Source organism: Idiotropiscis lumnitzeri, chromosome 7 (genome assembly GCF_059441095.1).
Source record: "Idiotropiscis lumnitzeri isolate Australia: NSW breed Sydney's pygmy pipehorse chromosome 7, RoL_Ilum_1.0, whole genome shotgun sequence".
In the NCBI taxonomy this organism is placed as follows: Eukaryota; Metazoa; Chordata; class Actinopteri; order Syngnathiformes; family Syngnathidae; genus Idiotropiscis; species Idiotropiscis lumnitzeri.
This window is the reverse complement of record NC_142397.1, coordinates 21,571,188-21,643,276: the sequence shown is the minus strand read 5'-3', so window position 1 is coordinate 21,643,276 and position 72,089 is coordinate 21,571,188. Positions and strand designations below refer to the sequence as shown.

General features: G+C 40.7%; 3 protein-coding genes across 6 annotated transcripts in view; 2 read left to right on the top strand and 1 right to left on the bottom strand.

Annotated features, from left to right (window-relative positions):
- The window catches only part of nf1a (neurofibromin 1a), a 118,877-nt gene extending 117,876 nt beyond the window's left edge, over positions 1-1,001 (bottom strand). For 3 of the 4 annotated variants that reach the window (XM_088299937.1, XM_088299939.1, XM_088299938.1), the window contains exon 1: positions 358-1,001. In XM_088299937.1, coding sequence (XP_088156063.1) covers positions 358-417 — 60 coding nt within the window. In that variant the 5' untranslated portion in view covers positions 418-1,001. The remainder of the gene's footprint in view (positions 1-357) is intronic. The other variant, XM_088299940.1, reaches the window with a different exon arrangement.
- Positions 579-14,687, top strand: LOC148334270 (uncharacterized). The gene is made up of 5 exons (XM_088299942.1): positions 579-1,292; positions 3,255-3,375; positions 4,180-4,284; positions 8,857-9,381; positions 13,283-14,687. Exons 1-4 carry the CDS (start codon positions 1,207-1,209, stop codon positions 8,884-8,886), a joined length of 342 nt encoding a protein of 113 aa, XP_088156068.1. The 5' UTR covers positions 579-1,206; the 3' UTR covers positions 8,887-9,381; positions 13,283-14,687.
- A 15,511-nt stretch (positions 14,688-30,198) lies between these two features.
- Positions 30,199-67,421, top strand: nlk2 (nemo-like kinase, type 2). Its single transcript, XM_088300987.1, has 11 exons — positions 30,199-31,895; positions 45,828-45,957; positions 47,820-47,875; positions 51,434-51,540; positions 51,654-51,739; positions 54,441-54,650; positions 55,631-55,732; positions 58,608-58,694; positions 62,628-62,826; positions 65,082-65,175; positions 66,842-67,421. Exons 1-11 carry the CDS (start codon positions 31,465-31,467, stop codon positions 66,894-66,896), a joined length of 1,557 nt encoding a protein of 518 aa, XP_088157113.1. The 5' UTR covers positions 30,199-31,464; the 3' UTR covers positions 66,897-67,421.
- Positions 67,422-72,089: the final 4,668 nt, after the last annotated feature.

Below are 72,089 nucleotides of genomic sequence, written 5' to 3'. Positions count from 1 at the left end.
GCAGCTAACATTTGCTGACCAAGCTACGTGAAACGGGTTCAGCCCCTTTCCTAGTCTTTAGATTAATCTCGATGTCGCCAATGTGTTGACATCTCGCCCAGATAATAGTTTGGTTGTAGCTGATGACCGAGGAAGTCTTGTGGAGAAACTAAAAGAAATGACAGACATGACGATAGATGGTGGGGATGACGCTAGCTACAAATGCCTCACTGTTTTGCAGTCGCTTCAAGCTTTACACTACACATTCTGCCGTCAAACACTTCTTTATGCTAAATCCCTCCCAACGTTAGACCAATTGCGCAGTTGGGAAGCTCAATTAAGTACCCTGGCTTGTTCGATCATAGAAATCCATCTTACCTGCTCATCAAATCTAGTAATCACGGCCTGGACCCATTCCACTGGTTTGTGAGCCGCCATGGCCGGGCGGAAGACACCGCAGCGCTTGTGTTGCTAAATCCAAGCTTTGGGGATGCGTCTGTCCAACTCAAAAATACATGGAAAGCTGCCCTAAATCGATGGGAGCAGACCAAAGGGGCGAGTATTTTTCTATTTCTGTAGAATTCACCATGCCACCGCCATTAAAACACCACCGGAAGTCTTCTTCAGAGGAATTGATAGGAGGCGTTGGAGAACAAGCTCAAGCTCCTTTCAAAAAGAAAATACCACATCCATGCTGAGTCTTCAAAATAATAGACTCTACCGGGTGGCGAAACCAGTGGTTCTCGACCTGCTCTTCAGTGGCTCCAGTGCGCTTTAAAGTTCATCTTCTGATACTTTTGTTCGTCTTTAAATCTGTAAATGGCCTCGCCCCATCTCCCAGCTCCGAACTCCGAACTTCGAACTTCGAACTCCTCCACCCCTGCTCCTACGCACCTGCCCGTTGCCTCAGGTCTGCAGACCAAATACTGCTGGAGGTGCCGAGGACTAAGCGTAGGGGAGATCGAGCCTTTTCTGTTGTCGGTGTCCTTCGCCATGAAATAACCTTCCATCAGTGGTGGGCCTTCAAGGCAGTTGCGATAGCCAATCGGATCATGAATTGATCACAGTAAGGCCTTCTCCGCTGGATTTACGCTGAAGGTGATGAACGCGGCTTGTGATTGGTTACTCGTGAGGGGGCTGCGCTATGGGGAATCATTACACCTGGAAGTCGTAACTGGCGACCTTTCGAAAATGAAAAATGTTCTTGCTTTTTTTTTTTAAACCACAATGGCCGAAGGAGGGGAAACGTGTGGATTTTATGGAGGATACACTTGCGAGGCCATTTTCAAGAAGGACCTTTCAAGAGAAGCTAGGTCGTCCAACACTCAATACTGTCTAAGTGTCTTTCTGTATATTATTTCTCCAGCTGTAGAGTCACAAATCACGGAAGTGTATCGCATTCACTTAAGAAAATAAATCTTGTTTTTTTTCTTCTCTATTTTATGGAGTATTTTTTTCTTTTTTTCTGAGTATTTCGTTTTCTGTTTTTCTGAGTATTTTTTTTGTTTGTCGGACTAATTTTTTCTCAGTTTTTTTCCTAACCCTAACATGCATTGTGTTTTGTGCTTTTTAACTGTATACTTTACTCATAATATACGTTTTTATCGTTTTATGGAGCATGCCAAGCGACACAATTTCAATAATGTGCTCTTGTCACGTCGGGCATTGCTCATCCTTCGCTAGGCGCAATTTGAACGAGTCATTCGTCATATCGTTGTTTGTATGCACTCTCCTGTATGCAGAGGGAGCCGTACGCCGTAACAATATGTATACAGCGAGCCCCCGGTTATCGCGGTTAATGGGGACCGAGACCACCCGCGAAAACTGAAATTCCGCGAAGTAGCGTCGCACCTTCAAAAATAAAAATAAAAAAAAAACACCGTGTATATATATACTTCGCACCTATATATATATATATATACTGGTAGAGAGAGAGAGAGTGAAATTCATGTTATAACAAAAAAACAAATTATTATTAAAACTTATTATTTTTTTATTCCCCAGCCATTATTTTTGTATTTATTCAATTACTTCTTTTTGTATTTATTTAATTACTACGACTTTTACCTGCTGGTACGCCGTCCGGTGTGCCCTGTGAATGTTATGATCCTCCAGCAGAACTGGAGGATTGAACAGGACTCTCCAAACGCAGACCCGGGAAAAAAGGTGGTGATACAAAGATATTTATTATAATCACAATATAGTCAGTGTAATCAGCGCGTCTCGCAGCAGCTGACGGCATGGCGCGAGACGATCGCTGGAGGAACGCCCACACAGCTGAAAAAACAAAAACACACGCGGCATGACAGGCACGGATCATGACAGTGAAATGAAAGGTGGCATTCTTCATTTATTTATTTATTCATTCATAACTGACAGCCTCGCGCTCCGCCGGTGCCCGGGCGGAAGGTGCTCCGATTCGGCTTAACTACCACGCACGCCGGCCGGTCTCCTTCGGAGCTCACGCACGGTCCCGAACGAAGCGCAATGTTGCCGCGCGAGTGCCCGGGCGGAAGTTGTTTCTCTTCGGCTTAACTGCCACGCACGCCGGCCGCAGCTCAGGTACGGTCCGAACCGCGCGAAACGTCGCCCCGGATCGTGCCGGGGGGAACGTGCTCTTCTCCGTCCACTCTCTTCTTCGCCCGCCCACGCTCTTCTTCGGCGCACGCCGGCCGTCTAACCGCTCCAGCGCCCCGCCGTGCCGCTCGGCGAAACTACAATGCCCCCGAATATTTTTTAGACCCGCGAAGCACTGAACCCGCGAAAGGTGAACCGCGAAGTAGCGGGGGTTCACTGTATATGCTAAGTATATGCTCACATTGTGCTTGTGTAGGTTTAAGAAGGCATTAATTATTACGTTAAATTATATGATGATTGCTTGTTTTTACAAGCATACACCAAGTGTGACTATAGAAGCACAAGATGAGAATAGTTTTATATTGTTTTGTACGGGCATGTATTTTAAGTGTGTAAACAAATAGAACTTTGAGTGAGAATGTTGCAAAGCCCTTAACTGGATGTTTTTACTGTTTACTATTTGATAATTAATAGCAACAATGATAATAATACTCGTAAAAGCCGACTCTGACCTGTTGACTTCAGTCTTTTGTACTATGAGTATATTATGAATAACCCGCGAAGCCTTTCATCACAAAAGGACACAACCCAAATAATTTTTGTTGGTAATTTGTGTGAGCACATAAAAATGTTTAATGGCAGGTTGACTTTCAAATCATTATTTATATCGATTCTGCCTTTTCCCTACATTGTTGTAGTGCCAACATTCAAATGGCTACATCCGCAAGACCTGGCATTCCACACGATGATGATCTGAGGGTATTTCTACGCAACCGTGGGGTTCCTGAGGACAGCATTCGGAAAATGCAGCAGGATCATGTAAGTTACAGGACATTTCTTCCTGCAAAGCTACATGTAATATTTTTTTCTCCAGCTATATTTTTATATTTAACAAAATTCCAATCCATTTTCATTTATCTATACAGTTAGATAATCATGCGACTTTAGAGGTTCAAAGATTATTTGTCAGTTGCACGTTCCATCAATTGCACGTTCCAACAATGCAGCCAAATATGGAACCAACTATACAAATAAATGCTCAATATACTATTTGCCAGTCTATAAATGTGATACAAATTAATCATTTTTGATAACTTAGGGGCGGCACGGTGGTCGACTGGTTAGGATGCCCCCCTCACAGTTCAGAGGTTGTAGGTTCGATTACAGCGTTCTTCGTGTGTGGCGTTTGTATGTTCTCCCCATGTCTGCGTGGGTTTCCTCCCACATTCCAAAAATATACACGCTAGAAAACAGGCCCCGAAAGATTTGGAAATTTGAAATAGATTTCTGAATAAGTAAAGGCCAATGATTCTAATGTTCTAAACACAATAAACTAGTTATACCTCAAGTTGAATTTGATTCTGTTGAAAATTTAAAAAAAAAATGTGTATTGAAAGTCACCTTGTACTAGCATAAACTTAGCTGTCAATTTAAATGTCACGTTTTATTGGCACACCACATTATTGCCAGCTTCAGAATCTATTATGGTATATTGTCTTACACTGTCCATTATGTAATCAGCATTATACATTTATGATTAATTGTTTTGCACAAAAGTAAATTGTCTTGGAGGTAAAATAGTTTAAGTTCATTCATAATGTATTCTTTTTGTTTTTATTGGAGATTGACAGCTCACTAATTGGAGAAATGGATGATGCTGCTTTGCCTTCTTACAGCCTATGGGGACGGGATGGCCACCAGGCGTTTCTCGATGGAAACAGAGAAGAGGTGGAGATGATGCTAAAAAAAAAGTTCCCTACTCAAAAAACTTGCTCAAAAAATGGGCACAATTAGCAACAAAGTCTGTGATCAAGGTTTTGAGGGGGGAATACAGTGCAACCCCCAAATGAGCATCTAACAAAACAATAAGAGAGCCTGGAAGACAACCAGAAAAATAAAATTAGGGTGGATACATGACAACAGCGCCTTTTGCCCGAAGTCAGCTGGGATAGGCTCCAGCACCCTCCCGCGACCCTGTACAGGATAAGCGGTGTGGATAATGACATGAAGGCGGCACGGTGGCCGACTGGTTAGCACGATGGCCTCACAGTGAGAGACAGCATCGGGTGTGGGTTCGATCCCGGCTCCGGCCATCCTGTGTGGAGTTTGCATGTTCTCCCCGTGCTTGCGTGGGTTTCTCCGGGTACTCCTCCCACATTCCAAAAACATGCATGGCAGGCCGATTGAACACTCTAAATTGCCCCTAGGTATGAGTGTGAGCGCGGATGGTTGTTCGTCTCTGTGTGCCCTGCAATTGGCTGGCAACCATTTCAGGGTGTCCCCCGCCTCCTGCCCGAAGATAGCTGGGATAGGCTCCAGCACCCCCCGCGACCCTAGTGAGGAGAAGCGGTATAGAAGATGGATGGATGGAAGGACATGACAACAGACAAGTCAGAAAACGCGGCAGTGGAGGAACCAGAGTTCTTGATATTAACAAGAATGCTGCTAAGATTGAGATTCTGTCACAAGCTAAACAACTGTTTTTCCCTCATGAGAAGTCAACAATGGGAAAGTGGAAAGAGTTCAGTCATGACATAGTTGACTTTCAGGAAGGATAAGTTGATGACGATGTTAGTGTGTGGCACTATTATGACACACTTAAACTTGGGTTGTTAAGGTTTTATTTGTTCACAAAAACCCTAACTGGTGATGATGACTCAAGAGGAAGGAGTTGATGTGCCCACAGCAGAGCGACATGAAACCCCAGCAGATTCTGGCCAAGCGAAGCACACAACGAAAAAGATGGAGCAGCTGACACAGAAGAGACATGACAGTGAAAATCCCATACACATAGAAACAGTTGAAGATGAAGAGCTGAGCACTGCCACATTTTTACCCGTTGTCTCTACTGCAGCTGTTCAGATAATTGATCTTATAGCTTTGTGTAATACCTCAGAAGTAATTTTTGGTCCTTTTTTTTGGTCCATTTTTTGGTGATCGTGATAATACACTCATACATGAGCCAAAACATGCAATAGAAGACGAACAAATGAACATGCCCACCTACACCTCAACTCCTACTCTTGCTGTGACAGATTCTAGTAGACCACAAAGTCCTGCCTACGAACTTTTACATGTGAATGTGAAACTTCACAGTAGAAGAACTGATTGTCCAATTTAAAGATGAAGCAATAATGACCGACTCTGTGAAATACAGCTTCATTGATGAAATGCGAGCAGATGCTGACGGTTTGTCCAGGGATGTATACGCTGCCTTCTGGACAGAATTTCTTGATTGTGCAGCTGAAGGCGCAGATGTGAGGGTGCCATCACTCGCCCCAAAATGGCAAGAGGAGGAATGGAGATCTGTTGGCAGGATGTTGTATGATGACATTAAACCAACGACATGGAATGTGATTATGATGATAACGGCTTCTCCAGCTACAGCAGCAGCGAACCAATGTTTGCATCAATACATAAGAGAATTGGATGAAATTTGTCTCTGAAAGCTGATGAGATTTACGACGGGATCTGATGTTATTTGTGTTAAAGAAATTCACGTCAGTTTCACTTCCTTGGATGGGTTTGCAAGGCTGCCAATTGCCCATACTTGTGGCCCAACAGTGGAGCTTCCATCAACCTATAGCAGCTATCCTGAGCTTCAATCTGAAATGGAGGCTATATTGTCCAGCAACTCTCTTGCAATGGACATTGCATAAGAATTGTTATGTGAATGATGTTCACACAATTTGCTCTTCCCCAGCCAAGTCAGGAATTTATGTTTAAATTTGGGATGGAGCATGTAGGGAAAATAATTGATTAGTTAAGAAGTCATGTGATTAATATAGAACATGACATCTACATTTTAATATATACATAAGAATATTTGATCTGAGAGATGAGATGAACATCAAATGTGAATATTTACCCAACTTTATTATATTTTATTGGCTACAAATTACACTTGAGAGTAACACAAATCTGTAAGATATATGTCCTTAGTGCTATCCTCCTGACTACCAGTAGAGGACATTTCTAAACCTAAATATCTCCCACCCAGTGCATCCCATTGCATTTTTGTGCTCTGTAGAGGAAATTCAGAGCTTTCCAATGATACCAAATTTGTAGGGGTGGGGGTTTGTTACCTTGACTTCACCGTAGACGGAAATGGCTTCCCTCAGTGCAAGCACTTTTTATGGGAAGAGGAAAAGTAAGTGTTTAATACTTTTTATCAAAGACATTTTGCCTTGAAATGCTGTTGGCATCTTATTTATAAGACTCTTGTGAACATGTTAAAGTGTTGTTTGAGTTATTTTAAGTGTATTTGAGCCAGTATTAAAATGTTTTAAACATGTCCTTTGTCGTGGACATTTGAAGTTATTTCGTCCATTTTGTTCTTTTTTTCCAAATGACAAGAAAGGGTCATTCAGGGAAGCAGAGGGGATTTTACTGCAGATTTTTGGGAAATTCTATTTACATGGGCTGTCTAGGATAGCCAAACATTCAAATTTATTGAGCCTCATGTACGAGAGTGAAAATTGTGGCGGAAACCATGACCAGAAATCGGTTTTACGAATTGAGAAACTCCATCAAGCTTGTCAACGACTTTGATGTTTTAGATGAAGAAAAAACAAGTGATCTCTTGTGGAGAATCAGGTCCCTCTTGAGCAAAGTAAGGCAAGGATGTCTGAGTCTGCCAAGAACAGGAAAATTGTGCAATGACGAGCAAGTAGTTCCTTTGACTGGTCGATAACCAGTGCACCAGTATGTACCGGGCAAACCAAACCCAACTGGACTGAAGGCATTTGTCTTGGCTGCACCAACTGGTCTAGTTTTGGATTTTGTGGTCTACCAAGGCAAGACAACTTTCACAGCTACAGGAGGATCGGGCTTCAGGGAACAAACTGTTCTTCAATTGAAAGAGTCTGTTCCCCAAGGCACCCACCTGTTCTTTGACTGGTACTTTACGACAATCAGCCTCCTTGACACCCTGATGACAAAAGGACTGACAGCGACTGGAACCCTCATGAATAACAGGGTTCCAAACAACTGCAAGATCATAGGCGATAAGCTCTTCAAATGAAAAGAAGAGGGTCATCAGAGATGGTGGTGAGACGACGCACACCTTAACTTGCTGTCATAAAATGGTTGGAAAACTAGAAAAGGGACAGTGCGTGCAGTTTTCCACTTTTTTGACCTGGCAATCACCAACTCATGCTTCAGTATAAGAGTGACTGCCAGTGTCTGGGGAAGAAACCCCAGAAGATCCTTGATGATCCTCAAATTGCTCCTTGGTGCAGAGTTAATTGCTCGAGCCCAAGTAGGATGTGCAAGGACGTGCAGCAAGTGATAGCGAAGATGGCTTCACTTCCCCACATCAAAAATGGAAACCACAGTCAAATGCAGCTCTGAGACACCATGAGGCTGTGCATCTTCCAGAGATGGTGGATGAAACACATGCATCAAGGTGTCGCCAATCTGGCTGCAACAGTAAAACATATGTTATGTGCTCCAAGTGCAAGATTTTCCTTTGTGTTTCCAAAAAAGGGAATTGCTTTTTGAAGTATCATATCAAATAAGCATGATAGAAGCAAAAGTGAAACAAAAGAAAGGAGATGATGGACTGTAATATTTATGTTAAACACTTTGTCAAGTAGACTTTTTGATGTTTTTGTTGGACTAACTGTTTCACAATGAAGTTCCGTTTTCCCCTGTATTGAGTTCCGATGTCCACTGTAGAAGACACATCATAGCTTCAAAACTAAAATAGAAAAGTTATTTTGCAGTATTCCAATTACTTCACATAGATTGGGAAATTTCAAAATAAATGTGATTGGAGAACATTTTTTTCCCCTGATAGTCAGGAGGCAATAATGAACAATAAATACATAAATATCAGAAGAGAAAAAAAAGGTTTCACTGCTCGATATTAACACATACTGTCTTATATTTGATATTAAGCATTCACACTCCATTGTGGACAGTATATAAATTGTTTAATTTATAATTTAGAATGATAGTCCTTTTTATAGAATGCTGTTTTTACAAGGCACTCAAGGTTTCACTTATTTACTGTTTACAATTAAATTCCCAGTCCACTAGATCTATCATTACTTGGAGGCTTGTATCCCGTCATTTGATCCAGGAGAGCAGTTTTAGTTCATACAGTCTGAGCTCGTATGAAAGTGTGTAAGAACAAATAAAGCTCAATGTCTTCCTCTGTAGATTTGGGTGATGAAAATTGTTTTCTGCCATGGCAAGGCAGCGAATGTTGAACACCATATTATTCCTTGGATACGGTCATCTCTGCAGGCATTCCTCTCTGCAGGCTTTTATCTTTTGTTGTGGTACCTCTTTTAGGTACTCTCTGACACCAAAGAGTTGGGGTAGTGTGTACATCATCACTGGGCGCCCACCTGGAGATACAGCATTTCTGCTTGGGCTGTCACGATCCGTGCCTCTTCGTTGCAGCAGAGTGGGCGTGGTCGGCGGCGCGTTGCCCGGAGACGCGGCGGCGAGCGGGACGCGCTCACGAGACTCACAGCTGCAACCGATCATCACCCTAATTGTGGACTATTTAAGCCTTCGACACGCACACTTGCGTGTCGGATTATTGACCTACTTGCTCTCGCCTTGTGCCTTGCTATAGTCTTTGCCAAACTTTGCTCCGTGTGTTGATCGTGTTTGTTGTTTCTTTGTTTATTTCTACAGCTACGTTTCGGCTCGCTTTGTGTTTCTCGATGATTGGATTCAACCTTACCCTTTGGAGGAAGGACATTCTCGTTTTCGGTTTTCTTGCGTTGCAAGCTCCTTTTGTTACTCGTTTTGCTTTTCCTGGGGGAAGATTGTTGCCCCAGCGTTTTTCGTTCACGTCTCCCGACGTCTGTAAGTATAGACCCACTATTGGCCCTGATAGCAACTCTCCTTGCCTATCGCCTGCCAATTGTTTTTTGCCGGCCACAATAAATATTGTTTCCACCATATTTTCCCTTGTCCGCGATTTAAGAATCCACCCACACCGCTTTCCAGCCCCGGCTGGGAAGTGGTCCTCACATGGGCGAATTCTTTGAGTGTTCCAGAGGTGAACAACTTCCTGTTGTTCTCTCTAAATATAAATTAAAAAAAAAAAATGTTGTCAAATTGGTTCACATGTTTTCTACCAATCATAGTACACAGTATGATGCAAATTAGCCAGTAAAGTACAAATCTGCTCCAACTTAACCAGCAATATTTGGCAAAACTGTATTTTAAAAACATGAAAACTCAGACAGCAACATTTTGTTGAATTTTCTTTAAGTAATTTGAATACAGTAAATTGCTGATAACAATTGGCAACAATACTTACCTCTATTATTTCAAGACATGTGAATATATATAATATATATATAATATATATATATATATATATATATATATACATACATACATACATACATACATACATACATACATACACACATACACATAGGTGTGTGTAGCGGCACAATGATCGACTGGTTAGCACGATGGCCTCACAGTGCAGAGGTCATGGGTTTGATTCCGGCTCTGGCCTTCCTGTGTGGAGTTTGCCTGTTCTTGTGCCTGCGTGGGTTTCCTCCGGGTACTCCGGTTTCCTCTCACATTACAAAAACATGCACGGCAGGTTGATAGGGCACTCTAAATTGCCCCTAGTTTTGAGTGAGAGTACGGATGGTTGTTTGTCTATGCACACCTTGCGATTGGCTGGCAACCAGTTCAGGGTGTACCCCGCCTACTGCCTGACGATTGGTGAGATAGGCTCCAACACCCCCACGTGTGAGGAGAAGCGGTGCAGATAATGGATGGATGGATATATATGTGTATGTATGTACCGTATTTTTACAGCCATAAGACGCAGATAATGGATGGATGGATATATATGTGTATGTATGTACCATATTTTTACAGCCATAAGACGCGCAGTATCAAAGGGTGCAGCACCAGTTGAGGGGACTATTTCTGTCATTGATGCCAAGACTGGGCGCGCATGCCAGCTCGCGCATGCTAGCTCACGAATGCTGTTACTCTTTCAATTAAGGATGGCTGCCAGTCGCAGTCCTTTAGACCAGGGGTCTCAAACTAAATTTAGCTGGGGGCCACTAGAGGCAGACTCTGGGTGAGGCTGGGCCGCATGAGGTTTTCCCCAAGAAAAAAAAAAAAAAAAAAATCTAATCTTCTCAAATGTCTTTATTTTTATTTTTTAACACAAAATAAGATTAAAAAATAAATAAGGAATTAATAAGAAAGTTAATCAGTAATAAATAATAATAATAATAATAATGAGTCAAATGTCTGTATTAACAGTTCTTTAATCTTCTTCTGAACATGAATTGTCCTGAACATGAGTGGAACATTCATCAATCAAACCCCGACTAAAACATCGAAAAGAAATTACAATCCTACCCTCGTTTTAAAGCTGAAGATGTGCCCAACAATAATCCGCGGTTCAATTTTATCCACTGTGACCAGGTAATCCTACATTTTATAATTAGTCCCGTCTCTGCTAGTGCTGATGCAAAGCTCCGTCAGACTGCACATCCTGTTCGCGCATGGGTCTCCTGTCAATCAAATCAAAATCTTGTCAAATAGCAGAGATCCTAAGCATAAACCATAGTTCTGGGATGAGTAGGCCTACAGTGTAATTAAAGCTTTATAACTACAGACTGGCACTCAAATTCGCGGGCCGCACGAACATTAAACTTTCATAATAAGGCGGGGGCCGCAAACTATCATCCCGCGGGCCGCAAATGGCCCGCGGGCCGCGAGTTTGAGACCTATGCTTTAGAGTTTAGAGTTTTGACCATTGAGGGATGTCATGGCAACAAGTCAGGGGAGGGATTTCACTGGTCACCACACTCAGAGTCACGGTTTTAAATCAAAACCAAAAATATATCTGAACAGCATACGAGCTAACAATGAAACGAAGACATAAAATTAACACAAAACATGCATCTCTCATGCCAGTCATATCCCCAAAAGAAATGAAAATAACACAAAAACGGCACTGATGCATTATGGGAACCTCAGCCTCAGCCAATCAGATGTCTGGTTAGAGAGATGTGAGAGAGAGGTGTGGTTTGGGCAGTATGTTTTTTTGTTTTTTTTTGCAATCTGTTGCCTAAACCTGTGAAGTTTCTTGATTGCAATAACATAAATGATAAGACAGACTACGATATTGTGGACAGCTGTCCCTTTGTCCAGCTTTTTCTTGCACCCTCACCTAAAAACATCTTCACATAATGTAATTGTCAAGTCAATTCAAAGCATTGCTATCTCAGACAATGCCCAGTAGGGTGTCCTAAAATGCACTCGGCAGTCCTCTGAAGCGGTCAGGTTCCATGGTCGGCACAGTCTATGTAAATCATCCCTGTAATAGGCGTGATGCACAGTCCATGTAATTCAGTCCCTGTTGCACAGTCCATGTATTATGTAATTCAGTCCCTGTAATAGGCGCATCGCACGACAAGGCGCCTCAATTGTTTTGGGAGAAATATGGGACATTAAAGTGTGCGGTATGTGTATGGTCCTTGAATTACACAATACTCAACCCAAACTGTTTTGATTTTTCGACATCCATGTCTCGTTTGTTTCTTGCTCCATAATAGCCCAATCCCGATACCCACACCTTTGCCTGTCCCGTCGAGGCTTTGAGTGTGTGGGATTGGGGTGCTCGATTATGAAAAAAAGATGAATCCCGATTATTTTAGTAATAAATTAAATCACAATTATTCAAACGAGATTATTTTTGTTTTGGTACAAAACGAAAAAAATATAGAAATGGAAACAATAGTAAGACAAATCAAATTAGTTTTATCTTAAAATTTAAAAAAGGTGCAAATTTGCGTATGGTTTCCTTTTGTAAACAGTGCATTTGAGTTTACTTGGTAAATATTTATAAATTGTCATTGAACTTTCTATAGAAAGCTGAAATTTTGAACTAATTTATACTCGCTATAGTATTAGAAATTGTAAAATATGTTCTATTTTGTAATGTAATGTAATAGTAGAAACTGTATATGATCATCGTTATTTACAATTCTGGCAATTTTGTAATCGTTGAGTGTAATAATCGTAATAGTAACTTAATTTTGATTTATTGTACAGCCCTTGTGTAGGGTGTCCCAATTCTCAAATGTGCTCTGTCCCCCTCATTTGGCACCCTTGTTCTGCGATTCGTCTGAGCCCGCATCTACAATCCCTCAACTAAAGTATATTTTCCACAATTCATTGCAGAATTGACCAGAATAGCGAGAGTGGCTTTGTTTGGTGGATTTCCTTTGCCTGTGCCAAAAAATGTTTTTTTCGAGAGTAAATATCAAATTATTACGTACTTTAATTTTTTACATAATTTCCATCGATGTTTTAAATTCGCCGATGTATTTTTAAAGTCACCAGTATATTTTGTCCTAGTGTATTTGCCATACTTGTGACTAGTGGTTAGTCAATGAGGCGTCATGAAATGTGTTGACACAATGACATTGTGTTGATACTGAGTCACTGACCACTGACATCTGCTGGCCTTAAAAAAAAAAAGCTGCAGGAAACCCACTTTGCAGATTGAACTGACTGATTTGATGACAAAGTGCATACAATATCATTCAAGTCTTTGCATTCATATTGTATTATTCCATATGTTTGAATAATGTGAACATGTATAATAATGTGATAATCTAAGTAAAAATTAAGTAAATCAGGATGCATGTGGGCTTTGTCTTTACAATAATTTTTATTCCAAAAATATAAGTTGTTCTAATGTTTTGAATTTCAGTCTATTTCCAGCACAGGGACTAGAGATGTCTGCAGCTGCCCAGCAGCTGCCACAGACTGGAGAAGGCCGCAGCTGCCGAGGTTCCGGCACAGGGTTTGAGAAGGCTGCAGCTACAGATGAGCCGGAACAGGGATTTGAGAAGGCCGCAGCTGTAGGGGAGCCGGAACAAGGACTAGAGACAGCTCCAGCTGCCGAGGAGCTGCCACAGACTTGAGAAGGCTGCAGCTGCCAAGGTTACTACACAGGAATTTGAGAAGGCCGCAGCTGCCGAGGAGCCAGACCAGCGTCTTGAGAAGGACGCAGCTGCAGAGGTTCCGGCACAGGGATTTGAGAAGGCTGCAGCTACAGATGAGCCGGAACAGGGATTTGAGAAGGCCGCAGCTGTAGGGGAGCCGGAACAAGGACTAGAGACAGCTCCAGCTGCAGAGGAGCCGGAACAGGGATTTGAGAAGGCCGCAGCTGTAGGGGAGCCGGAACAAGGACTAGAGACAGCTCCAGCTGCAGAGGAGCTGCCACAGACTTGAGAAGGCTGCAGCTGCCAAGGTTACTACACAGGAATTTGAGAAGGCCGCAGCTGCCGAGGAGCCAGACCAGCGTCTTGAGAAGGACGCAGCTGCAGAGGTTCCGGCACAGGGATTTGAGAAGGCCCTAGCTGCAGAGGAGCTGGAACGCAGACTTTTTTGATTTCCTTGTTCAGAAGCAGTTGAGGCAGGTGCGTTGGCTTTGTGAGTTGGCAATGAATACACCATGTTTGGCTATGAACATAAAGTGTGCTCGTTTTGGATCAGATCTGTTCTAAAAAAGAAAAGATTAACTTCATTTTAAAGAAAAGCAAAAACTCTAAAAAAATATATCTTAAAATATCTATTTCGGAATCAAGAAGAAGATGACAACAATCAACTGTCAACATTGACTATTGCATTTTTGCATTGAACTTAGTGGTTTTGCATTTAGTGAGATATTTGGTAAGACACTTGGGCGTCAATCAAGATCTTTGCCTTTCTTGGTGGCTCTTTTTTGCATGGCTGCTAGTTTTTAAATATTTTTTAAAATCTCACGTATGCACTGAAGTGTCTTCACCTATCCCTACTTGAGACGCAATGGTCTATACTACAGAATCCATCACTAAGTAATTCGTGATGAAACAATGCTGTAATTATGATTCAAACTTTCAGGAGGGCGGGCCACCAGATCCAGCAGATGGCACTGTGGTGAAGAGCAATTTTATCGTCTCAACCCAGTGGGCATATCTGATTGATGTCAATTTAATACCAATATGAAATCTTTTGATTTAATTTTATGTCATTGATATTGACTTGACATCAGATGTCAACTGGAAAAGTATGTGTTTTGCAACGACTAAATCAGTAGTGAGTCAAGTGCTAAATAAATTCATATGAATATGTCTCCATCTCAGTCACTTTGGTACTATCGTGAGGAATCTTTTAGTGTGTGTGTAGGGGTGTGCGTGTGTGTGTTTAAATGATGTCTTAAGAAACATGAAGTGTTGTAAAACATGTCATGAGAATTTCTGTTGGGGGATTATGATTAGTGATTACTTTAAGTGTAACCCATGTGTAACATAAATCAGTGAGCAGTGCTTTGAGTTCCTGTACACAGCAGTCCGGTGTACCTGCACTACCAAGTTTGAGCTTCTGGTGTACCAGGACTTTTTACAGCATACCAAGACTTCACATGAACTCACAGATCCTGCTCCTGTTCTATTTCTCTCTTTCTATTTTGTGATACTCATACGACTTCCTTCAGTAATTCGGATATCTTCCCAGGATTTTTTTCTGCCTCTGGTTACAGTTAGTATGGTGGGTGCCAGTCATTTAAATATGTCAAGGAAGCTGCGAACATACTCATAATGATGCACGCCACCAATGCAAAGGCTAGTTTCAAAATAAAAGCTTACCAAATAATACATTGACGCCAATGCTATAGCCTTCGCAGGCTTTCATTGTAAAGTTGGCCTGCACGATGGCGTGACGGCCAAGCTGACTTGTCTTTTCGACATTTCGGCTAACCTCATCACAGTTTGTATTGCTGTTACATAGTTGCTACCAACACAATGCCATTCCCAAATCATATCCAATCGCTAATTTAGAATGCTAAGAAACCACTAGTTAATTACGCCACCATTGTATGATACAACAAGTCTCCGGCGTTCTCGACCAGCACTGCTGGCAACAAGTGCCAGCTGGTAACAGCAAGAAGAGTGACTCCTGTTGCTTTGCTTTCTTTTTCAATGATGTGTACATAGGCTAGTTTGTAATTCACTCTGCATGTTTAAAGGAAGAGGATTAGGGGGTTCCATTTGTGCCAAAAATATTTTGTTGCGCCTACTGTCTCTGTATATGTCGTCATGACGTGTCATTTGACAGTTGTGAGAGTGTTTTGTGAGGATGTGTTGTTTGCCAGTGCCATGCTTGTAATGGTGTGATGTCTTGAAGTGTACTTTTGCAATATAATTAGAATGTGTCTTTTGACTACATTGTTGCTGTATTAGAAATGCCTTCGTGCCAAGAAGTCGATGATAAGTGTCGTTAGATGTCAATGTAAGAGTAAATGTCAGACGCCAATCTAAGTGTCGCTGTTAGTGCCGATGTCAATGAAACTTTGGCGGGTGTCGTGATATTGGGCGTTGGGACTCACGATGCATGTTTGGAGCAACTCGAACGCATATATTTTTTACCCCGTTCCAATCTCATGATCTATTGATCACACCCATAGACACTTCCTGTCAGGCCTTTCAAAATAAAAGAACACCACATCGGGAACAATTCACGACACTGCGGTAAGACACTCTGAATGGTCGATGGAAACACTGGAGCTGATTCTTTGAGAGGCTCTAATTACTGCATACATGGATTCTAACCTGAATTGCGCACTTGGGGGGGGGGGGGGGTGATATGGGCTGATATTTGTGCTACTAGAAACTGAATCTGAATATCATCGATTTGAATGTGAATTGCTTAACTTGAATATTTGAATTGAAAATTGAATATTTGAATTAAAAACTGAATATTTGAATCAAAAATTGAATTATTGAATTGAAAACTGAATTATTGAATAACAAAATTTGTATATTTATTGTTTAATTTTAATCAGAATTTTTCCATTTACAATTCATGTAATTCAATAATTCAGTTTTCAATCCAATAATTCAGTTTAAAATTCAAATATTCAAGTTCAGCAATTCGCATTCAAGTTGATATTCAGATTCACTTTCTAGTGGCTCAAATATCAGGCCACAGGGGTGCCTCTAGGATGAGCAATAGATTCCAGGTATATAGATCTCCTCGTCGGACAATCTGGCACAAATATCAGCCCATGAAACAGCACCTTCGTTTTTAAGGCCGTTAGGTTTTTCATCAGTATTGCCAGCCACCATTGCATGGAATATAAGATATAAAATATAAATACAAGTGTCCGACGCTTGGCGCCCTCCAGAGGTCTCTTTCGGTCCTGCAAAAGCACAATCAATGTAACACATGGTAGTGGATGGCGGCTGGCAAAACCAATGACGTCGTTTACGACCTTCAAAACGAAGGGGCTGATTGGCCGACGAGGAGATCTATGTATCTGGAATCCGTTGCTCATCCTAAAGGCCCCCCTGTGACGTGATATTTGTGCCACTAGAAACTGAATCTGAATATCGATTTGAATGTGAATTGCTTAACTTGAATATTTGAATTGAAAACTGAATTATAGAATTGAAAACTGAATTATTGAACTACATAAATAGTAGATGGAAAAATTCTGATTAAAATTAAACAATTATGGAATTTATGTAATTCAATAATTCTGTTTTAAATTCAATAATACATTTTTCAATTCAAATATTCAGTTAAGTTAAGCAATTCACATTCAAATCGATGATATTCAGATTCAGTTTCTAGTGGCACAAATAGCCCATAGAGAGAGAGAGAGAGAGAGAGATCCATCCATCCATCTTTTGTACCACTTCTTCTCACTAGGGTCGCGGGGGTTGTGTTGGAGCCTATCCCAGCTATCTTCGGGTAGGAGGCGGGGGACACCCTGAACTGGTTGCCAGCCAATTGCAGGGCACACAGAGACAAACAACCATCCGCGCTCACACTCATACCTAGGGGCAATTTAGAGCGTTCAATCTGCCTGCCATGCAAGTTTTTGGAATGTGGGAGGAAACCGGAGTACCCGGAGGCAACCCACGCAAGCACGGGGAGAACATGCAAACTCCACACAGGATGGCCGGAGCCAGGATCGAATCCACGCCTGATGCTGTCTCTCGCTGTGAGGCCATCGTGCTAACCAGTCGGCCACCGTGTCGCCCAGAGAGAGAGAGAGATAAAGAAAGAAAATAAATGGATCAACATCATGCGTAATGATCCTGCACGGAACAGCATTGTCGTTTGAAAAATAACAGGAGGGTAATAACCGTATATCTTACTATTCTTCCAATGCTGATGGGTCTCGTCAACACTCCATGTCCGGTCATTTGGGCACAACTTTTCTGCTTTGTGAGCATACGGCTTGATGGCTTGTATATGTATGGTCCAACATACATCATGCTAACAACTTCCTCTTCCTCCAACTAAGCTGGATCCTCTCAGATAATATATGAAATATAAAAGATTTTTTCCTGCTTTATTGGTTGTATTCTCTTTAATTACTTTACTTTGATTTCATTTGGCATTTCTTTAAATTACTTCACACTGGGTCTTTAATACATTTTCCCATGAGACAAGTGACCAATAATAATTTAATTGGAAGAAGAGAGATAACTTTCATATTCCAGACGGAATAAATTGTGCAGCATCCGTTGGTGATGAAAACAGCAATCAATATTCACACTACTAGCTGAAGTTTTTTTTAGTCTTTTAATCACGGGACTGGGACGGCAGAGGCTAAAAAGTTCACGGCAGCAGGATAATCCAGTCGGAGAAATAAAAAAATCCTCAGCGAGTCCATGGGGAGAATGGGGCAGACGAACTGTTCAATAATGGAGTGAGATGCAACTTTGTGTTTTTGCATGCAACTGACCTCCATAATGTAAGTGGTACAAGAGTAGTAATCATGCTGAATGGGAGCAGGACGGGATGGGAGTCGTTAGACAGGATTTTTTTTCCTTCTTTTTATTTATTTATTTTTTTTAGCTATGGTCCGAGACTGACATTTTCTTTGTGGGAGTGGGAGTGGGATGGGTGTGAAAATCCACTCCTGTATCACACTCTCATTTACACACATTCTTCCTTACATGCAATACAAACATGAGAGTTACAACTTCACCTATTGGTGTCCGGAAATAATTCTCTCTCAACATTGATTTTCATTCATACATTAAATACCCGAGTGGAAGTGTTGTTTGTATAGTGGTAATGTGTGAGACCACAGAGTAGATTTTGTAGACTACATTTTACTCTAAAAAGACTACATTTGGTCCCAGTAAACAGATTAGTATTTGATGGTAACATATTCAGCCTAAAGTTTAATCCTGACAATCTTACTTTGGATATTTTACTCTCAAAATTTACTCTGTATATTGGGACCAAATATTGTCCTTTTAGAGTAAAATGTACTCTGTGAAATTTACTGTGTAGGCTAATGTGTTGCGCGAGAGTCGTGATAGAAAGATGTTCGACATTTCACTTCTTCTCTTTCAACAACTCTGGTCAAACATTTTACACTACACACAATTAATTTGAAATGCATATTACTGCATCCTTTTTTGGCCAGTGGAAACACAAAGTCTTGCGCTGCTTCAAATGAAGAAAACGTCAAATTCTGGCCTTTATCACCAGAAAGCATAATAGAGAATGTTTCTTTCTTTCCAGCTGCTTAAAGAGAACCAGTTATTTTTTTCTCTTTTAAATCAAGCATAGCAGAGTTCAAATCTTTCCTCCATGAAGTCTACTCGATAGCATCAGGCCTGGTGGCCACATAGACAAAGAAGATGATCAGGAGCACAACTACAGCCAGCGTCGGCAGCACAATTGTAGCAACCTGCTGTCGTGCTTCCTGCATGGCCTGTTTCCGCTCCTTCTTGTCCTTGGATGTTTCTTTTTTGGGTTTGCCTTTCAGTTGCCTCATGATGTCCTCCTGACCGCTGGCTCGTTGTCTTCACGTTGCACACAGGACACTGTCAGCGAACAAGACAAAGTAAGTTGCATCTCATCATTTTGCAGACAGCTGATCATATCTTTTAGAAAATTAATCAGGCTTTTGACATTATTTTGTTCTTGTTAAAAGGTTGTTTATTCTGCTACAGTGGCGTTGTGGGTCACATTGCTTCATGACTGCACTATGAATGACCATAATATAATTATTGTTTCCAGCGGTCAACAGCACATTGTAATCAGAAGGGTTTATGTGTCCCAAAACATATTTTTGACACTGATGCTGATTTAAAGAATGTCTTTACTTTTTTTCCGAGAACATGAGGTTTTTTAGATATTTTCATTTGTTTTTACGACTCCCAATTTTCATTGGTGGCCATTGCATCAGACTGATGGACCGGTCACTGACGTTATACAATTGACGGGGAAACTTAAAAAAAGAAAGACTAACAGCACGGTCTCATGTTGAGTCGAAAGCTAAAGAATAAAAATGTGTCTTCAAACAAGTTTTATGGAAGCTCATTCCATAGGGAAGGACCGGCAACAGAAAAGGCGCGATGCCCCCTGAGGCTACGCTTAGTCCTCGGTACCTACAGCAACATGTGGTCCGCAGACCTGAGGTGAGGTGACCTGGTGCGTAGGGGTGGAGTAGCTCAGAAAGGTACACTGGGGCCAGGCCATTTAAAGATTTGAAGACTAACAGAAGTAACTTGAAGGAGGACTGGTTGACTCCAAATTAAATTGCATTACAGTAATCCAGCCTAGATGTAAGGGCATGGATTACTGTTTTGAAGTGCTGCTGTGAAAGAAAGGAAACCTGAGCCAGCTGCCTAAAATGAAAGAAGCTGGATCTAACAACAGCACTGATTTGTTGATCTAATTTAAAATCACTGTCCAAGGTCAACAGGGTTCAAAGTAGAAGGGCCACTGGGACCGAACACCAAAACTTCTGTCTTCTTTTCATTGAAATGTAAGAAATTAAGTACAATCCAGATATTGATTTCCTCAAGACAGGACAATAGTGGTCTCAAGGAGAAAGAAGTTGTTTTTGCTCAGCGGGACATACATCTGACTGTCATCTGCATAGCAACGGAAGGAAATCACATATTTTTGTAAGATGGAACCTTGCGGCAGCAAGTATAACGAAAACAGCAAGGGCCCCAAAGCAGAACGTTATGGAACAACATACGGTAAAGGGGCAGAGCAGTACTCAGAGCAACCAGTGAAAGAGGATCTAAACCATTCTTGACCGCTACCACTAATGTCCACCAGGTGCTGTAAACGAGCCAGAAGAATACTGTGTCACCACCGTGTCAAACGCTGCAGTTAGATCGAACGAGACACACATAGTCTCCAGTATCGTTTGCCAGGAGGATATATCATTCAAAGCTCGCAGCAGCACCGATGCTGTGCTATACATTTTGTTGAAATCTGACTGGAAAACCTCCATGAAATTGTCTTCATCCAAAAACAATCTTAACTGGATATGCACTTGGGCTGGGCGATATGACCTCAAATCAATATCACGATACATTGAGCAATATTACCTCGATAACGATAAATTCCTCCCCATGGACCAAAATCAAAATACAGGAAATGCATATTAACTGCTTTTTTAATGACCAACTGGTACACATTACCTTCAATGAAAAATAAAAAATAATTTGTATAAACCTTTCAAATAGTTTCCTTTGCATGACGTGATCAAGGTCACAAAGAACAGGAGAAAAGGATTAGCGCCAGCAAAATCTTTTTCTGCAAATGGCTTGCTTCAAGGTGCTGTAATGCCATGTGCAAAGGCCTACATTTGAGTAAAGGTCTCTTGTAAACAATATATATAATGCCATGTGCAAAGGAGCTAGTGCGGTCTGTAAACAAAATGCGAAATAAAATGAAAAAATGTTGTCAATGCAAGCTAAATAAACCAGTTTGCATCATCAGGAAAATGTGCGTCCTCGAGTACTCTGGTGCGCAGTCGCCACTTGACGTCTATGTAATGCACAGTCAGGCACAAACAGGGATGCAAAATGCTTGACATGTCTAAGCTCCCGTCCCAATGTTGTCCATATTGGGAAGTACGGTTTGCGAAAAATATTTTTGTACCTCTTGTCAGCTACTTTCATTAGGCGTTTAAATCCAGAGCGCTCCACTGTAGGCAGATGAGCTATATGTTTAGCTATGTGCTAGGCTATCGCGTACACATCTTAGACGTCCTCTTGTATGGTGTCGCCTCCGTTATGGGTTGTTGTCACTTGTCGAAGCTTGCTTCTCACTTTGAGCTTTTAGCGCAAGTTCCAAATCAACAGCGTGGTTGTCTTGTGGGTGGTGAAAAAGAAAAGGTTGGAAGCGCTGTTTTGGGTGCTTACGACGCACTTTGTAGTTCATGTTCTTTTGCTCCAACATCGTCTTTATGGAACCCAAAACATTTCCAAACGACAGATGTCGAATTTCTTTTCGGGACAAGCACAACAGGAACAACTTCAACTAACGTTACTTCATCTTCAGCTGTGTCAGCCGCTTCTTGATTTGAATCGCCAGCTAAGACCGCGTCGTCAGTTTTCTTTCTTGTTCAGATGGGTGGAGTCTCGTGACTTCACGCGTTGTAGCCGTCTTAAAGGGGCATGAACATAGCCGCAGCCAGAAAAGACTTCTTTTGTTTTAAACACCGAATTTACCGACATGGGCAAAATTATGTCAGTTATTGTAATAAATTTCGGTAACTGTAAATTTTAGTTTTTTCGTCCAGCCACATGCACCACCATTTCCAGAATTTTAGAAATAAAAGGCAATCTCGAAATTCAACAGCACACCTTGATCAAGGCCAGGTTTCTTTAGCAGGGGTTGTACCATAGCTGGTTTAAAAATGTTGGGTGACTACACCACAAGAAAGACTGGTGTTAAAAAAAATAGAAGTGTTGTCTGTCTGTGGCGATGTTGATGCCCCTTTACAGCGGCTGTAGTCACGTGACTCCACCCAGCTGAACAAAAAAAAGAAAACAGACGCGGTCGTAGCTGGCAATTCAAATCAAGAAGCGGCCGACACGGCTGAAGACAAAGTAACGTTAGTTGAAGTTGTTCCTGTTGCGCTTGTCCCGAAAATAAATTCGACATCTGTCGTTTGGGAATGTTTTGGGTTCCATAAAGACGATGTTTGAGCAAAAGAACATGAACTGCAAAGTGCGTCGTAAGCACCCAAAACAAGCGTGTCCAACCTTTTCTTTTTCACCACCCACAAGACAACCGTGCTGTGCTGAAAGTTCAAAGGGAGAAGTAAGGTTTGACCAGTGACAACAGCCCATAACGCAGGCGACACCATACGAGAGAACGTCTAAGAGGTGGACGCGATAGTCTTGCACATAGCTAAAGATTTAACTTCTCCAGTTACAGTGGAGCGCACAGGATTTAAACGCCTCATGAAAGTAGCCGACAAGAGGCACGCAAATATTTGTCGCAAACCGTACTTCCCGAAATGGACAACATCGGGACGGGAGCGGAGACGTGTCAAGCATTTTGCATCCACATTCGACTTGTGGTCGAGTCGCAACATGGATCCCTGTTTGAGCCTGGCTGTGCATTACATAAACGACAAGTGGCGACTGCGCACCAGATTACTCGAGACGGCACATTTTCCCGATGATGCACACTATTTATATGGACTTTTTTCTCATTTTATTTAGCATTTTATTTGCCAACCACACTAGCTCCTTTGCACATGGCATTTTTTATATTGTTTACAAGAGACCTTTACACAAATCTAGGCCTTTGCAAATGGCATTACAGCATATTGGCGCAATCTATTTGCAGAAAAGATTTTGCGTGAGGTACTCCTTTTCTCCTGTTCTTTGTGACATTGTTCAAGTCATGCAAAGCAAGCTATTTGGAATGTTTATACAAATGATTTTTATCATTTTATTTTTCATTGAAAGTAATGTGTACCAGTTGGTCAATAAAAACAGTTAATATGCATTTCCTCTATTTATTTTGATTTGGGTCCACGGGCGGAAATTTATCGTGCATTTATCGTTATCGAGGTAAAATTACTTAATTATTGATTTTAGGTATTTAAATTTAATTAATTAAATGTTTCAGGAAAATATAATGTAAATATAAATTTAACTAATTTTATTTTCAGTAGGTTATTCAATTTCATTATTTTAAAAACCCCGATTCTCCCCCATAACAGAATGGTTTGACCCAACTTGTCTCGTTACCTGTCAATCACTTGTAGACACAAATAATGGAGTCGTGGTTGAAGCATAATGCAAAAGAAGGCCAAACCAGTCGGCAAAATTTTGGTTGCATGTTGAAGATTATGTGTTATTTGGATTCAAGTCGCAGATGTCTTTCTATGAGCCAAAAGAGAACACTTTGTGTTCATTATTTTTTTGTGGACCCATACAAATGAAGTTTGAAATGTTATGAAGTTTAATAAGTTAGTCATTGATGGCATGTTTTAAGTCTTATTTTTTTTAACTCAGAAATGCTTTGCGCTGTTCAGAGGTACCTGGCTGAAAAAATATTACACAGGGGGTATATCACTGAAAAAAGGTTGCGAACCACTGGCCTAGATTATTCAAACACAGTAAGATAACTAGTAATTAATTTGTATTTGAAACAGGGCAGTATCATATAACTCCTTGAATTTTCAGTATGTCACAATAATCAAAAACATTATCAGGAACTGTGAAGTTGGCTGCTCATTATTTATTCCAAACAGATCTTCATATTTAGTGTATAGTAACACTACTGTAGCATACACAATTCTTTCAGCGTGACTGTAAATGTGCTTCTCCATTGTTTTTTCCAATCTGGAGGTTTACGTTTTTGTCAAGCACAAGTTTTCAACAACAACTTACCTCTTTTTTCACACAAAAATTACATTGATTTGCTCTCCTTTCAAATCAATCATGATATGATATGACTTAATGCAATAAAACAAATAAATGTAATACAATTACAGTTATTCTTGTCCTTAAATTATAAAGTGCTATATAAACTAAATGGGTTATTTAAAGAAGCAAGAACAAAATACCACATTTTTTTAATTTAATTTGTTTTTTGTATTCTTTGCTTGATTGTGCTTTTGTCATTCAGAAAACATTGCATATTTCAGTTGCGTTTTTATGGTATATTGTATTTAAAGTTTTCTTACATGATTGTGCACTTGAGTTATTCAAAATAAAAGATATTTTTGTTTTATGGCCGGGAGGCCAACATGGTCGCTCTTGCCTAGGGCCGCCAAGAAGACGAGAAACGTCGTGTATTCCTCTTGTATGACCTTTGCCTCACCTCCCATCTCCTTGTAGGCATGTCTCCTCTCTTCAGCCCTCAGTGACCCACTTTTTTACCTAGCTACATTTCCTGTTCAACCACCAAGTCTCCTCATCACTTTTTTTTTTTGCAGAAGACACACCAAGAAACCAGTACAACAACCTTCAAAACGTGTTTCATGTTTCGAAAAAGACTTGGACATAACTCCAGGAAATAAAGCAGCAACGAAACCGTTTTGCTATAAGGTAATGCAAAATTATCATTCTATAATCAAGCTAAATCACACCCATCTTTGCAATTTAACTTGATAGAGGGAGTCGCTTACTGTAATTGGATTCTTAAATATGCGTTCGCGTTCACGATACATTCTGATTTTGAGTCATATGGAGAAGAGTTAGTTTGAACGGAGTTACCTTACAAGTACGGACTGCGTTGGAGTTCCACGTAAAAAACAATACCCCTGTCAACTTCTCCGTGGTTTATTCCAGTAAGCAAAACGTCTGTTATACAGTAGTCATACTGATATGGTTACTCAAAACACGCTGAAAAGTTGCATGGAATGCTTGACGTGGCATTCAGTCACGCCTCATAGGAAAGTACTTTTATTGTAAAGTGAAAGGATGGCAATAGATGGCCGAAAACTTCCTCTCCAGCCCTTCAACATAAAATACAGCGAGCAAACATCCGGCAGCGAATGAATGGCTAGATTGCGTTGGCATTAACACATCCACCAGGCGGCGATGTTGTAAAAATATTGCCTCTTACATTTTAAAACATAGTAGTGAGTTATTTTCATTCACTTCTGTCTCATAATCCTTGTTGTAATACTTTTGGGTGATGTTTTTTTTTTTATTACATTCTATATTAGAGCTAAATATATTTTAAGAGTTAGATCTATTTGATAGCTAATAATTTGAAATAAAGCTGACAGAAAAGAGAAATATTTGTAATCATAATTACACTGGCCAGACCAGGTTAAACCACCAAGAGCCATAATATCCTCTGACTCACTCTCAGCATTGAATAATTTACATTATGATAAATAAAGAGAAATATAAGATCCATCCATCCATTCTCTGATCCAATTCTCCACACGAGGGTCGCAGGCGTGTTGGAGCCTATCCCAGCTGTCTCCGCGCGGGGTACACCCTGGACTGGTTGCCAGCCAATCGCTTGGCACAGAAAGACAAACAACCAATCGTGCTCACGATCACACCGTGTTACAGTATGTATATTGATGATCAGGAGACTTTGATTTGTCTTGAGTCAAATTTAATTTGGCCTTTCAACAAAACACAACTAGACCGACCAACTGAACTTTACGTGACACCTCCATCATTCAAACAACCAAATTCTTCTCTGTTGTCGAGATAAATAGTGACCACTTGAGGTCAACTTTTTTAATTTCATATCTACTAACCGTTTACATGAGAATTTCATGATTGACTGTATCAAATTCTTTTCTTCAGGGGTCTCCAAGTCCAGTCCTTGTGAGGCCCTTTCCTGCCTATTTTATATGCTTCCCTGTTCCAACACACCTGATTCAAATGATCAGCTCCAGACTTGGAGTCACCCGAGCTCGGAAAAATAAAAACCCCAAAGGCAATTTTCTTACTATTCGCGGAAGATAAGGTGTGATTAACAAGTTGCATAAAAGCATTTTCAGTAGAATGTTTTGTCCGAAAACCATATTGGTGAGCGTACAGTAACGTTATTAGCAGAGATTGGCACTTTAACCTATTCTGCCATTCTGTCATGTGTCCTCCATCCACAACCTGGGCACCCTTTTGACCTTCTGCATAAAAATAATTGTACTCTGTGTACATCAATTTTATGTGATTCCATTCTTTCATTTAACCCTCTGCTATATTTAGCCATGGAAATTAAATTTTACTTACATTAGCTGCTATATTGTGATGCTCACAAGGCAGTGAGGGACATTTGCACTCTTATTATTGTAAGCCACAAAATAAGCTTACATTTTGTTACATTCATTCATTGACGAGGTGGATGAAAGTCATTTGTCAACACGCCATTGTGGATGATGGTGTCACATCAAAACTAAAATTATAACACAACAGCAAACTGAATGGCATACTCACAAGTAATCAAACAATAAAATAAAGATTGAAGAAATATAATTGACATACCTTTGAAATGTTATTTACACTGCTACCACAGTTTAAAAAAATTTGAAAAACTATTTGGACATAGAATTGATCATGTTATTGCAGTACAGTTTCAGAGAAAAGAGGACCTCATCTATGGCAGTAATGGAACTTGTGGAAAAAATTGCAAACAGTATAGATAAAAATAAATTCACTGTTGGTGTTTTCATAGACCTAAAAAAGATTTTGATACTATCGACCACATTATATTAATGGAAAAGTTAGAGAGGCATGGTAAAAGAGGTTTGGCAAATAAATGGTTGAAAAGTTAACTAGATGACAGGAATCAGTATGTACAGTTTACAAATTTAAAATCAAACAGCTTGAAGATAAGTCCCGGGGTGCCCCAGGGGTCTGTGCTTGGTCCTAAACTATTTCTACTTTATATCAATGACATTTGCTGTGTTTCTAAAGTTTTAAGAAAAGCTCTATTTGCTGATGCCACAACTTTATGCTGCTTTGAAGAAAACCTCAAGCAGCTTATAATTACTGTGGAAAGGGAATTAAATATATAAAAAACTGGTTTGACACTAAGAAATTATCTTTGAATTTAAATAAAGGAAGGTATGTAGTCTTTATTACCAAACAAATAAAACACAAAGTCAAAATTATCATTAATTCAATTAAAAGAGCAAGAGTAAATGAGACAAAATTTCTTAGACTCATAGTGTCTGCGTGTGCCCCGTGACTGGCTGGCGACCAGTTCAGGGTGTAGTTTGCCTTTCACCCGTAGTCAACTGGGATAGGCTCCAGCGCCCCCCAGCACAGGATAAGCAGTGTGCATAATGACATGACATGTTACGAGAGCGGCAGAGTGGACGACTGGTTAGCACATCTGCTTCACCGTTCGGAGGTGCAGATTTTGATTCTGGCTCTGGCCTTCCTTTTCCCCGCGCCGGTCGGTTTCATCCCACATTTCAAACACATGTATTGTAGATTGATTGAACACTCTGAATTGTCCCGAGGTGAGATTGTTTGTCTTTGTGTGCCCTGCGACTGTCTGGCAACCGGTTCAGGGTGTACACCCAAAGGCAGTTGGGATAGGCGTGAGGAGAAGCGGTTCATGTTATTAATTTCCTCAATGTAATACTACTGTTTACCTATGTTTGCACCCCCCTTTTACATCAATGTGTAAATTCTTCTTGTATGGTGGCAGAATTAATGGATATGTTTCCATTGATTAATTTCATAGGCTACATGTAACTGATGTAAATAAATACACAATTTTTTTAGTTGCATTTTTATAGCATCCAATGATGCAGAATAAATGTTATGCCTACAAATATGAAGTCTTATACTTCTACGAAATGTAGTACTCATGATTTTGTCAAGTACTTTCATTTGTACGTTGTGATTAGACTTTTCTCTGGACTCTGTTCCGGTGCTGTCATCTACTTTAACAAAGTGCCTGGGGTCCGACAGTCCAGCTGAAGCCCATCCTCAAATCTCATCCTTGGCTGTCAGTACTGCATATTCTCCTCCATCTCTTAATCTGCACCCATTCTGAATGTATTGTTTTTCCCAAGTCTGTTCAAACCTTCAATGCAGAAATGCTGACAGTTAATGAAAACAGTTTGGTACACTTCAACATTGTAAACTAGTGTTTTTGCGACATGGATATTTTATTGTATGATACAACATTATACATTTGTACAAAAATGTTTACACTTTAAAATAGCATAAAACAGTCTCATTAATTAATTTCTTTTTGTACTGTTGATGGCTAGATTGTGAAACTGAATTCCCCAGTGCTTTAAGTGGGCCAGTGTATTTGGTATCACTAAATTTTAGCCTCTATAGTGTTATGTGTGTACTGGGACTTCACATGCATCCACCATACTTGGGTTCTATTTCTATTTTGCACTTTGTAAACTCATTTGACTTCTTCTGTAATCTAGTTAACTCAAATAAGAAATTTTCAAAATGTAGAGATTTTTTTTCAGACTTCAACCCCATTGAATACCTGTGGAGTGGGCTGAAGTGAAGAAGACCCATGTCGCTGGATGATTTAGAAAAATTGTGCAAAAAGTAATAGTCGAAGATTCCACTTTCTGTATCGTCCCATCTTCTGAAACATTATAGGAGAACATTTTAAGGGCTTTATTTATGGCAAAAAAAGAGTAACATAAGGTTTGCTAATAATTGTGGTACATACACATGTTTTTTTTATGTTAAAGAATTATTAACGTGAGATTTTTCCCCCACTCAATAAATGCGCCTGAATTGAAAGTTGAATTTTCTTCTTTTTATGAATTTTGGTTGTGTTTATTTTGAAAAAGAAAAAAACCCCGAATTGTTAGAAGTTTAGGAAAATATCTTAATAAGAGTGCAAGTAATTAGGAGGGCGCTGTACATTTGAAATTACTAGACATTATTTCTATGAAAAATAAGTAAAAATGAAGAATTTCCCTTGCCACCGCTGATAATCTCAATTTTTCATAGATATTTGGGCTGAACAATTAATTGAATTCAAACGAACATCACAATGTAGTAGAATGCAATTTTCAAATCATATAGGCTGCTGTTTGAAAAGACACAAGACCAAAAAACTCGAAAAAAAAAGACACAGTTTTGTTTCGGTCAGGAAGATTAATTTTTATATACAGCATCCATAGTTATTTATTTATTCATTTATTTATGTCTTGAGAATTTCAGTGCATAACTAAGTCCACATATTTACGTGTCATGGTTTTATGAAAATAGTTTCAGGAAAAGTTGAAATGATAAAGCCGTATGATTGTTTGCATTATTGTTTTAATCTTATTTATGTTCACTGATTCATTAATTCTTACGCCACACTTGCTTGGTAGAATTTTGTGAAGTCATAGGGAATACTCCAAAGACTGTAAATCAAAGTGTTTAGTACATTCGCATTTTTAATTGAGGTAGATAAATGAGCTGACTCACATATTAATTCATGGTTAATTTACCATTTTGAGAGGAAACCTAACTAATGAAATTCAAAGAAAAGAAAAGAAAGAAAGAATCGCAAAAATAAATTGCAGTTGTAATAATGAGCGGGGAAAAAGTCGTATTAAGATTATTTCACAAAATCTTTCAACCCCAACAGATATGTAAACATTTCCATATCTATGAAAAGTTGGTTGTTTTGAGCAAAAACTAAATTCAATATTCATAGATGTCAACATAGTATCAAACAGATTGTACTGACGTACAAAAACCGTGACTCTTAATTTAGTCAGTGATACGTTTAACACCTTCGTAAAAGTGCCTTTGCTCTACTTTTATGCTTCAAAGGCACACAAGAACGCAGTAATATCGCTGTCACGCAGCCCGCACAAGCCATTGGTTCGCTGGAGTGTCAATCAAGTAGTTTACAGCCACATCATGACGCTGCTGTCGCCGATTGGTTGGTCGCCCACCATAATCTCACTGTCCAGTTATCGAGGTTCGGTTCACCATGTTGGATCAAATGTTCATCATCATTATATCGCTCTCAGTGTAACAGCGGATCATGCCGGTGACAAGTATTCGTCGTGGGCTGGAAGTGTAGTTCTGTCCCGGTGCCTTCCCGTTCCATCGATGACAACCAGACTCCGTGACACGTTCTCGAAAGAAAGGATGGATTACTGTTTTGATTTGGAGACACACTGACACCCAGGAGCTAACACTGAGCTGTCAGGTTCAGTACCGCGTTCTTTTCAGTCACATGCAAGCGTTTGAAAACATTTGACTTTTTCGTAACACCATCCAGTGGCTCTGGGGCGAACTTTGTCGAGACCAAGAGGACAGCGTGTGTGTTAGAAAAGCCAAAGACTGTCGATGGGGGAAGTAAGTTGCCAGTCAGCCCGCCTGCGAAGATTTCTCTCCTGCTATTTTGATCCATGCTCGATGCTTGTTCGCTGTCAAAATGTGGAGGATTTCCGAGAAGGCGTCCAGCTCTGTAGTTCTGTGTAATATGTGAGTGAGGTGGGTCACTAAGGCCTGGGCCTGCCTGCCTGCTGTAGTGGGGCCTGGGGGAGGATACACCTCTTCTGTACCGGATCAGCTGCGATAATTAGGGCTCGGAGATTACCACTGTTTACGGAGTAGCTATTTGGCCTGCACACACTTCCACTTCCGCGCAGAGGGAGGCTTTCGTTTGCAATAATTGATGCGATTTTCAGGCAGCCTGGAGCACAGGTGGCAGGAACGGCAACAGTGCTGGACCAGAGCGTCTGGCAAACTTGGACACTTCAAAAAGATGAGAGCTCGTTTTCCCATGTGACAAGCGTCAGACCGCACTGTAAGGACGCAGACTTTAATCAGCAGGGAGGGGGGGGGCTACCAACACGACCATGAGGGACATTTAGGGCCTCCGTGTTTATTTATTGAGGGGTGGGCGGGTTGTTTTCAGTTATTTCTTTTGGTTTTCCATTATTCGTAGTAGGTACTGGTGGTACTAGGTCTTGGTAGAAGTAAGACACTTGTGTAGTCATATTTTCTCGTCGGTTATTCCTAGATTAACCAGAATGGCTGATACGGAGACAGTCGAAGAATCTAAACCCCCAATAGTGCTGTCTTTATGTTCTCTCTAAGTTTCAATGATTGTACTGTTAGGAGCCTGGTAACCACTATAATTACTTTGACTTGGATTTAGTGAGTGACTCTTTGTGGCACAACAGCTTCAAATGTTACAAAAATGATGGCTGCATATAATGGTGGCTCCTCAGCCGTGGCTGCCCATCACCCTCATCACCACCACCAGCTGCAGCATCTCCCACCTCCACACATGCATCACCATCACCACGTGGGCCAACACCACTTGCAGCATCCAGGCTCCGCCGCTGCCGTTCACACCATCCAACAGCACACCTCAACTGCTGCCGCCGCCGCTGTGATGCTCAACCCCGGTCAGCAGCAACCTTACTTCCCCTCTCCGGCCCCTGGACAGGCCCCCGGGCCCGCGGCGGCCGTGGCTCCAGCCCAAGTTCAAGCTGCCACTGTCAAAGCTCACCATCATCACCACCACCACCACCACCATCAGCAGCAACAGCACACACACCACTTGCAGCAGCACCTTGATATAGAGCCTGACAGGCCTATTGGCTATGGTGCATTTGGTGTTGTCTGGTAAGTACATTTTGATGTTAAAGTCACATTAATGGCAGGCCTTTCCATAGATCTTAAGTACACATCCATCACACATTGAGGTATAATTCGTTCCACTACAAACACCCCTCCAAAAAATACTATTTAGCCCCTCATCAGTAACCAAAATATTAGAAGTATGTCCAACAGTTAACATTGTATACCTACACCACTGCTTGCATAAACTACACTACATTGGATCCCCACATAATTGTGGTTTGCCACCCACAAATTCATCTGTTTGTGGAATTTCTATCCAATGTTTGGAAAAATATATATATTTATGGCCGTCAAGCTTATTGGCCTTGTCCCTTTCCCCTGCATATAGTGGGGTTCCACTGTATTGTTTCAAGTTGTAATATCACCAGTTACCACTAGATGGCAGACATCTAGGATTAGTAGCGCTTGCTTGTATAGACTTATACTACAAGACGAGTAAACCTAATATTTTTTGAAGATTTGGAATAACATGCAGGACAAACATTGCTCCTGAATAAAATACAAAAAAATGCCATAGTTGATATTTGTGAAAAAATGTGCAAAATGAGTCAATTTTTGCCATCCATGATTGATAATTTTAATGCAAAAGAGCCCTTTGTGCTGGGAAAAAATACTGGAGGCCTATGTTGTTATTCAGTTGTTTGTTGTTGGGTTAGGATAGTAGATCATTTATACATGCATCGCAAAATGTGTTATCAAAAATGAAATGTTTCAAAATACATGCATAAGTTCAAAATACGTGCTTATTTTGAACATATGCATGTATTTTGTCAATAATTGAATAGATATGTTTTTGGCATAAATCTTGTTAGGAAGTGTGTGGTCCTATTTGGACCCCCAGTCGTACTGATGAAAATTTGTGGCTCCTTCAGCATTTAAGTTGCCTATCCCATTGTCTAAATAATAATGTTTTTTTCTTTATAACAAACATCTATGAGTTGTTTCCTCCCAGTTTGTAAATGATAGATCGTCCACAAAGCTCACAGTGTCCTCAAATCAACACATTTACATTTCAGTTTGAAATTGGCATAATTTATAGTTAAACAGCAATTCTGTCCTCCACATTTTGACCAGCCTGACCAGTTCAAGGTCTACGCCGCCTCTCGCCCGAAATCAACTGGAATAGGCTCCAGCAGACCCGTGACACGAGTGAGCACAAGCGGTTCAGTTAATAAATTAATGAATGAACATACTAAATGCATTGGGATTATTGGAAATATAGTCAAATTTTCAGTAATCTGCACAAAATAATAACGTTCATCAAAATATTACATTGTGAATAATTGGTAGTGATACGATTCAAAGCTCAAAATAGCTTTTCTTTGTAGAGAAATTATGCCAATGACTGACTTAATTTGAAGGCCAATCTAGTCATTTTAAGGAGTGTTTCATTTCTTTGATAATATTTTTGCAGGTAAACTCCAGGGATCTAAAGCAAGGGTTGTATTAAACAATCCAAACTTGATATAACAAGGAGGTTGAATTGTAGGGCTGCAGCTAATGAATATTTCAATATTAAAAAATTGTCATGTATTCAGATAAAGATTCAGATGTTTTTACTTGATGCATTTCACTAAACCGACCAACCAGTTGGTTTCCTTTTTTTTAATATAATCAACAGGTTTTATTTCTTCAAATCGCATTGTATTTGATTTTCTAGAAATAAATGTAAACTTAGCATCTCTTGTCTCAAAACCTGAGGCATTACAATAATAAAACACCTTTAACAGCCTTTGTGCTATGTAACTTGAGCAGCTTCTCCTTTAGAATGCACTGTAATACAGTAGTTTATGGCTGTGGCAATGCGTTTACAGTATGATCTTAGGCCAGCAAGCTTGGATTAAGATACATTCTTTATACTAATAGAAGTTTCGGAAGTGTACAACTTAAAATGAAGACTCCTTGAGAGTAAACAGATGAAAGTGTGAACTTTATTAAATGTTAATGTTCTCATCAATTTTAGTAAAAGTGTTTAGATGATTCACTTGCTAGATAATAATAGGTCCAAATATTTAAGGACTTTATCTGGGGAAATAGAGAAATGTTCTCACATTTTCACTTTTTAGTTGATGAGAAACATTATAATATTCAAAATGATGGATGGGAAATATTAGTAGGCCATTTTAACGGTTCTGCTTAAGTCCTTTTTTTGCAGCTGCAGTTGTTGTGAAAGAGCTGTATAAATAAAATTGGATTGTATTCAGGCTGGAATTTCTTTGAGTTGTCGTGGCAAATGCAGACTATAGCGCGCTTGTAGACTTTGCACAAGTGGAACCAGTTGATCGTGATATGTGGCTAAGACATGTGGTTAAGAGTTTACGCAGAAATGATCAAGTGGATCGATATTGGTTGATATTTAGCATTTTATGCATTGCATTTCACTCGAATGCCGCGATTCACGCAAGCGATTAAAATTATGTCATTGATTGGCTCTGCGGAATAAGATGTTACAGCAAACACAACCTGGTCCAGTCCAGAGTCACTGTCATAATAAACCCCAAAAATCTGATCTTGTTGCACTTCATGACCCCTCCCCAAAAAAGCGTCCGTGCACGCCGCGTCCTGATTGATTGATTTGCCTGATTGATGCTAACGGCACAGGATTATTTAAAGATTGTGAGCTGGCTAATTTACAATTCCAATGCGCTTACCTTATTGTGGGCTTATTATGGTCTTATTCGTCTCCTTCTTCTTTGCTCATTCTTGTTCTTCTCCACAAATGAACCCTATGTGTTGTTTCATGTTGATAAAGTCAGCCAATCTCAAACACGCCATGCTGCCAACTGCTGCTATATTCAACCTATCTGTCGCAATTACTCCGCATTTTACGTAGAACAACATAACATTTCACTCACCCCGTAAGATGAGCAAATCACCTTTTTGTGCACCTCGGGGTCGACACGGAAAAGTCAAACAATATTACCCAATGCAAGCAAGTACGCACAGTTGGTAGCGGCACTTTCGATGTGTTCGGAGGCAATTTTTTTCGTTTGCCCCTTTGGCCGTGACCACATCACATGCCACGGGGCCGATTCGTGGGACTAAAATCCACCTCCGGCCATGATTAATTAAACCCCTTTTTTAGAATTAGTCGTCCCCCGCTTCCCAAAATGGATGTCTGGGCAGGCCGGAGGGCCGGGCCGTTCCGTTGCCGGGACTGACTGCCCAGCTCTGCCAGGAAGTAATTGTGTGGCCTAAACAGCTATTGAAATCAAGGTAGCAAAGGTTTTGGCATAAGCCCTGGCAACTTGAATGAGTGGTGATGTTCATGAATTTGTTTTTCATTTATGTCAGAGAGGAGGTGTTATAAACATTACATATTAGGTTTTTGTTTGTCAGTTTTTTTTTTATTTCTTTTATTGGGGGTTCAAATGGTTTTTTTTCCAATGCGTTTTTGCCATGACGGAGGTTGACTGTTGAGTAAATATACAAGTTGTTCTGATAGAATCGATGATCAGGTATGTGTTTTTTTTTTTTTTTTTTTTTTTTTTTTTTTCAAACCTTCTGTTTGCTGTTCGATCTCCAAAACCCCGATCGCGTAATGTCTAATGAAGACTTTATGTTGACATATCAGGATGTGAAAGAAGATTTGGAAGGCTTTGAAATGTAGTGGATGGATAATTACCACCTTATTACTGACACCAGTATTTCCAGTGACCAGATCCAAGACACTCCGACTAGGGCAAAGATGTCAAAGTGGTCTCACATGACTGCAGAAGAGAGGAAAACTTTCGTTGGCAAGGTATTGGTATGGTGCTTATTGTGCTTCCAGCGCAAAGACATTACTGGAGATGGAACAAGAATGTCTTCACGGCGCAGTTTCCCTACCACATTTCCTGGCCGGGGCAGGTTTGTGGCAATATGGAGGTAAGACAAGTAATACTACTGATCGATTGTGTGGTTGAAATGATATAAAAATAGCTGACTGTCTTCTATTAGTTAACGTTTCATTGATTTTTCATAAATAGTATGTACATGTACTAATAATACTAATAACTATAATAACATAGGTTAATAAATGTGCTATTTATATTTTGTATCGTGTGTAACATCTTGCTTAAAGACTTAATGGGAAATATAGTAGACGTATTAGTAGCAGTGCTGCCCAATATTGGAAAAAACATGATATATGTTCATGTGTGTGGTGAATAGTGCAATATTGATATTGCGATATTTAAACATGTACCGTAAGAAATGACATTTTTATGATTTAATGAAAGAAATGGTTTTTGTATGTGGCAAAATGAGCATGCTGAATGTATTCTTAGCTAATCACTTGTAACAGTTTTCAATGTTTCCTATATATGTATTTTTAAATTATTTAGTGTGAACAGTGCTCTTCGATACTGTTCTCCGATTGGATGGGGATGCAGATTTTTTTGTTTATCCTTGTCCTTTTTTTTTCGCATGTTCAATAAAGCAGAGGGAAAAAATGTTTGCACCTGATTGGTCCGAATCAGGCAAAAGTATACTATTCAATATAGAATTTAATGCATGTCCTTGCGATATGCATATTGCATGGGGCTTTATTGCAATGATATTGATATTTTTGGATATATTGTGCAGTCCTAGTATGCAAAGTATTTTCATCCAGTCATCATACAAATGTAAACATTGTCTTATAGTCTTATCTAATTTACAATATAGAAAGATAATATCACAATTTTTGTTATTATGCTTTTAGTGAAGGTAATTTCCTCTCTATGTCAGCATTTTCAGGTATCTACACCTCCGGAACAACCCAGTGCAGCAGAGGTCAGCAGGGATAACAAGCTCTGCAAAATGCGCTTGTTCCTAAATTACCTCACTGCCTGATTTCAGGAACTGAGGTCAATTAAGGTCAATGGCATTTTGCCCATGGATAAGTGCATGATCAACATTCTAGGGTGTCCCTCCCTCATTTTTGATTGAAACAGAACCTATGTTTAGTCACTATATTTTTATAATGAAAGTAGAAATGTTCTTGCATTGACTTTTTTTTGTTTTATTAAAGCAAGTGATGAGTGTTTCAAGTGTTGAGAAGTCTGTTTTTTTCACACATTTGGTTTGTTTATGAAGTAAGTTTATTTATTTTTTTAATATAAACTTGAGTTCATGTGAAAGCCACATCTCAGCTCTGCTTCAGGAGCTGAGATGAGATATCAATTATATTGTAGGCGTTGATACTATTAGGTGATGTTTTGCCAGATGTTTTAGGCCTAATATGGGTTAAGCTGTCAGATAATTGTGACTAATTTCAAAAGCATCACTACCGAAGACCCTGTGCAGAGCCGGTTATGAAGGAAGCTGGGTGAAAGTGTGATTAGCGGCCTGTTCATTGATGAAAATGTCAGCTTGTAGCTTTGTGAACTAATGTGAATTACTAGGCACATTAAACATTGACACTTCACATACGTGTGTCACGGTAATATGCTTAGGTCTGGCACCCTGATTGTTTATAAGGAACCCACCTGGGCGGCTGTGCCCCCCACCTTCAGTGATTTCCTGTACATTTGGCAGCTCTGTGTTTTGCCATATAAACACCCATTCATGTGAACAGAATCAATATCATATTCATGTTCAGATCAAATGCCTTCTTTTTGCTTTGCATTCTTGATTACTAAATGCTTTAGGAATTAGAGGTGAGAGTGGGGTTATTGGGGGTGGCAAAGAAGATCTGGCAGAAGAAGTTAATACGCGTTCAAATGTACAGTGGAACCTCGAAGTACAAATCAAAGGATCACTACAATTCGAGTTTCGTACAAAATGTCCACGGAAAAATTACCTCTATTTCCGTACTATTTTCGATGTACAAATGATCTTAGCATGGTCGAGCGGATGGATCTTTGTTGTAATGCTTCTCGTGCTCCACTTTCATGATGATCCAATCACAAACCATCATTGTGTTTGTGACCTGAAAAAAATAATTTCATTTTCATCCATATTTAAAGTGTGTAGGTTATTGATTAAAACAGCGTCATTTTTAATTAAGAGAATGAATGGTTAATGTCGGCGTAATCACATCATATAGCAGTCGCTGCATGTTGTCACAAGGTGAAAGTTCCACCTGCCAATCAGAGATGCCAGAAGTGGCCATGTTGAATGAATGCGAAAGCCAGTCACATGACAATAGACACTAACATTTCCCAAAGATGTAAATAAAGTGCTAAAACATCAGAATGGCCCTTAAGAGAAGGGAAACTGCTAATGATAGTGTTATTGGAAGCGCTTGTCACCATAGATGGACACCGTATTTTGCACAGCCGTCCGCCGTCCACGTCTTGGGCACCCTTCTGTCCTGGGATTTAACCCTTCGCCAAAAGTATTTAATCTTATAAATGACATTGTGGCATCCTGCTTCATGATTTCTTTTTTTAACAGAAAAAGACATGCTTCCCTGAATTCAGAATCAGAATAGCCTTTATTGTCATTGTACTGACTGTACAACAAAATTGGAGAATTGGTATGCTAAAATCAGCAAGACACATTTCATTATACAGTGAACCCTCGGTTATCGCGGTTAATGGGGACCGAGACCACCCGCAAAAACTGAAAATCCGCGAAGTAGCGGCGCACCTTCAAAAATGCTTGAAAAAAAAAAAAATATATATATATATTTATATATATATACGGGTAGAGAGAGAGAGAGTGAAATTCATGTTATAACAAAAAAAAAAAATTATTAAAACTTATTTTTGTATTCCCCAGCCATTATTTTTGTATTTATTCAATTACTTCTTTTTGTATTTATTTAATTACTTAGACTTTTACCTGCTGGTACGCCGTCCGGTGTGCCCTGTGAATGTTATGATCCTCCAGCAGAGCTGGAGGATTGAGCAGGACTCTCCAAACGCAGACACGGGGAAAAAAAGGTGGTGATACAAAGATTTTTATTATAATCACAATATAGTCAGTATCCAATAACAATCTAGGACTATGAGGGTCTATCGGCTATAATATATATAATACCAATCTATCGGCGGAAAGAACGTAAAGCGCTGGTGAAACACTCGCACCAGGAAAAAGGAATAACTATAGAACGAAAAACGCTTGCAAAAGGCAAGGAATGACTAACGAAGATTGCTTACCACGGAAGGATAAGAGGAGACCAATCATCAACAGAAAAAGAGAACAGAAAACGAGCCTAGCTGTAGCTGATAACAAAATGAAAGAAAAACGCGACAAGAAGAAACACTTGAGCAAGATAACGATCGAAGTACGGGAGCATGAGCAAGTAGTACAACAATCCGACGCCAGGTAGTCAGTGTAGGTGGATTATATAGTGAGTGTAATCGTAATCAGTGAGTGAATGGGAATCCGGTGCGGGGCTGGTGGGCGCGTCTCGCAGCACCTGACGGCATGGCGCGAGACGATCGCTGGAGGAACGCCCACACAGCTGAAAAAACAAAAACACACGCGGCATGACAGGCACAGATCATGACAGTGAAAAGAAAGGTGGCATTCTTCATTTATTTATTTATTTATTTATTCATTCATAACTGACAGCCTCGCCCCTTTTGGAGTATTTGGAGGGTGTGCTGGAGAGCGTTCCCCCTGGAGACTCCCTCGTTATGCTGGGGCACTTCAATGCTCACGTGGGTAATGAAAGTGAGACCTGGAAGGGCGTGATTGGAAGGAATAAAAGATAAAAGATAAAGATGTCCTTTATTAGTCCCACAATGGGGAAATTTGAAAATGCCCCCCCCCCAATCTGAACCCGAGCGGTGTTCTGTTACTGGACTTCTGTGCTCGTCATGGATTGTCGATAACGAACACCATGTTCAAACATAAGGGTGTCCATATGTGCACTTGGCACCATGACACCCTAGGCCGCAGTTCGATGATCGACTTTGTAGTTGTGTCATCGGATTTGCGGCCGCATGTTTTGGACACTCGGGTGAAGAGAGGGGCGGAGCTGTCAACTGATCACCACCTGCTGGTGAGTTGGCTCCGATGGTGGGGGAAGATGCCGGTCCGACCCGGCAGACCCAAACGTATTGTGAGGGTCTGCTGGGAACGCTTGGCAGAATACCCTGTCAGGAAGTGTTTCAACTCCCCCCTCGGGACGTTGTGAGTCGGTGGGGAGAATACTTCGAAGACCTCCTCAATTCTACTGAAACACCTTCCATTGAGGAAGCAGAGCCTGAAGACTCCGTGGTAGACTCACCTATCTCAGGGGCTGAAGTAACCGAGGTGGTTAACAAGCTCCTCGGTGGCAAGGCCCCAGGGGTGGATGAGATCCGCCCGGAGTTCCTAAAGGCTCTGGATGTTGTGGGGCTGTCATGGTTGACATGCCTCTACAACATTGCGTGGACATCGGGGACAGTGCCTCTGGATTGGCAGACCGGGGTCGTGGTCCCCCTTTTTAAGAAGGGGGATCGCAAGCTGTGTTCCAATTATAGAGGAATCACACTCCTCAGCCTCCCTGGTAAGGTCTACTCAGGGGTACTGGAGAGGAGGGTCCGTCGGGAGGTTGAATCTCAGATCCAAGAGGAGCAGTGTGGTTTTCGTCCTGGCTGTGGAACAGTGGACCAGCTCTACACTCTCTACAGGGTCCTTGAGGGTGCATGTGTTTTGTGGACTTGGAGAAGGCGTTCGACCATGTTCCTCGGGGAGTTCTGTGGAGCGTGCTTCGGGAGTACGGGGTACAGAGCGCCCTGATACGGGCAGTTTGGTCCCTGTACCACCGATGTCAGAGTTTGGTCCGCATTGCCGGCAGTAAGTCGGATTCGTTTCCAGTGAGGGTTGGACTCCGCCAAGGCTGCCCTTTGTCGCCGATTCTGTTCAGAACTTTTATGGACAGAATTTCTAGGCGCAGTCGAGGTGATGAGGCGATCCGGTTTGGTAACCTCAGTATTGCATCTCTGCTTTTTGCAGATGATGTGGTACTGTTGGCTTCCTCAAGCCGTGATCTCCAACTCTCACTGGAGCGGTTCGCAGCCGAGTGTGAAGCGGTTGGGATGAAGATCAGCACCTCCAAATCTGAGACCATGGTTCTCAGTCGGAAAAGGGTGGAGTGCCCTCTGCAGGTTGGGGAGGAGATCCTGCCCCAAGTGGTGGAGTTTAAGTATCTTAGGGTCTTGTTTACGAGTGAGGGGAGAATGGAGCGAGAGATCGACAGGCGGATTGGTACAGCGTCCGCTGTGATGCGTCCGCTGTATCGGTCTGTTGTGGTGAAGAGGGAGCTGTGCCAAAAGGCGAAGCTCTTGAGTTACCGGTGGTTCTACGTTCCTGCCCTCATCTATGGTCACGAGCTGTGGGTTGTGACCGAAAGAACAAGATCTCTGATACAAGTGGTTGCAATGAGTTTCCTCCGCAGGGTGTCCAGGCTCTCCCTTAAAGATAGGGTGAGAAGCTTTGTCATCCGGGAGGGACTCAGTGTCGAGCCGCTGCTCCTCCACGTTGAGAGGAGCCAGATGAAGTGGCTCGGGCATCTGATTAGGATGCAGCAAAGATGGAAGATGTGGCTGGGGAGCGGGAAGTCTGGGCTTCCCTGCTGAAGCTGCTGCCTCCGCGACCCGACCCCGGATATGCGGCGGATAATCGATGAATGGATGGAATCTCACTTATCAAAGACTGCACGATAAATCAAAATCTAATCGACATTGAGGTTTGATGTAGTGCGATTATCTAATCGCAAGACAGTGAGTTTTTTTTTATTTTTTCCTCTCTCCACCAACCTTTGGCATTCGAGTGACAGATGTATTAGCCAACCAGAATTGTCGATGCTCGGGTCTTAATAGCGCTGCCCAATTGGTGGAGTTGGCTAACACGTCTGCACTCCGGTGCCAACAGTCAGCGCAGTCCAACAATAACGCACTACGCGTGCACCTCTGTTTTTTTTCTGTCATTGCCGTGTACCGTAGTGGATGTAATGGAAGTAACTTCTGCCGCCGTAGATGAGGAGAGGGAGATGCTCGCGCTATAGACAGGCGGTACGTCAATTATTTGGACGTACAGCAGATTCGACAAAAATGAAAAAATAGTATCAGATCCAGATGCAACACAACCAACGTATTTCAACGTTTAAAACACCAAAACCGGTTTGAGTATGAATCCTGTCAAACAGACTCAAAATAAACAGATGCAGGGGAGGCAACAACTAGCGGTCATTCACGGGCTAAGCTAAGATCGCTAACAGAAGCATTCACATTTTGAAAGAAATTGGCATCGGAAAACTATCTCCTAAGTATTTGTGCGTACTCGTGGCAAGTTCTCTCTCAGAGCATCTTTTCAGCACTAATGGTAACATTGTAACCTGTGATCATGCATGTCTGATACAAGTAATGGTGAATATGCTGCTTTTTCTAGGCCCCCAAAACTAATACAATACAATATAATCGCCAGAGGAGAGCGCTTCGTACTTTTCATCAAATGGGGACATTAGTTATTTGTATTATATTGATCAAATTCTTTGTCTGAAACTAAACTGACTCACAATCGTAGTTTTGCGAGCATTGTGACAAGCTTGCGTGTGGCGTGTGGGTGTGCGCGTGCATGCGTGAGGAAGAGTGCAGTGGAGGAGATGAGCGGATATGTTGCAGTGGCGAGCGAGGAAATGAGAGACAAGTGTAAAGGAAAAGTTGAAGAGTGTATAAAATAAAGCAAGTCGAAGCAGAAATGGATAACAGTTTAATGTATTGTGAGGTATGTTCACTGTCCGCGATTGTTTTTGTCCGTCTCGCTTGCCGTACTGAGTGCCAGCGAGTCACGGAAGTGCACAATAAAGACAGACAGTGCTACAGCCTTGACATACTGCTTGGCTCTTGTTATTAATACTCCTTAATACGTATTTTACAAACAGTAGCATTTTAATGCATTTTAATGTGTAAAATACAAAAACCGCAAATCGAATCGTAATTGTAATATTGGTCTGAATAATCGCAATTAGGTTTTTTTTTCAAAACTGTGCAGCCCTACTGCGTAGCATTAAAAAAAGTATACACGTACGCCCAAAATCCCAAAATGTCGTACAGAAAAAAATCTGACCTATCAAACCGTATGCACGTACACGCACTTGTCGAACATTTTCCCTTGATAAGTCACCGAATTTGGGGAATCGTACGTACCGCCCTCTTTATGGCCAAATCCATCCACATATGGTCAATACAATCGTGGTACAGGAAAATGAATGAGCCAACCTGGCCAACGTTTTTGTGAAAGGTGAATCATGACGAGAAGGAAGGGAATATTGTTTGGTGGCCTAAATTGGCATTGTACAAAAAAAAAAACAAACACGACAGGCAGGATAGAAGGAAAAAGTGAAAGTGGTGGGACTTAAAAGGAGATTGGTGGGTCGGAAAAAAAAGTAGTACCAATCAACCACGTCTGGTGCTCGTTTGAGGACGCCGCCAAAATGTATTTTCACCGCTGAGTGTTTATTACTTTTGGCACAAGGACAATCTAATTTGTTATGTAATGTGAGTTATTGTTCCGGCAATTTTTGTAACCTGGAAGCAGGGCTTTATGCTTAGCATTTTCCCAAGGAGTACATATGCTCCGAAGTTGAAAAATCTAATAACACAAAGAATTTTAGGGCCATGATGAAAATGTAGCAAATAATGTATTTCTCCATCGTTTGTCTGGAGCCTACCCCAGCTGTCTCCGGGCAGTAGTCGGGGTACACTGTGAACTGTTTGCCAGCCAATCGCAGGGCACACAAAGACAAAAAAACAGTACACTCACAATCGTACCTAGGGACAATTTGGAGTGTTCTATGTGGGAGGAAACCCAAGTACCTGGAAAAAACACCCACGCAGACATGGAGACAACATGCAAACTCCACACAGGAAGGCCGGAGCCGGAACTGGAACCAAACCCTGCACCTCTGCACTGGCCATCATGCTAACCATTCTCCACCGTGCCGCTCATGTATATTTAACATTATTTAATTTATTTGAATATAAAACACGTTCAACAATCCAAGGTTTTTAAAGTGCAACTTATATCAGTCAGGTATAACACAATAGGCAAGCCAGTTCACAGAAGGTGCTTGAACAATGCCTGATTTTGAGCGGGCAACAAACTGCCAGGCATACCTTACAAAAAGACCCTGTTTAAAAAAGTGCTTTGAAAGTCTTGAATTTCAAATTAACTATCAAACTTGTTCAAATTCACAAACAAACAAGTCTGCTTGGCCAGTCTGTTTGGAGACAAAGAATATCATATCAGTTTTCCTCCTCGTCTTGTTCTTCGTCCTCTGTCTGCTTCGCTGCCCAGTCCATTCTCACAACTCCCGTAGCATCAGGCTCTGCCACATTTGGGTGTTTAAAATAATGACCATGAGCTTCGTAGTCATTGATTTTTTTTTTTCCCCCTCTTTCTTTTGCCAACCTCACATCAGGCATCAGAGCTATTTGTTTTGCTTTCCTACGTCCTTCCCAGTGGATAATCAATTTCTTTAAAGTGGACATTGGTTTAGCGCAGTGTTGCGTCCAAGTGGATACTCTGTCACAGCATTACGAGCACAACATAAAAAAAAGCCAATCATTTTTTGTACTGGCCAGGGTTCACCCAGCAGTCCTCTGAGAAATGACTATCAGATGAACAGCTACTGAATTGTCTGTCACTGGGGAGGCCGGCATCAAGGCCGAGACGGCTGTTCATATCGCATCTTTTCCAGATACGCTTTTCTGCTCGAGAAAGTGGGCGTGTGTTTAGACCGCAGGGGCGGTGCCGGGGTTGCTCCTCACTTTGTGAGGTAGAAAAGTGAGGACCCAGTCATTTTCTTAGATTAGGAGGGACTGGTGCTTAGAGAGAAGAAATGACCAGAAATGTCGCTAGATGGATGAATGGCGGAAAGCACCACTTTTTGGGGGTTGCTGAAATTTTTGCATTTTAACATGGCTAAAACCTCCCAAAAGGTTAGATTGCGTTTTATGGTCCCTTTAAATTTTGCCCAAAGGAAGCCATGGTTATATCAGTTCAAGTATAGTGCTGGTGATTGTGAGGGCCCTTGACTCACAGGGGTACTTAGAAAAAGTGTTTTAAATTTGCGTCATTGAAGTAGTAGGCCTCAAATATCTGGCAGTGCCTCTGTTATTGTTGGTCTATTAATTTTGAATTACCCACATTTCATTTCTTTATCCGTTATAGGATTTTATGACAAATGGGACTAATTAACTTGTTTAGGATTTTACACTAATTAAAATTCACGGCCCGTCAATAAGCCTATTCCAGTGAAAACCAGTTCAATGACAATAAAAGTAATTGCCTATTTATAGTCGTAACCTAATGTGCTAGTTGGGCTGCGTGGTAAGTTTGCATGCTCTTCGGCTGGTTGAGGCGCATTCTGAAAGATGTTTGAGTGACATAGTGCAGCCAGGGTTTTTTCGCTCCGTTTGCCATCTGTTTTCCTCGACTGATCCTATTTGAGAAGGTTTACCTAAGGGTGCTTTGAAAAGGGCTCCTGTGTGAATGCTTACTTACTCTACCGTGCTACTCACGAGGCTTCAATCTCAATATCCCTTTATTTAAATGTTGTTTGACTCATCTGTGGAAAGGTGTTCAAACCTGACCATATTTTGTACCGGGCCGCATGACTCGTCTTCCACCCACACAAAGTTAGAAGCAGATAATTCAACTCCTTCCTTCATGAAATGTCTTGAGTGCAATACTGTATACTATTTATAGTATGACCTTGGCAAGTAACTTTGTTTGCTTCAGATGTGACGAGGTTTGTTTGTTTTTTTGATCCTGCAGCCTTGCTATCAGAAATCAAAGTCACTACCATTGTAATCAACAAATTGTCCCTAGGTGTGATTGTGAATGTGAATGGTTGTTCAGCTATGTGACCCCTGCAATTGGCTGGCAACCAGTTCTGGGACTACTATTTCCATGACCCTCGTGAGGATAAGCATTCTGGATAATGAAATATAAATGCTGGCTGTTCAAAAACAATTCATTCTTACTAATAATTTTGTACTCTTCTCTTAGGTCAGTCACAGATCCCAGAGATGGAAAGCGAGTTGCCCTCAAAAAGATGCCCAATGTCTTCCAAAACCTCGTTTCTTGCAAGAGGGTGTTTCGAGAACTGAAGATGCTATGTTTCTTTAAGCATGAAAATGTGAGTACTGCCATATTACATTAAAAAAACAACATCAAACTTAAACATAAACAGACAATAAATAATAAACTTACGTTCTGGATGACATTTATATGCAGTTGTGCACTCCTTCTGCATTTGTGTATATGGCTATTTCAGATTGAACCACTCACTTAGTTATACTCCGTTATACCGTATATCATTAAAAGATTTAATTGAGCGAGCACAATTTATTGTTGTTTGAATCCTGCTCACCATATTCTTCTATTAGCCTTGAGAGAATCTTAAGATTATAATACGAGAAAAATCACTCATGGTATTTTCATGACCATAGAACACACCTGAAAGTCCCAAATTTTCTCCAAAACGGATGGGGCTCCTTATAATGCGAAGCACCATATGTGTGGACCAAGTTCCAAAATTCTGTACATGTTGTGTGAGTTTCACGCACGATCTGCCTGACTGACTAGGATCATTACACAGCGCGTGCGTGTGTGTGTGTGCGTGGGTGTGTGGGTGTGCGTGTGCGTGTGTGTGTAAAGTTGAGACCACAGTGCGCTGAACTGATTGGGCGCATTACACTTTGTATTGTGTTCGCACCCCTGTTGGTCACGGTGTGAGACAGTCACTTGACAACAGACCAGTATGTACGTGCCGGAGAAAGCTGGACAAAAGGGCAGCTGTCCACGATGTCGTAGTCTGTCTGATCATTCATGTTATTGCAAGCAAGAAACATCACAGGTTATATTAACCTTTACTCTACATGACCTCCCCCCGCTTAAAAAAATAAATAAATAAAACACGCTGCCCAAAGCACACCACTCACAACATCTCTAACCAGCATTCTGATGCTGAAGCACTATCAGAATGGTTTGCAGCACTTGGTAATATGAATTGCATGAAAGATGCATGTTTTTTGCAAATTTTATTTCTTTCATCAATTAGACCAGGGGTGGGCAAACTTTTTGATTGACGGGCCACAATGGCTTGTAAAATTTGACAGAGGGGCCGGACCAGGAGCTGATGGATGGAGTGTTTTGGTAAACTCACCTCATCGGAGAAAAAAAAATTACATTTAATTTAAATGAAAATGAACAAAACATTACAACAATATATATGTCTTTGAAAAACCACAGTATTTAGAAAATAAAACATTAACATGGTTTATTCATTTAATTTTTTCAAGTTTGGCGGGCCGGATTAAAACGTTTAACGAGCCGCATGTGGCCCCCGGGCCGTAGTTTGCCCACGCCTGAATTAGACTGTTTCATTGTTTGCTAGTATGCTGTTCAGTTGATGTTGGGTGAAAGTTTTGGTTTTGATGTAAAACCGGCATTGTGTGATCGCGCACTGTAAAGTTAACTTGTCTGATTGCACTGCTATTCAAGTTGTCACACAAGCCGTCTGAGCAGCAGCTACACTGACAATGATGAGGGCTGCCGTTCTCAATACATATGCTATTATGCTCACTAAGATATGTTTTGACATGCCTGCGTCCAATTATACAGTGCGCCCTATATGTGTGTTAAATACAGAATTTGCATCCACAACTGAGATTGCGCCCTATATTGTGGTGCGTCCTATGGCCATGAAAATACGGTACTGCTCCTGTGTGTTGTGTCAATAGTCCTAGTGCACTAAGCTTAAAATGCTATGAAAGAAATGAAGCTGAAGAGCAGCATTCACTTTGATTTCATAACTAATGGACTTGCTGTGATTTTTTTTAAATTAAAAGATTACCAAGACTACTTGATGTTTGAACAACATTTTTAGCATTCTTAACTTTGGCATTACAAAAATGAACATCAGATTCAAAGTATCGGTTTTGATAGGATAGTTTGTATCCAATCATTGCACGTTCACTTTGAATGCTCTCTCCTCAGGTGCTCTCCGCTCTTGACATACTGCAACCTCCACACATTGACTACTTTGAAGAAATGTATCCTTCACTTTTACAATTGCCTTCATCTTGTCTGTCTTCAACAGAAAATTTAAAGAGGATATTTTAGTGCGGGGTACGTTTCCTGTCTGTTTTAGATCTCTCCCTACTCCAAACACTCCTGATTTAAACGATCAGCACATCAACAAGCTCTGTAGAAGTCTGAAGCAATCCTGATCATTTTTGTTAACCACAACAGGCTGGTCTTTAGTCGCTTACTTGAACGTCCCAAAGCAATGACCACTTGTAGGTGTGCCTGCTGAAAGTGAATACTGTAAAGTCCTACTTAACTGACGTGATCCTTCTTGGGTTTAAGCTTTTGGATTAGTTCCAGCATCTGTCACATGTGACGAACTGATGACATGTACAGTTAAGTAAATTGAATTAAAAAAATGTTTTTTTAATGTTAAAGATACGTTGAAATGTCAAATGTGTGTGCCCAAGTGTGTGTGTATCTCTCTCTCTCTAGCTCTCTCGCTCTCTCTCTCTCTCTCTCTCTCTCTCTCTCTCTATATATATATATATATATATATATATATATATATATATATATGATCTAAATGGATTAATTTTTACAGGCACTTTTTTCTTAGAAACAATTCTCAAAACATTCACAGTACATTTAGTTATAAGGACAACACTCCAACAGTGTTGGTTTGCAAGGCCCAGTGGTAACTTAAGCAGGCTGTTTTGTTCTGAGATGATGTGCTAATGTACAGCTAATATGGTATAGTGTTTGAATTTGGCTTAGCAAGTTATGCAAATTATTTCTGAAGTAAATAGAACTGAGTTAACTGAGTTTAATCGCATGATATTTTTTTTTAAACAAAAAAACACACCAAACCGAAATGGTTGAATCGATCATTGTTGACTGTTTTCAAAAAACGTTCCACCCCTCGTATATACAGTATTACAACAATTTACAACAATACTTAATCATGTTTACAATTTCATATATACCAATGGCTCGAAATGAGCGGTTTCTCATCGCCGTTTGTGGGACAATACTTAGATTTTCCCCCTCATTGAAACGTACTAAATAGCAAAACTACAAACCACAGATTTTGTTGTGCTGGGCACATGCATGTTAAGGTTGCCGCAACACCCTTACATCACCTACAGTGGAGCAGTTCTTTGCTGCATTGTTTAGGAAACCCCTACATCTGTTAGCCAATCAGATAACAGTGATGTTACAGTATTAGTGTATCATATAGACTGTATTTTTATGTCTTGCTGTCTCTCTCGCGGGAAGCCCGAATATGTTTTTGGTTTGTATAAAACTTCCATGCAGGCTCTTATTTGCAGCATCATGTTATGGATCGCCCCATAACCAGCAGCAGAGACTAGTGTTGTATTCGTCAACGATGACGACGACCAACATATTTTGTTAACGCCCCTTTTTTTCATGACAATAACGAGACGATGACGAGCTAAACGAGGTTCTTTGATGAAGAAAACATGACATGATGTACATTAATTTTCGCTGACGAGACGGGACGAAATTCTTAGTGTGTGGTTGGTCAGACGATCCAAATTTATGTCATCCCTTGCTATTGTACACGTAATCTGTATTTCAAAAAGTTGCAATGAAGTGCAACCTACCCTTTGTTTGCGTACACCCACCACCGGGACAGTACATGCGCCGCACACACCATTGCACACACCGGCACAACAAAACACAGACACGGCTGCGGCCATTAAAAAAAAGAAAAAAAACGCCTATGGTCATTCGTCTCGGCTCATAGACACTGACACGCTTTCCTTTGACGGACCACGGTGACAGTAACACTTGATGGGCTACTTTGTTCTGATAACAGCAAGCTGTTACCAGTAAAAAAGATATGTTTAATAGTTTGTAGTTGTACTACTGTTAAAACAAGTCTACTACAAATCTCTGTTGTTAAAATCTTTTTGTTTGGTTTATTTATGTTGCTTTAAGTGAACTAAAGCCACACCAGTTGCCAAATAAAATGTTTTGGTTCTCGGCATATTTTGGAGCAATGACCCTTGATTCCACTGTTACCACTGTTTGTAATGCATAATCCTTATTAGTAGTCGATCAGGAAGTCTTTGCTAATCGGTGGAAACCTTGAATGCCTCGTTTGAACTAAAACGGACTAAAACCTTTTTGAGTTTTCGCTGCATAAACTTACGAAAAATAGACCAAAACTTTTTTGGGGGCGTTTCCGTTGACTAAAATAATCACAAATAGCAATGATTAAATGTGATTAAAACTAATAAGCATTTTCGTCCAAATGACTAAGACTAAATCTAAAATGCCTGCCAAAAATAACACTCGCAGAGACTCTCCAATCTTGAAATGTTATGGCAGAACCTCACATGCTGCAAGTGTGCATAATACAGTAGAGGCTTGCACAGTTCATTTCGTCCCATCTCAATTATACCCCACCCCTGTAATGCTAACGCAATGGAGGCGGCGCGGTGTTGGGACAAGCGGAGTGGTGTGTTTCAGGGCTGGAATCTGCAATGGAAAAGAAGCTCATGTGGGTCACCACTTGAAGGCCGGGTGCATTGTAAAGTGGGCTGCGCGCTGAGGCAGGCAGTCAAGATCCACAGCTACAGAAGCTTGCTCTAGGGACGTTGAACATTACCTCTTTGGTGGAGAAAGAGTTTGAGCTAGTGTGCACGTTCGAGAGGTTTTGACTTAAAAGTGTTGGTGAGGAAGTAAATGTATACTCTGCTACAATGCAACAGCTGCCATGAATCATCTGATGTGCTTCATTTTGTAGTCTTGTAGTAATACAGTGTTTTGTTCTGTTATCACACCTTTTCTATATTATAATCAAGACCACGTGGCACTGTTTATGCAACATAGGCAATGTTGGTATAAATCAAATGGATAACCGATTAAGAGTGGACAGACATAACAATCACGCTCATATTGTGACACCATTATACAGTGGGAAATGAGCCCACATGGCCTGCGCTGTAGTCAGGCGGGTAGTCACACTGTTATGTCAATGACATACTGTAACTTTGAAAATACAGGCACGACGACTAACTTGAATTGTCATTTCGACGTTTCGGGTTATGGTTAGGGAAGGCTGGAGCCTCTCCATACACCCCGTATTGGTTATCGCCCATTCACAACAGATTCACACTCACATTCACACCTAAGGCCAAATTAGAGTCCTCATTGAACTTAGCAATGATGTTTTTGAAATGTGGGGGAAACTCGAGGATTCGGAGAAAACACGCAAGCAAACGGGGAGAAAATGCAAACTCCCCACAGGAAGGCCGAAGCTCAGATGCAAATCCTTCACCTCAGAACTGTGAGGCGGAATCGCTAACCACTCGACCAATGCTTGATCCCCACTAATCAGATTGAATTTCACTAGCATTTAAATAATGTCAGCAGACATTATAAGATGAAGTTTGGACAGATTACATTGTGGTATTTATGTCCATTATTTGGGCGAAACTGGCCGGTGTTTGAACAATAAATGTACTCTCTTGTTAGATAATAAGGCTTGGCGGTCTTCTGTTCTTATGTTCTTGGTTACGTTTTATATTTTACCTTCACTTCCAACTGGTCAGATATGTAGTGACTGAACTGATGCAAAGCGACCTCCATAAGATCATCGTGTCCCCCCAGCCCCTGAGCTCAGACCACGCCAAAGTTTTTCTCTATCAGATTCTACGAGGTAGGATTTTGCAGTTATTTTTAGTTCTGATTGGTGATATTGACGTTATTAATTATGACATTGATGATGTGAATCTATTTTACCATGCCATTTTTGTGATCAACTATCAACAGGACTGAAGTACCTTCATTCCGCTGGCATTCTTCACCGAGACATTAAACCTGGCAACCTCTTGGTCAACAGCAACTGCGTACTGAAGGTGCGTGTTATGTGACGCAATTATTAGAAAAGACAAGGAACAGTGGGAATAACATTATTATTTTTGCTGTAAAATGAAACCATCTGAGTTTGAAATTGAAGATTTAATGGGGGAGATCAACAGCCCAGGTTGTATTTCCAGGTTCAGTATTTTCATCTGCGTCCAAGTCCAATGAAGTTGAGACGTTGTGTTAAACATACTGTAAATAAAAACAGAATCCAATGATTTTTTTCAAATCATGTTCAACATATTTTTAATTGAATACAATACAATGACAAGTTAATGTTCAAACTGATAAAATTCATTCAATCATTAACTTGGAATTTTATGGTTGTGACACATTCTTGTAACAACATTCAATAATGTTTTGCAAAGTGAGGACACCAAGTGTTGAAATTATGAAGGTGCAATTTGTTTCCATTATTGCTTGATGTACAGCTTCAGTTGTCCAACAGTCCCATCTCCGTTGTTGTATTTTACACTTCATAATGCACCACACATTTTCAATGCGCGACAGGCAGGCTAGTCTATCAAGCGCACTCTTTTTCTACGAAGTCGCACTGTTGTAACACGTGCAGAATGTGGTTTGGCATTGTTTTGCTAAAATAAGCAAGGGCGTCCATGAAAAATATGTGGCTTTGATGGCAGCATATGTTTCTCCAAAACCTGTCTATACCTTTCAACATTATTGGTGCCTTCACAGATGTATAAGTTACCCTTATTATTGGCACTCGCGCAGCCCCAAACCTGCACAAATGCTGGCTTTTGAACTTTGCGTCCATAACAGCCCGGATTGTTCTTTTCCTCTTTGGCCTCGTTGATACAAATTCCACAATTTCCTAAAAGAATTTGAAATGTGGACTCGTCAGACAGACCACAAAACAATTTTCAACTTTGCGTCAGTCCATTTTAGATGAGCTCGGGCCCAGAGAAGCTGACTGTGTTTCTGGGTGTTGTCAATAAATTGCTTTTGCTTTGCATAATAGAGTTTTAACATGCATTTAGGATGTAGCGCCCAACTATATTTCGGACATTTGTTTTCTTAAGTGTTCCTGAGCCCATGTGGTGATATCCTTCACACATTAATGTCGGTTTTTGATGCAGTGCCGCGTGAGTGATCCAAGGTTACCGGCATTAAGTGATGGTTTAGGGCCTTGCCGCTTATATGCAGTAATTTCTCCAGATTCTCTGAGCCCTTTGATGATATTATAGACTGTAGATGATGAAATCCCCAAATTCCTTGCATTTGTACGCTCACAAAGAGGTGAACCTCGCCCCGTCTTTGCTTGTGAATGACTGAGCATTTCAGGGAAGCTCCGTTTATACCCAATCATGGCACCCACCTGTTCCCAATTAGACTGTTCTCAGGCGGGATGTTTCAAACATGTGTTTGAGCATTACTCAACTTTCTCAATCTCAAAATCAAAAGAATCCCACCTACAAAGCTTCAACAATTCATGTCTTCAGTTCCCAAATGTTGATTGAATATTGTTAAAAGAAAAGGTGAACGTGCATTTTTGGAAGTTGTTGCAGCCAGAAGGTTCCAAGCTCCTGATTATTTGCTCAAACAATAACGTTTGTCAGTTTGAACATTAACTATTTTGTTTCAGTAGTGTGTTCAATTAAATATAGGTTGAAGATGATTTGCAAATCATTGTATTCTGTTTTTATTTGCACATATCGGTAACTCAAGGGTGTGAACCATTGATTATTACCAACTTTTTTGATTGTTGTGTTTTTTTGAAGGCATACGTCAGAAGATGCAAATCCCTTACTGCCAAGAAGCATTGTTAGGCCAGGCAGAAACTTGCCAGACTATAAGAAATGAGACTCAACATTTTTGGACATGATTTTTAGGGATCAATGAGACAAGATTAACCTTTACCACAATGATGTAAGGGACAAATTGGAAAAAGAGTATCTGGTCATGATCTTACGAGCTTACAAGCTGATCTGTGTGCTTGTGGGACTGGTTCAATAATCTCCATGGCACATGATGGCATCAAGAGTGAACTCGGAAGACTATAGATTTATGTGCTTGCTAATTGTTTCCTAGTTTAGGGAAGGTATAACCAAACTGATCAGAAGTGCCTTATCATTCGGCGAGATAGGCCGAGTCAATCTTGAGACTTTGCATTTAGCAGACACATTTTTATTATTTAGCTTTCGACTCAACATGAGACTGTCGCTGTTCTGCTGTTCTACTGATATATATTGGTTGTCTTTTAATTTGTATGCTAATTTCCTGCTAATTTATATTACACCATATGGAAAGCGCTTTGTTAAGCTCCAGCTGTTGTGAAATGCACTATAAACTAAGTTGTATTGTATTGTATTGCATTTACTGAAATGGAGACAGAACGGAGCAAACCCCCTATATAAATTACTGAAAGGTGAAAGTAATAATGAAATAAAAATGTCAAGATTTCTTTAGGATGTCACATTATTGCAAGCAACGCATATGCAACTAAATGTCATATTCACTATGTTTCATTTCTGTTGTATCACATTTGCTGAACTATAAATTGACCTGTTGAATGAGTTTTTATAAATGATTACCTTACCATGTCTATCAGAATCAGTTGGGAAAAACCTGGAATTGAAAGCTGGAAAGTTTTTTTCTTTGTGTTGCTTCAAATTCAAATGTTTGCAGTCAACAGCAAAACTAATGGAATTGAGATTTAGAATTATTTTGTTTCAGATCTGTGATTTTGGCCTTGCACGAGTAGAGGAGACTGATGAGTCGCGGCACATGACTCAAGAAGTGGTGACACAATATTACCGAGCACCAGAGATTCTGATGGGGAGCCGTCACTACTCTAACTCCATCGATATCTGGTCTGTGGGCTGTATCTTTGCTGAGCTGCTGGGGCGAAGAATTCTCTTTCAAGCCCAGAGTCCCATCCAGCAGGTAAACAATGGAAGATAAGATACAAATTGTGTTCAATTTATTATGCATATTGAACTTAACGGAAATAAACAATTGCATTTGCTCAATCTCAGACAGGTTTGATAGTTTCCCTGCTGAGTCGTACTAATTAATTCCTAATGGGGTTGTTCCTTCTGTTCAAGTCTGTTTTTATGCTCAATGACACACAATGAATAGGGAGATCTTTCTGTTGATAAAAAGCACAAAATAGAAAAGAAAACAAAGTACTCGTTCGGTTAGAAATTTTGTGTGCGACTCAGAGAGGGAGTTGATTTATTTGGATGAAAGCTTATTAACGAACGTTTCTGTCAGATAAATACATTTATTGAAAGAGCAGTTGTTAAAAGGTCAAAGCAATGAATTACAGTGGGCTGTGAAATGCAAGACTATTTTTTAACAGTAGACGCGAAGGTGTCAGAAATACCATTGACGTTTTTGCTGCTCTGGTTATAAAAAAACAAAATGCCATGGTGTGGCCTCCATTATCCCCAATTCTCAACTCTATTGAAATCCATCCTTAAAAAAAAGAACATTAGGGGTGCACTGAACAGCAATATTTTGGACCTTCAAACTGCAACTCTTGCATCCTCCAATGAGGTGCACGAATTGCGTACTCTCCCTGGACTCACAATTGCAATGGATGGGAATTAATATTGATACGGTGATATTGAGGAGAGCATCTCGACAGTAGTCAGGAAGCAGGTAGGCATTTCTTCAACATCTGATTTCTTTCAGTGCTCAACTTCACAGGTAAGACACTCTAAACTCAAGGAAAACAAAGTTAACCAATGATTAAAAGACAGGAGTGGTCAATAATTGGATACTTCCCTTATATGGCTTAAATAAAGAATCAACTTTTCTAGCTTCTCTATACTGTGCAACCATTTTGAGGACTTCACAATTTAACTGGTGGTTTGGGCTGGGTGCTGTTATCTAATATTTAGATTTGTCTCTTATTTTAGCTGGACTTGATCACTGACTTGTTGGGGACTCCTTCTATGGAAGCAATGAGGACAGCATGTGAAGGAGCTCGTGCACACATTCTCAGAGGACCTAACAAACAGGTAATGGGGTTGCTCTTGTAAGGATTTTTCTTCTTTCTGCCAGCCTTGTTATTTGATAAGTATTTAATGATTTATAATCACATGTCCACAAGGTCCTATGGATACTGATGTCCAGATTTTTTTACTTTGAACTTAATCAATTATTTAACCATGAGACAGGTACCCTCCATGTCACAATAAAAAAAGCACTTTGTTTTCTTGCTTGCTTATTGTGTTTACTTTACGCCAGGTGACCAACAAGGCACACCACACACATAACGATATCTACCCAGTGGCATTAATATCAACGGTGCAACCGGTGCATGCATGAATCCAGAAGGCGTTGGGGGCTCATCTAGTAAAAGGAACAGCCGTCCAAAATTCACACAAACCCCTGATTTTGTGAATAGAATGAGATTTGTTTTTTAAATCAAAGCCTAGCTGGCAGAAGCTAGCATCCAGAGTTGATCAGTAGTTTGCCAGCGAGTTCCATCACAGAAGCGGCATTGACCCTACCGCTGAGTCCCACTTCTCCGGGCTGCCAGAAGGTGACTTTCCCGCCACTGCAGCCTCAGAGGACAAATTTGGAGCATTCGGCTGTGCCGAAACAGTTGCAGGGACTACTCTGTCCACACTAGAGGCTGATATTTTTTCTGAGAAACCCGTGTGTCCTGAGATTACATTTAAATAGCTTTAAAGGTTGTAAAATAGGCTATGATATATTGCAACATTTTTTTTTCGATATTGTTAATCATATCCCAATATTGTAATTGCAAAACACTGCATAAATACATGAAGACCGAAATGGCTGTGCGTGTGCAGCCAAGCCTGCGTGTGTGTGTTCAGGCAGGGAACAAAAAAAATTTTTTTGCACCGGAGCCTATCGCCATGATGTTGCTCCTCTAGTTTCTACCAATGATTGTCTCGTCCTCCAAGCCACAAGTCTAGCAGACATCAGTTAATCAGACCTTTTATGAATTCAGTGCAATGGAGGAAATAGAACTCAAAATAACCTGATTATCTTTGTGTATTTGGTTTAAAAATAGATTTCCTCCACCCATAATCAAAATCAACAATAGACTGGCTTGACCAGCAGAAAATTAGATTTTGCAATTGCTGTGTTATCCTGATTTGATTTTGATTTGGCAGTCAGATTTGGATGTTCCATGCTGATTAACTTTTAAATGAATGACTAAGTGCTGTGGGCGACACGGTGGCCGACTGGTTAGCACGATGGCCTCACAGCGAGAGACAGCATCAGGCGTGGATTCGATCCTGGCTCCGGCCATCCTGTGTGGAGTTTGCATGTTCTCCCCGTGCTTGCGTGGGTTTCCTCCGGGTACTCCGGTTTCCTCCCACATTCCAAAAGCATGCATTGTAGGCCGATTGAACACTCTAAATTGCCCCTAGGTATGAGTCTGAGTGCGGATGGTTGTTCATCTTTGTGTGCCCTGCAATTGGCTGGCAACCAGTTCAGGGTGTCCCCCGCCTACTGCCCGAAGATAGCTGAAATAGGCTCCAGCACCCCCCGCGACCCTTGTGAGGAGAAGCGGTACAGAAGATGGATGGATGGATGGACTAAGTGCTGTAATTAAATTAAACATTAGGTTAGTTGTCCTGTTGTTTTCTGTCTAACTATGGGAAGCAACCTTTTGCAACACTCCAAGACTTCATTTTTATTATTGAGGGTTTACTTGACCATGGTGCCTTACTCGCATTCTCACTTCTCTACAATGAAACTTAAATCTATTTTATTGAATTAAGAATTATTTGCGTTCAAGAGGGTGTTATAATAGGCTTCCACTTGCACATTTCTTCATCCCCTGCTCAGGAGCAAAACATGTGCATGCTTCTCTTACATTGCTGGAGTCTTGCAATCAGCTACTGCACTTTGCAGAGGAGGATTTAGGATTGTTGGCTGTGTACAGCAAAGGCCTCAGAAGCAAATTGTCTTTCGCTGGTGCGAAGCACGGGAACAGACTGCCTGCAACCATTCTCTTGGGGGCGATTTGGTGGAGGATGCGGAAATGGATTTTCCCGCCGCTGTTCAATCAACTCTTTGAGGCTTATGGCAAACCTTCCGGTGTGGAGGATGATGATGCGGAGGAAGCCGACTCAGACCTTCCCAAAGATAGTTGGAGGAGGACCATGAGGATATCTCCCTGTTCCTCAAGCTTTGTGACCTGACCGGTTTAATTGGATTTTGGTAGGATAGCGCAGGTGCTCTCAATGACACTTTTCATACTTTCATTAGAGCTGGGCAATTACTTTAAATTTAATTGTGGCTTCTCACTATCATAAAAACATTCAAAAGAAAAACGATAAAGGTGCTGAACAGGGTGGTTCTACCGTTTGGATGTGATTGCGTCTTAAGTGTTACAATCAGTGTTAGGACTGTGTTAACAGAAGATTTTTAATTCCGGAGCGAGCTTCATGTCATGTAGTGAGACAATGCATGAGATTTCAAAGTGGATCCTTTTACATTTTCACGTAAACTTGCTTCTATTGATAACCAGAATCTTGAAGTAAAGGTATTTCACATGACCATAGATGGGCACTTTATGCTATTTCTTCAGTCCGTCCCATCCCAATATCCATCTCTGCACATCGCTGCCCTTCTTGTATGCGTCAAAGAAATACCCTTGAGAATGCACATGCATGTGCTTTCAAAGCGGGGGGAACACCTTTTAATCAAAGACGATTTTAGTGTGTGAACGAATACAAAGAGTCTGACAAAAATCTGTGACGTGTTTACAAGAACCTGTGAAATTGCAATGCTTAACGTTCTGTATGCTTTAAATGTGCTGTCCAATAAACCGTCTATTATGGTGCACCAACAACAATTGAAATAGATGCAAGAAAATACTTAGTGACATGATTTTTGTTTGGTTTACAGCCATCCCTTCCTGTTCTTTATACACTGTCCAGTCAAGCGACTCACGAAGCTGTCCACCTCCTCTGCAGGATGCTGGTGTTTGATCCGGTGAGTTATTATACCCACCGGATTTTATTTTATTCGCCATATTGTTTAACGAAAAGAGGTCTTATCTGAATGTTTCATAATTTTATAATTTAAATTTAACTTTACCAACTTCCTTTCGAGATAGAACTAGAACTACACTCTGGTTCATTCATCATCAAATTTTTATTTTTTTTTATTTATTTTTTTTTTTTTAGAATGCATGACTGTCCAACATTGTTTTTCTGGTTTAAATTGCATGTCATTTGTTTGAATTAATCAAAGATAAATATTGGCACTTTATTTGTACATATTTAAACAATATTATCAGGAAAATGTGTATGTAATGTATAAAGAAGGGCATTATGCTGATAGACTCCTTCAGGGGCTGAATATTTTACCAAAAGGTCTACTATCCAAATATTTCAGTATGTACACAATTACACAAATGTTATTTCATTTATTGTTGCTTTTTATTTGTATTTTATTCTCCTTTATTGAATTTGTATTAAGGTTTTTGACATGTAATTTAGCACGTGAGTATGTTATTTTTAGGGTACTGGTATTGGTGCTACTGTACGTCTGTATTCCTACTTGTAAAAATGTTCCAATACTACAACGCAGATACCACTTTATAAGTATGAACGTATGTGATCCGTGTTGAGATATATATATACAGAGGTTGCCGTCCTGAAAATTGTTGTGCTGGTGGGGCGTCCAACAGACTGTTTCTCAAGTCCCTTCTTCCATGTTGCTCAGCTTCAACTTTGCTACGACGGAGGAGGCTAGGAATGCGGTTGGTGCACTGCGACACATCTGCTACCGCACTTGCATGCGGTAGCATGCATGGCAATGCAGGATAGTTGATCGTGCCAGTAGCATCTGCTTGTCTCAAACATTAAGCCAAGCATGTCCAAGTACCCACAGATCTATACAGTGAGCCTGCATTCAGTCAGTTGTAATTCCTTTTCTCACTCTGCCATTGCTTTGATAACTGTGGCAATTCTCAAGATAATACATGCAAACAAGCACCAAACCCCAGAGAGGCATTCATTTATTAGACCCAAAACCCATGCAAGCCCATTCCCTCCTGGGGGGTGACGCGAGAGCAGTGATTCTCAAATAGTGGGGCGCGCCTGCGATGCTGAGGGGGGCGCATGGGACCCTGGGGAATATGTTTTTTTGCATGGTTTTGGAACCGAAAAAGGCGATCTCAGACAACGCGAGTTTGAGCTCGTCAAAGCTGTTTGTGCCCCTAGTTCACGCAGTACAGGTTTAAAAAAAAGCGTTGCCCTGTCACGCAGTACTGATTAAAAAAAAGCGTCGCCCTGTCGCTCGTTGTCCTGGAAGTGATTTCTTTCGCCGCTACTTAAATGCACCGCGCCAAGCTATCTTGCGCCGCAGCAGAACGGACTTTATTTGAACTATATGTAAGTCTGCGCATAGCAGAAGCAACAAGCTACGTGATAGCAAATAAACGACTCCGCAAACAAGTAGCGTGCTAAAGGAGGAGGCGAGCAAGGAGGCGCTAATCGTGCTAATCGCTAAAATCAATTGCTTGGATGTATGCTTAACTTTTAACAGAAGTCTGACTCGAACCGCGTTTGGGCGGAGAGCCAGCAGCTATGAACAGAAATGTTGCATTGCAACCATTACATATCTAAACATAAAATAAGACGACGGCTTCGTTAGCAATTTAGCAGACGCTCTCAGGCTGGAACACGGAAATGGCTGACGTCATCACAACAAAGAGGTTCGACGTCAAACGTATTGTAAACATAAAAAAAAAAAAAAACGTAGATGTTTGGATTAAAATCCCCATGGCTCTTTTTGTCTTTTCTATATTATGTACGTATTAATAACTGTTTGGTTTGTTCATGTTAATAAAGTTAAAAAAAAACAAGACAAAAACGTATAGTAAATATTTATCATCTCATCAATATTTGCACAACAGTACTGAGTTTCGAGATCCTCACAATAGTCGTTCTCAAAATGATATTTTTTTATCAATTTAGCTTTGTTAAGGGATATTTTATTGACAACATCTAACATTAATATACAAAGAACATGTACATTAGTACAAAATGTAAAAAAAAAAAAATCAATGGTGGGGGGGCGCAAATTGTTTTCTTCTTGGTAGGGGGGGCGTAACAGGAAATAATTGAGAACCACTGCTCTAGCGCAAGCGTGAGTCGTTTATATTACTCAGCCGATCACTGGATGTCCACTGCAATGACGTCTTAGTCAAATGTTTGTCCTTCAACTTTGAATGGTACTTTCAGTGACTACCTTAGTGACGGGCTGATGAAAACTAAAAAAGGGCTACTGCAGATATTGCAGAGATGCTTCTCTTTATATATAAAAAAAAGAGCCTGACCCTCTCTTTTTTAAAGTCCAGAGTACATAGAAGTAAATGATGGCGTGATAACGCAGTAGTCTCCAAAGCATCTGTCTATGAGTGACTCTTGATGCATGTCGAGATGCTAATTGTCTCTGTCGTGCAACATTGTGTGATAAAAACCCACGAGCGAGTAAAATGAGTAGAAAAAACAGACGTACAGTAATACCCCGGTTAATGGGGACCGAGACCACCCGCGAAAACTGAAAATCCGCGAAGTAGCGGCGCCCCTTCAAAAATGCTTAAAGAAACCTATACAGGTATACAGTATACCCCCCTGTATACAGTACACCATATAGAATACGGGTAGAGAGAGAGAGAGAGAGTGAAATTCATGTTATAACAAAAAAAAAAAATTATTATTAAAACTTATTATTTTTTTTATTCCCCAGCCATTATTTTTGTATTTATTCAATTACTTCTTTTTGTATTTATTTAATTACTTCGACTTTTACCTGCTGGTACGCCATCCGGTGTGCCCTGTGAAATGAAAGGAGGCATTCTTCATTTATTTATTTATTCATTCATAACTGACAGCCTCGCGCTCCGCTCGTGCCCGGGCGGAAGAGGTGCTCCTCTTCGGCGTAATTGCCACGCACGCCGGCCGGCCTCCTCCGGAGCTCTCGTACGGTCCCGAACGGAGAGAAATGTCGCCCCGCTCGTGCCCGGGGGAACGTGCTCTTCTTCGTCCACTCTCCTCTTCGCCCACGCTCTTCTTCGGCGCACGCCGGCCGTCTAACCGCTCCAGCGCCCCGTCGTGCCGCTCGGCAAAACAACAATGCCCCCGCTGAGCGGAGCGAATGGAGAGCCCGATCGTGCCCGGGCAAAAAACTTTTTAATTTTTGAATATTTTTTAGACCCGCGAAGCACTGAACCCGCGAAAGGTGAACCGCGAAGTAGCGGGGTATTACTGTATTTGAAAAGTTTTTTTTGCAATGGGGAAATAGCTCAGTGATGAGAGAACACTAGAGTCTATGGCCAAGAAGGGGAAAAAAAAGGAGGAGGAGACCTGCTTAAAATATGGATATATTTTCATTTTAGATTCCCAAAATGTTTGTGGCTCCCGTGAGAAGTTAAAAATTTTCACATTGACATGTCCTTTGATTAAAAAACATTTTTTTAATCACAATTTCAAAGCATAATGGCATGATCAAGTAAGCATCCACACTTGATATCGGCGCATACTCACGTACAAGTACTTGTACTCAAACTCGGTTAAAAAAAAAATACTGGTTTTTGTACATCCCTAGATGTTTTTCATCCACATTCTTAGCCTGCTCACAAGTGGCTAATGAAGTTATTTCCCTTTACATCAAATTATGCATGCAGGTCCAAAGTGTGGGTTCATGCTAATAATGTACAATGTGCTTTTATGTTACAGCAGCATTAGCGTAAATTATTGGACCTGAATGGCTGAATTGTTAGGTGCAGATCAAATTTAGTTTTTAGTGACAAGCTTAATTACACTTAATTGTGTGGAACATCGAACTAACCTATTGTGGTCATACTCTGCCACTTTATACCTGAAACTTCAAGTAACCTGTCCATTTGGTCCTCAGTCGAAGCGGATTTCAGCAAAGGATGCCCTGGCGCACCCATACCTGGATGAGGGACGACTGCGCTACCACACGTGCATGTGCAAATGCTGCTACACGACGTCATCTGGCCGCGTTTACACAAGTGACTTTGAACCCGTCACCAACCCCAAGTTTGATGATGGCTTTGAGAAGAATCTAAGCTCTGTGAGACAAGTCAAAGGTAAATTGGGGACTATTGCGCTTTTGATATTCCGTTAACTTTTCTGAAACAGTGTACAGCAGATCTCAACTGGACTGGAATAATTGACGCTCGATGATAAGTGCCTATGGTATTTTACAGACTATAAGTCACACTTTTTCTCATAGATTGGCTGGCCCTGCAACCGACTAATACACTGATGCGACGTATGCAAGAAAAAATGTAATTTCACAGACTCTGGCCCTCTGGACTTATGCACCGTTTTGGCGTTTCAAATTAAAAAAGAAAAAAAAAAAGCATCAAACATCGTTGTACACCTAAAAATACATTGCATTAACAATTAAGAAATCATTACTGTAGAAATTTAGTCAAGTCTAAAACAATGTACCTTTAACAGCACAGCAAAGCAAAGGAGTTACATCATTGGTACCGATGCTCACAGGCCTCTCCCACTCCACTCCATTCCTGTGCTGAAGGGGAAGTCCGCTGCTGGTGCGTCGCTGCTTTAACAGTAGAACGCCTAAAGGACAACCATTTGACTTTTCTACCTTTTTAAGACTGAAGGGCAGCCAAATGGCTGGATTAACTTTGGACTAATATCCTAATTCAGGTGTGACCAGGCCAGCAATTTGCATTTTCTAATTTCCATGACCAAAGGGCAAACCAAGTTGTCGGACCAGTTTTTTCACCATTCTTCACCATTGTTCTGTGAATGTGGCAACCGCTCTCTACTCTGTACTCAGCTACTGCTGGGGGAAGGGAACTGATGTTGTTTGAATCAATGGAATAGCAATAGACACCATGCGGCTGAAGCCAGAGGGCAGCCATTTTACGTTGCCTCTACAACTTCTGTAATTTTTTTTCACTGAAAACACAGTTTTCAGTGCGTTTTAAGATAAGATCCCTGTATGGAGACAGGAAAACCTCTCAAAGAACAATTTCACTGTTTACATCAACCATTCAGAGTATGTTATCTCTGTAGCTTGATTTGTGATTGACACGTTAGCATAAACAGCAGCAAATTTACCTCATGAGTGCAAATTTAAAATTCCATTCTTATCAATGAAATGCACATGTAGAACTTCTCGTAGGATTATTGGTGTAATCGTATGCCATACAGGGTGGTATTTTTGCCTCAGACCAAGTAAATAACAGGAAAACACCAGAGGAATCAACGTATTCAAGTTAGGCGGGCATAGCGAGTGGCAATTTAAGATGGCCGCCGGTGGCTTTAATTCTCCTCATGGCAAGTAAGCGGCATTGTTTGTCCATCCATATACAAGTCTGAGACTACTCCACACTTTTACAAACTCCATCTATCTTTCTATGTATTTGTTTAATCATTTATTTTGTTTAAAGCTAAAAGACAATAACATTGAAATGCACACTATTGCAAAACCATAATGGAAATGCAAAAGCTACAACACAAGAACATTTGAACCACAGCGCTATTGCAAAAGCTACAACACAACAAAAGTGCAGAGGCAACCGAAGTGACCGAAACTTCCACGGGATGGGAAAAGACGCAAAGTTGAAATAGTAATAAAAGTTACATTGTTTTATTGTTGGAGCTTGTCTCACTGTAGCAATATCAGAAATAGTTTATGCTGTGTTTTCAAATTATTTATTTGTGATGTTCCTGTGGTTTGTCCGCGCGTACAAATGACCGGTAAAATATAATGTTCAGGCTAATATTGCCAGCCAATATGAAATTGAATCGCAACTTTTGCTTATTTACATATAATGTTGGGATACATCATGATGAAAGTTTTCTACACCTGCTTTTTCAAAGGTTCCTATTTTAGCCATGACTTGAATTTAAATCAATAAGACCGTAAATTTAAATTAATAAGACTAATTATTGTAGTAAAGCCTGATTGACCCGTTAAGTTGCTCATGAGGTGTAGTTATCAAGCACTGTTTAAGATATAAATGACAATATTTAATGGAGAATGTTACATGAAAGGTTGTCGACTATGCAGTGCTCTTTAACTTGGCAAAATTATATTGGATGCTCTAAATGAAAACATGTTTGGCTTTTAGTGTTATGGTAAAAATATGTAATTCAGTAACTCATGAATTCAAATTTAATGAATTGAACTTATTTTTTTCTACAATCGTAGTTTCTCAACATCTTTGTTTCTTGTGTTGTGTGGTGTAATGTTCCTTAGTGCTTGTCAGGCTCAAGTTTGGATTTTGACTCGCACCTTCACCATCTTGGACAAAGAATGTGTCAGTTTCCTAATTTGTCTGGTGTGTCTGGTTTCACCCCACAGAGATCATCCATCAGTTCATTTTGGAACAGCAAAAGGGGAGTCGAGTACCACTTTGCATCAACCCTCAGTCAGCTGCTTTCAAGAGCTTTATCAGGTGGGCGTTAGCGTGACCGTCTTTATTGTTCAGCAATAATAGCTTCTAATGCACTAAACCTGCTTTTCAGATTGGAAACATTTTCAAATTTTATAATTGAGAAAATTACACCCGATTCATTTGGGTATCTGCCAATGCCATTTGAGTCATTGGCAATGCATTAAGAAAAAAAAAAGAATGCATTAACATATTCTCACTTGCTTTATTGGCACACTGCACAATCCAAATAATTAATCATAATCTTATATGAACTTCACTCACTTCTTTTAATTCATGTCATAGCTCCTCTTAACGATTATTAATAATAACCACCAGTAGGCATGGGTCGATATTAGTTTCTGATGGTATGCTAACTGCGAGCAAAAAAAAAAGTGTCACACTACCTATTCAAATTACAGCTCTAAATTGTATTTTTTTTCTTGAAATATTTGGGTAAATAACTTTTTCCATTGAACAAAATGGATTTTATTTTGAAAGAAAATAAATTTGGTGCATTATGTGTGCCATGTTAAATAAAAAACCTTCTGTTTTTATTTCTTCTGAGCAAGTCACACCGTCATATCCCTGGTGAGCGACTTTTAGGACAGACCCCTAGACTACTCATGTTGGATTTGCTGGTACCTACACAAATAAACGTTTTTAAAAAAATATTTTTTATTTAAAGACAATGCAAAGGGGCTCATCAAACTTTGTATTTATGTATTTATTTACTATGTATTTAATCTACATCCATGCCTCCCTTCCTCCTCCTTTCTTTATTGTTTGTTGGCCTGGAGCACTGCAGTGCTCACTTCGTCTGTCGTGGGCCAGGCCCGGGCGGTGGTGGTGGCAACTGCTGCCAAAGCAGCGGTGGGCAACCTTGCCGCAGCCTCGCTCGGAGGCCATGAGAAACGGTGCGTTTGCTAGAAGACTCTGTTGCGCGGCGCGGGGAGTGACTCAGCGTCACTGCTGAGCGCGTGCGCCAGGCTAGGAGCAGGCGCCGTTTGCACCCTCCCCTAGCATTGGAGAGCGACCCTTGACCGCAACCTGCCTGAATGCCGGGGCTAGCCTGCGGGGGCCCTCCAATGGCAGGATATGGAAGCCGATCCCGTACCACCGTCTCCTAAAAATAGTCAATTTAGGCAATTACTTAAAAGGGCCCGCTTGTTTACTCAAGTCGTCAAGCAAGTCCGTCATATTCTGCGCTGCTTATAAGTCCCCTCAAAACAGATCAGCGCTCAGTACTGGTGACAGACTTTTTAAAACCACAGTAAATCATCAAACTAGTTATCGGCCCATGCTTAACCACCACCTTGTCCTATGATGAAGTGATGACACGCCTAAGCGGACCAAAGTACAAATTCATGTCCAGCGTGTTCAATTGCATATTATACCGGCACACCAGCTTTCAACTTCATGCATACTCCCCACTTGGTGATGTTTTCAACAAGAAAAGTCAAGGTTGTTATTTACTAGAGCGCTGACTTCCACAAAGGCCAACTGTCACAAAAATGGAAATAAACCTGCCACATTTGGGTTGTGTGTCAATTTAAAAGCAGCTCTCCTTGAAATGTGTGCTATTAATGCAACCTGACCCACCACCATATCCAAGATGCAGCATGTCTTGAAGTAATACACTTGTGCTTTGCTAATATTAACTTCACCCACTTCTTGCTTGCCATCTCAGTTCCACAGTGGCTCAGCCCTCAGAAATGCCTCCTTCTCCACTGGTGTGGGAATAGCTGCTGTAGTGAATGCGGTCATCTTTGCCAACTGTGAAGATGCTAAAATGGAGTCACGAAAGCGTCTCAATGTCTTCTGTCATCTGGGTAGTGTTTCACTGGATAGCAGGACTCCCGTTCTACTGGTCACATGCGAGAATATGAAGAAAGAAAATCCATTCATGTGTGTGTAGAAGGTTGCAAATTTAGGGAAAATACTTCGTAGACCAAATCAGAATGTGGTAAATGTCATGTGTCATCCACTATGATTCAACATCACACTGCTCCTTAATGAAGTTTATTTGTTATGTATATGTTTAAAAAAACATTTGTATTTAAAAAAAAAAAAAAAAAGCTTTTCATCAGCTGTGATAGTGACTTTCCCCTTGTGACGAGGCTTGTACTGCTACAGCTGTCTTTCCTTCTGCACTGTTATCTTATCTAATTGGCTTGAAACCCAAACTAATATTCAGACAATCGATTGTAGCCGCATCATCACATTTTTAGAAACTTTTTAAGTTCCCTGTTTTTACACACCTATTGATTAACTGATACACGTAACAGGAGTTTCTATTTCTATTTATATTTCAACTTGTAGTAACTATTATTAACCAAAGATGATGAGCCATACACAAAACATATGACAACAGTGTGGAAAATATGTATGTTGTTGGATATGAGGCTAATTATATAGTAATTATTGGAAACATCTTTTGGCTACATCCTCCGCTGTCTACTTATCAATCGCACTATTTGCATCGCTTTCAGAGCAAATTTTAATTAAGGTAATTTAAAATGAGCTCTTTCCAAAGTGGATTTCCATTCAATAATGTATTTCATTTGAAAATGTATGTGAGGTTTTACACTCAAGATGTATGCATGCTGTTATGCATGCAATTTGAGAGATGATATGCAAACAAATTGATTTGAGAGGCACCTACATTTTCAATTGGTCAACTGCAATCACACTATACTAGTCAGCAAAAAAAAACCTGCCTAAGTTCTTCAATAAGCAAAAGATTTTTTGTTAGTCGCTTCACATGCTGGTGTGCCATATAAACATGCTTTCAAATGAAGTGTTCAGCTAAGGCTATGCATGCCTTGTGAAGAGCAAAAGAAATCGGTTTGGGTGAGCAAAAATGCTAAAATATGCAAAATTATATTTATAGTAAAATTTAAAATGAACATTTTCAATTTTAACAAGTAGAAAAAACGTTAACCACGGTTCCATGTTTGTTCATCACGTATACACCTCCGAATTTAAACACCCTAAGGTTGAACTCACTCAAAAGGAGCACATTTCTCGCTCAAAGTCAAGAAAACATCGAGTCTCTCCATTGTTCCTGTGAGCGTTTGAGTGTTTCCTTGACTCACTATCTGTAATTCTCTATAAAAGATGTCCAGTTTAGTTAAGATTGTATCTGCGTTCCACAATTCACTGCTTATCAGGTCATTTCATTGCCATCTGTGTGTCTTTAAATATGGTAGAATAATGGAAGTAAGTTGAGTTGTATCAAAACAAGCAACGGCCAGTAGAAGGGGACTGAAATGTTCGTCAAAACTATTCTTCTCTGAAACGCAAAGTAGAAAAAAGTAATGTAGCAGGTTTTCTATTGATCAAATGAATTGAGACCTTTTGAAACTTTCCGAAGACAAATCCATCTTGCAGAACAACTTCCAGGTCTGGAAGTTACTTCTTTTGTATGCCGCAGACCCTTTTTAGAGTACTGTATAATGCTTTTACAAGCGACTGCGAGCCCTTTCTGCAATTACAATTTAATTGCCATTTTCTATCCTTGCTTTGCTCTTAGTCCTTGACACACAATAAAGTGATAAGATCATTCTAGCTGAGAGCATGGTCATGCATATAAAATGGAGACCCACAAAAGCACTCGAGAGAGGTTTTAGTTTAGGAATAAAGGAAGCGCAGAAATGAGTGATAGCTGACAGCAGGAAATATCCAGTCTTCCTTTGGAAACTGCCTATTTTGGAACATTTCTTCTATGCTTGTTGTTCTGAGGACCGTATGGATAAATGGAGACTCGTCATCAAAAAGAAAAAGCACCAAGCTAGAAACCAGTAAAACCAGCAATAGCATTCTCTCAAGGTTGTAATTAGTGTATTTGACTATATCACCATATTCTATTGACGAGCTCTCTTCTCATGACTTGTCTTTAAAGAGCAGAAACAGGAAATAAGTAGCATATTAACATTTTGTTTGTAAATGGTAATACAATTCTGAGGTCTACCCAGCTCCTCTTCATTCTTGTACACTGTATCCAGAAGAAATAGCTTTGAAGTAAATTATTTAATATATTTTTAGAATTATTTTCTATCCTCTTCTTGTTCTAAGGCATGCGTTCTCACACCTCAAAAGTATGATTATGTATATATGTGAAATAGAGAAGCTAATATACACACCAACCTAAAATGTATCACTGTATAGAAATTGTATTAGCCTGCACATTTCTAAGGCTGTGAAGTTGATTTTATTTTTAAACCTTGCATACAAATGTATATATTTTCTTTCTTTTTACCCTGCAACTAGTAAATCTAGCGGACAAACAATGCTGTCCAGTGGAATCCACAGTAATGTCAGTTGTATGTTGTGTGTACAGCAAATTTGTAGATAAATATAAGGAGAAGCCTTGTTTTGTTATTGATGTTCACTCTGTCATTGCAGCAACACTGCGTGAATATGTATATAATGGATTTGCCGTGTTGGTCTCTACCTCTTGAGCTCTCAAACTTGGTTTTGTTTACCTCCAAACATTCATGGAGATGTATCAAAACACTTGAATGTCCATTCAAGCTTTTATACGGAAATGATTAAATCTACGGCCCCACCACTCACTATGCTTTACGTTATACCAAGCATTCAACTCCAAATTTGAGTCATCTAATTTTTTTATTTTGGTGTCATTTCCCATTAGTAGCCAAGGGTTACCTGACTGTTAGCAAGTTCTAGCTCCATAATAATAATAATAGGACATTGGCTTTTGGCAAGGAAGAGTTACTTCTTAACCCAGAATAGCTGTGTTTAATGCAAAGTGGCAAGGATGTAAATAGATACCTATGCAGACATTCTGTACGTATTTGTACTTTTCAAAGCATGCTCTTGTAATAAATGACGCTTATGGTCGTTGGAAGTTTAATCGTCGAGGTTAACCAAAATGGAAGGAGTCATCAGACTCCATAATGCAATCTACTTCTGCTAGGAATTAGCGTGAGCTTGATTGAAAAAATAAATAAATAATAAAAAATATATATCAACTTAATAGGTATTCATTGAACATTCAGAAATTTGTCTGATATCAGCTTTGTTGCAGCCTTGTGCTAAATTGACAAAAAGGAAACAAAAAATCTCATATATTGATACCTTGGTTTCCGAGTGCCCCAACGTACAAGTTTTTCCAGGTGTGATCTATTGCTCGGCCATTTTTTTGTTTGTTTTTTTTTTAGTTCCAGGTGTGCTTCACTTTTCTGAATTGCGTATCCTAACTTTGGTCACGGGCGTGCTACAGTCTATCCCAGCTAGCTTCGGGCAGGATACAGGATGGCCGAGTGGCTGCCAGGATGGCCGAGTGGCTGCCAGGATGGCCGAGTGGTCTAAGGCGCCGCGTTCAGGACCCAGGACCCAGTCTCCCCAGGAGGCCTGGGTTAGAATCTCCGATTTCCCCATTGTGGGACTAATAAAGGGAATATTATTATTATTATTATTATTAAACACCTTGAACTGTTTCGCATAAACCTATTCAGAATAATATTGCTAACTAGAGTGGCTTGCAAAGCCGTCAGACCCCTTGATCTTGTGTTCTTTTTCCACATTTCAAGCTTCAAACAAAGATATCAAACTAGTTTTTGTGTAGAATATACAATAAATGGATACAAAACAAACGCTAAGTACCTGAAAAGTCTTGCGTGTGATGGCCCCTTTACACTCAGTGCAGCCAACTCGCTCCAGAAGTTACCTGAGGATTTCTGAATTATTAGAATTAGAATTAGAATTAGAAATCCCTTTATTGTCATTGTACTCAAGTGTGCAACGAGATTAGAGAGCTCCCCTCTCCAGTGCAATACAACAATAATACAGACAAATATATAAATTAGATAAATAAGAGAGTGCAATGGAAAATAATACTGAATAGGGTATATAAAACACATCACGATGCTGTTCTGCAAGGTAAGGGTGGTCTCGTGTGTGTGTGTGTGTGAGAGTTCAGAATAGAGATGGCTCTCAGAAAGAAACTGTTTCTCAGTCTATTGGTCCTCGATTTGATGCATCTGTAGCGCCTGCCAGAGGGCATCAGGTCGAACAGGTGGGAGTTTGGGTGGGTATTGTCTTTAACGATGTCGAGAGCCCTGCTGAGGCACCGGGCGGTGTAGATGTCCGACAGTGAGGGGAGAGGGCAGCCAATAATCCTTTGCGCTGTTTTGACTGTCCTCTGGAGCCTCACTCTGTCCGCCTCAGTGCAGCCGCTGTACCAGGTGGAGACACAGTACGTCAACAGGCTCTCGATGGACGAGTGGTAGAAGGCCAGCAGCAGCTTCCTGTCCAGGTTGAATTTCCTGAGGACTCTCAGGAAGTGCAGACGCTGGTGGACCTTCTTTACCACTGCTGTGGTGTTGTGTGTCCAAGAAAGGTCATCAGAGATTTGTACTCCCAGGAACTTGAACGTGTGGACCCTCTTCACACACACGCCTTCGATGCAGAGGGGGGGCGGCACCGTCTTGTTCCTCCTGAAGTCGATGACGATCTCCTTTGTTTTTGCAATGTTGAGTTGCAGTCTGTTGTCCTTGCACCAAGCCGTCAGTCCTCTCTGTAGGCTGTCTCGTCACCTTCCGAGATCAGACCGACCACTGTCGTGTCGTCAGCAAACTTGACGATGGTGTTGTTACCGTGGGCCGGGCTGCAGTCGTAGGTGTAGAGGGCGTATAGGAGAGGGCTCAGCACGCATCCTTGAGGGGAACCGGTGCTCAGCGTACGGGTGGAGGACGTGTAGGGGCCGAGCAACACAGTCTGGGGTCTGTTGGTCAGAAATTCCTTAATCCAGATGCGTGTGAGGGCAGGGAGGCCGAGAATGTCCAGTTTGGCGACGAGGATGTCTGGGATGATCGTGTTGAATGCCGAGCTGTAGTCCACAAAGAGCATCCTTGCATAGCTCTGCTGTTGTTCCAGGTGGCCCAGCACAACATGCAGAGCAGTGTCGATGG

Excerpts from the sequence above, each read along its gene's own strand:
- LOC148334270 (XM_088299942.1), top strand. The coding sequence starts at position 1,207 with ATGGCCGAAGGAGGGGAAACGTGTGGATTTTATGGAGGATACACTTGC. Across the intron at positions 1,293-3,254 it reads GACCTTTCAAGAGAAGCTAG|TGCCAACATTCAAATGGCTA; the intron begins GTCGTCCAACAC and ends ACATTGTTGTAG. Across the intron at positions 4,285-8,856 it reads TCGATGGAAACAGAGAAGAG|GTACTCTCTGACACCAAAGA; the intron begins GTGGAGATGATG and ends TACCTCTTTTAG.
- nlk2 (XM_088300987.1), top strand. The coding sequence starts at position 31,465 with ATGATGGCTGCATATAATGGTGGCTCCTCAGCCGTGGCTGCCCATCAC. Across the intron at positions 58,695-62,627 it reads GGATGCTGGTGTTTGATCCG|TCGAAGCGGATTTCAGCAAA; the intron begins GTGAGTTATTAT and ends TTTGGTCCTCAG. Across the intron at positions 62,827-65,081 it reads CTCTGTGAGACAAGTCAAAG|AGATCATCCATCAGTTCATT; the intron begins GTAAATTGGGGA and ends TTCACCCCACAG.